Source organism: Periplaneta americana, chromosome 13, assembly GCF_040183065.1.
Source record: "Periplaneta americana isolate PAMFEO1 chromosome 13, P.americana_PAMFEO1_priV1, whole genome shotgun sequence".
Taxonomy (NCBI): domain Eukaryota; kingdom Metazoa; phylum Arthropoda; class Insecta; order Blattodea; family Blattidae; genus Periplaneta; species Periplaneta americana.
The window spans coordinates 43,202,953-43,271,859 of NC_091129.1; the positions used below are offsets into that span (position 1 = coordinate 43,202,953).

Genomic DNA, 68,907 nt, shown 5'->3' on the forward strand with positions numbered 1-68,907 from the left:
CGACTAATTTTGAAGGTGCCATCGAATTATTAGGAAAAATTCTGCCACATATTACACACTAAGGGCAATTTTTAGCATCCATGAAGTCCAAGGCTAAGTAGCCTAACTCTCATTATGCTTACGTTTTTTAATTACAGGTTCGTGTTATGTTTTTGATATTGGCTCCTTCACATTTTCAGGTGACGAGAAGCTATTTTGTAAACATGGTGTTTCCATTTCGCCTTCATCAGACCCACATACTTGTTTAGGGATAGTTGAAGTTATAGTGGCACACTTGGATGTTGATTGTTTTAATGGTCCTGTTTTAAGCCACCGATCCATGATTCATTGTCACTCTGTATGAAAAAAAAGTAGAGTTATGATTGGTATCACTCGGTATTAAAAATATGATGACGTAGCGCGCAATAATCGGTCTTGCCCTCTATTTGCACAATTCTGAAGAAGAGATGACAAAACTCGCACAATGTTTCTTTAAAACATTGGCCTTTTTCGAATATTATTAAATAAACGTTGAGACACAAAATTAACACGTAACTCACCTTGAACTTCAAAATAATGTTCTTTCTTCTCCAAAAGAAATTTCCTATGCTTTCTTGAAAGAATGTCAAAACAACTCTGCGAAATATCCTTCACAGAACTTTCAATTAATTTCATATACAATTTATACCTGTGCATTATTGTTGAAAAATGTGTTAGCTGCAGACACTTAAGTTATTTCCAGCGCACCTATTATTATTACTATTATTATTATTATTATTATTATTATTATCATATTATTATTATTATTATTATTATTATTAATATTATTTCAACAATGTGCATTAATGATTAGATTGCCGTAAACGGTACCCATTGTTGTCTGATTACTGTCAATAGAATGGCTGAAAAAACAGTTATAGTTCTGTTCTTATTCTTTTTCATGTTTTTATAACATTATATTTTAGAGATTAAAAAGTAAATAATTTCATGTAAGGAATTGTGCGGAACCCCTAAGAGTTGCTTACGGAACCCTGGGGTTCCGGGGAACACACTTTGAGAAACGCTGGTCTAAACTAAACTCGTTGGCTGTGGGGATGTTGGTTATTTTGTTTCAATGATTGAGACATGTTTAGTTTCCAGGATTTCTTTGGTCTTTGTCTGGCCTGTCTGCCTGGTGAATACTACATGTTTGTGCGGCTTATTAACCTGTTGTCCAGTATTCTGTCGATACCAGTTCTGATTTTTTTTTTCACTAATCTATCTGGGACTGATTCTTCTGGCATGATATTGTTTATTCTTTAAATCCTCAATATGGGATTGCTGATAATAAGTTTGTAATTACTGTTGCCCCTCAAAATGATATTTGACCTCATAGGAGATCATAACCAGAAGCATAGTAGAAAGAGGTGCAGAAACAGGTTGAGCAGTATAGGCCTACCCACTATTAGGAAAACATCATATTTAGTCCCTTGTTATAACATAGTCCATTGAATTTGTACAGTATGTATTTTTCTTTCTTTAATTTTGCAGCAGTGTTTACACTTTATAGTCCTACAGCATAACACATCATACATATTGATGGCTAAATTTCAAACAGAACAAGATAACGTAAAATAATTCGGTAATTTCATAGAAGAAGGGCACCTGGTTGGATGTACTAAGTATTACCAACTTTTTTACTTTAGAGTTAAATGTTAGTGATTTTTAGTAACTTTTATATGTTAGTTCTAAGTTCTTATACTAGGTGTCGCATTGATGATGTTTCAATTTGATTGGTTATAGTTGTCATTTGTTCTAGAATTTTCGTTAATTTTGAATGGGTAATGACGTTGTCAATTGTTCTTGGTTGTTTGACGTGAGTGGTGTTATACTGTTTTGCTGGCTAAAGCTATTGGAAGTTTGTCATTTTATGATTTTCCTTCGATTCGATTGGTTATAGTTGTCATCATGTGTTCTAGAATTTTCGTTAATTTTGAATGGATAATGACGTCAGTAAGTTGTTCTTGGTTGTTTGACGTGAGTGGTGTTATATTGTGTCTGATGGGTAAAGCTATTGAAAGTTTGTCATTTTATGATATCTGTGAAAGATGTGTGAACATAGAACAGAGTATTAAATTTTATGTCGATTTTGGTTCAGTTCTTTCGCTGGTGAATAAAAATTGTGTCGATTGTTGACGAGAAAACTGTTCCTGTGATTCCAAGGAATTGTTCATTGAATTTTCCGTACAAGTTAAGGTGTAATAAGAGTTCAAAGAGAATTTCATTTTGTGTAAATACATGGTTTAGTTATGTGAAGTTGACTGTACGACAAAGTGGTGGTTTAGTTCTTTGTTGGCTGCATGCTTTAAGTTTAGATTGCCTTGAAGCCTGTGTCATAATGCAAGTGAAGCGGTTGTCTTTGAAGACGTCAATGAGGATTGAATTTTGTTTGATTAGGTGATAAATTATTGTTTTGTTTTGTGTTTTAGTGATTTGTGGGGGTAAAGTGCGGACGAAAACTGCCAGAAAAGTACTACCAACTATGAAGTGCAAGTGCAACCAAACACCATAAAAATCAAAGATGAAAAATTAAACATATTTTCATTTTTTGAAGGGCTTTTTCTTCCTTAAAAATATGAATATATGTTTGATTTTCCATCTTTGATTTTGTAATGTTTGGTGACATTTGAACTTCATAGTTGGCAGAACGTTTTGGTAGTTTTCGTCAGCCATGTTGGATTTTGCCCGTCTTCTAGGAAATTACTACCAATAATTCACTGTCTATATCATAGAACAAGGCATGGTAGTGAGTTTGAAATGTTTTACAATCTCGCACCATTGCTTTGTTATGGTAATGTAATAGAAAGAACTAAATATGGAGATCCACAATATTTTTATCGTGAACTGTCAAACTGTTATTTGCAGAGGAAGTTGCAAGCAATAGTGCAAGAACAAGAAGCCATGTCTTGTGACAATCAAAAGAATGAGGCACATATACAAGGCCAAATTCAAGATATGAAGGTCGCCTATCAAGTGCTCCAGAAATCGATTAACTTAGTCGAAAATGCAAGGGAAGACGTACCGTAGTGAAATTACATGTGAGTAATCTCTGGTGACTCTTTGACCTCCTTGTTATTACCAATTGCATCGATGCTAAGTTATGTAGTAACTGTTAGTATAGTAGTAACAAAAGTATTCTCCAGGATAGATTCCACTTCTTTTAGGTATAAGATGAGTAAATTTCGTCTTCATAGAGTGACTGTAATTTTATATAGACACGTAGTAAGTGGTCATGTTGAAGTATATTACACAGTGTGTGTGTGTGTGTGTGCGTGCGTGCGTTAGCGTGTGCGTGAGTACATAGTCCTTGAATATTGCATAGGATGTTAGTGACATTAAATGTTTATTGCTGATCTTAATGCTGGAGTTATTAATGAAAAACGAGAGTTCAAATTAAATTACCCTTCAAAATGTATAAGAAACAACATTGTGTTGGATGAAATCATTTAATAAGAAAAGTCTTCTGGTTTGATATCATTTAAATATAACTTCTAGACACGTATTTGTTGTCGTTTTGAATCTCATTCGCCTTGTGAAATTGTAGCATAACCTACTGTGACACAAATTGTGTAGGTGATACTGAGGACGTCATGTTTTTTTTAATAATGTATGAGTAAGTAGGACTGTGTAATTTATAGTTGCTGTTGAGAGCTTGAGAGTTTGCAATTGGGAGACGAAGTGCAGTAAGGAAGTTACATATTAGTCACAGCTGCAGGAAGAGTTGAGTTGGCTGAAGGTTTCGTGTTGAGAGCTAGAGATTTTGCGATTGGAAGACGAAGTGCAGTAAGGAAGTTACATATTAGTCACAGCTGCAGGAAGAGTTGAGTTGGCTGAAGGTTTCGTGTTGAGAGCTAGAGATTTTGCGATTGGAAGACGAAGTGCTGTAAGGAAGTTACATATAAGTCACAGCTGCAGGAAGAGATGCGTTGGCTCAAGGTTTCGTGGTCACTGGACGCTACTATTCAGTGTTGAGCTGTTTGAGCATGTCACCAAACGTCAATAACTGTTAGGCTGCAATGAATATATCTATGAAGAGTTAATAGCATGTACCGATATGTTAGACCATGGGCTGCGCTGAATGTTTCCCTGATCACATTCCTCTCTCAGCATCTGGTTCTCCCAACTATTCGTAAGGGTTTAAGAAGCTGAATGTTGGTGTCCCGATTCTGTTGATGAGAATTTCTTGTGTTCCACGTCTGTTATATGGAGGTTTATCTATATTGTTATAGTTTGAAGATATATTGCATTTCCTGTCGGATTTGTTGATGGGATTCACCATGGAATTGCCTAACATGCTTTACATTTGGAGGAAACCTTGGACAAGAACCCCATCAGTAACGAGACCAAGTAGAATCAGAAGCTATGTCCGAGTGCAGCCTTAGTTCTCAAGTTGAAGTTGCTTTGTCTGAACAAAACTCGTTGGCTATGGGGAGATTGGTTACTTTGTTTCATTGATTGAGACATGTTTAGTTTCCAGGATTTCTTTGGTCTTTTTCTGGCGTTTCTGCTTGGTGAATACTACATGTTTGTCTGGTTTATTAACCTGTTTTCCAGTATTCTGTCGAAACCATTTCTGATTTTTTTCCCCTAACCTATCTTGGACTGATTCTTCTGGCATGATATTGTTTATTCTTTAAATCCTCAACACATTATATTCAGTCCCTTGTTATAACATAGTCCATTGAATTTGTACAGTATGTAGGCTATTTTTCTTTCTTTAATTTTGCAGCAGTGTTTACACTTTATAGTCCTACAGCATAACACCATACATAATGATGGCTAAATTTGAAACAGAACAAGATATATGGTAAGATAAGTCACTGTGTATATCATAGAACAAGGTATGGTAGTGAGTTTGAAATGTTTTACAATCTCGCACCATTGTCTTGTTGTTACAGTAGTGTAATGGAAAGAACTAAATCTAGAGATCGACAATATTTTTATCGTGAACTGTCAAACTGTTATTTGCAGAGGGAGTTGGAAACACGTGTGCAATTAAAGAAACCTTTAACTTATGAGAGGAGAAAAAAGCTGTCTGATGTAGAACAGGAGCTTGAAGAGTTGAAGTTGGTCTATCATGATCAAGAGAAATCAGTCAATTTACTAAAAATTGAAAGAGAAGCAGCAACGGAGGAGATTATTAAATGGCAGGTAATCTGTGGCGATTCTTTGGCCTTGTTATCACCAATTTTATCGATGCTAAGTAATACAGTAAGTGTTAGTGCAGTAGTAAGGAAAGTACTCTCAGTGATAGATTCCTTTTTGTTTAGGTATGAGATGTGCAAACTTCTTTTTTCATACAGTTCTGACACTTTAATTTTGTAATTTACTGCAAACACAGAGAGTGACCATGTTAATATTTACATAGTGATCGGCCATGTTAGTATTTGAAATATGTTACGCTATGTGTGTGTGTGTGTGTCTGTGTCTGTATGTGTGTGCGTACGTGTGTGCAACATCAGTGATAGTAGCTAATTCTGAATATAATAGTGTGTTAGTGAAATGATATATTTATTGCTGACTTTAATGCTGGAATCATTAATCAAAACTGAGATGTCATATTAAGTTATTCTTCATAATGTGTATAAGAAACAAGATTGTGTTTTGTTGAAATCATTGAATAAGGCAAGTCTTCTATTTTTGATATCATTTAAATGTAATTTCCAGACAGATATTTGTTGTTGTTGTTGTTGTGAATCACATTCGCCTTGTGATAATATAGCATAATCTACTTGACACATGTGTGTATTGTAGGTGATACTATGGACGCTCTGTTTGTTGAATAATGTGTGAGTGATATTGATAACTTATTGATATTATTTATTAATAGTTCAAAAGTACATAAACTTAATCTTAAAACTGATACATTCACAAATAATGATAATACACAATATTTACACAATTTAATAACAAATTTTCTATCATATAATTATTCAACTTATGTTGGTTTAACTTACACTTACTTCTGGTTTTAGTGCAAGTTTTCACCCTATCGCATTTATTTTTTACACATTCAAAACTTGTTTACATGCTAAGATAGAAATTCTCATTTTTTTTCTATAATAAACAAGTGTATATAAATCGTCCTTGCTGCTATATTCATCAAATTATCTTTTACCACAGTCATATTTATATTTAAATTTCAGTTCCTTGTTTACACAATACTTAACTATTTCATGTAATAAATATCGCATAGAGGTTAGCAGATGCAGACAATATGTGAACAAACAGAATAGCTGAATCAGTACATTCTATGTGAATATGTAGGGCAGTGTCTAACCTTGTGCTTACGCTTGTCAGCAAAATCCTCGACGTAACCTTATTACAGCTGTCAGCTTACTTGTTTAAACACATTATTTGTCAAACTAATTACATGATAACATAAATTCCACTTTAATCAATTCAATCGCATGCACTCATTTACATTCATTGCTATTATGTTTCTAATACATTTATAACTTAGTACCATCCTGTCAAATTAAAGAATAATATTTACCAATTTATAACGTCTTAATCTTTTTATCACTTTTATCATCTATAATAATTTACACCGTTATTACTTAATAAATTCATAAAAGTATTATTTTCAATTTTATTTATTAAAACTTCGACACTAATAAATCTTATAATGTGTGAGTGAATAGGACTGTGCAAGTTATATTTGCTGTTGGGAGCTGGAGATTTTGTGATCGGGAGACAGAGTGGAGTAAGGAAATTACTTATCAGTCACAGCTGCAGGAAGAGATGAGTTGGTTCAAGGTTTCATGGTCATTAAATGCTACTCTTCAGTTAAACTTACATCGACGGTTCAAGCATGTCACCAAACATCAATAACTGTCTGGATGTGATGAATATAATATCTGTGAAGAGTTAATAGCATGTACTGGTATGTTGTCATTATCTGTTATAGCAGGGGCTGCACTTAATGATTCCCTTATCACATGTCTTCTTTCTCTCCAACTCTGGTGCTCCCAAATCTACATAAGGATTTAAATAGTTGAATGTGTCTTTCCAGTTCTGTTGATGAGAATTTCTTGTCTTCCATGTTTTTCTGTTTTCTGTATGCCCCACAGTTTTTAGATGTGTTGGTGGAATTAGTGATGGAAGGGCAGATGTTGATGACCTAAAAATCTACTTAAAATGATCATTAAAATGCCCTTAAACTAATGAAAAAAGGCATGAAATTAAAAGAAATTGACATTTAAATATTATTCACCGTACTCGCACCACAACATCTTAAAAATTAGTCACCTTGTTTCAATGACTGTCCTGAAAAATCTCGGAGAGAAGAGACAACTTCCTGGAATTTGGCCAAGATAAAGGAAAAGAACATGCAACAAAATTGAGGTTTTAAGGGAAAACTATAGGATTTTAATAGGGTTTACAACGTGTTTCAATCAGAGATAGTTCATGTCAGGGCCTTCATTCTCTCTCCTCCTCCTTCCGCACTTCACTTTTGCTACTACCAGATCTTCGAGATGAGGAAGTGTGAATGACAAAACAAATTGTGGGTGCAGCGTGCATTCTTGCAATCTTCGTGTTAAAAATACTGCCTACTACTATAGACATCCCTTCCGAACCATGTTGAGGACACAAAAAATCCTGTCCAGGACATGGTGAAAGTTTCCCCCCTTCCAAACATAAATTCTAAAGACACCCTCGTACCGACAAAAGAACAGTAGCGGTCAAAGTCCTCACTTAAACTAAGCTGCTGTCAAGCATTTTATATTACTTCCATTGTGTGAAGTGAAGCCTTCAGTGGAATGAGGAATGGACTTTACAGTCTGTTCCAAATTATAAAACTCGAACTTCACTGTTATTCACTTATTCAGTAGGTAATTACTACTGACCTGTTTGGTTAGAGAATGATTTAACAGACCTATTGGTAAAGAAGAAAGTAAAATGCATTCCAAATTATCTAAAAGTTCTTCATAGTATTAAAAATGACCAACAAATGCCGAAAAAAAAAATTTAAAAAATGACCTATTAGTTCAAAAACGTAAAAAAGTTTTAAAAATTCTATATAAGAAATTACTTTTTTCGTTGATATTAACATAGAAAGGATTTCTATATTAATAGGCATCGTCTTAATGTGAAAAATAAGATGACGACTTTTCAACAACATCCGCCCCCTAGTAATGAAATTCACCATGGAATAGCCTAGAATGTCTTACATTTGGAGAAAATGTCAGATGAGAAGCTCTTTCAGATAACCAGACCAAGTGATATTCGAAGCTATGTCCGAGTGCAGTTTCAGATCTCGAGTTCAATGTGCCATTGTCTACACTATACTTGGGGAGAGGTTATAACAAACCTTCCTCATCCGAATGCCTTCTCTTTCCCATGCATTTCCAAACAGTTCCTAACTTCTCAGAGTTGTCATGTCTTTCACTTCCTGAGGGCTGGCTTCAAGGTCGTTACTGTAGAGAATATCAAGTGGTGATTAAATGCAATGAGATAATTTCGTCCTAAATCTTTTAAGCATTATTAAAGTATTTTTTATTTTTATATTATCCGATATCTGTTTCAACAAAATCGTTCTTTAAAGGTGTGTGTGTTTTTGTATGTGTTTGTGTGTCCAATGCCATTTGTCTTCCTGCACTCCAAGAATTTAGGATCAAGATGCGTTTTTACTCTATGGCAGCATATTGTCTTTTATGATGTTCCGTAACTTATTCATTTGTGATTATCATAGGTGCTTCCCAAAATGCGATGATGGGAATTTGAGTCGCATCCAGCAATAAAATGGGGATCCTTGATCGTACAGTACTCTACGATCCCTTCAGATTCTCCTGTTGGATGAAGAGTTATTGAGTCAATGGGGAAATAGCATGAATTAGTGATTGGGTGTGAATATCTGTGATTTTGTCGCTGTGGTAGGTTTGTCACATGTCTGATATACCGTACTACTTAATACATAATATACTACTGTGTTTATTCAAGGAAGAACAGCTAAATTATAGCCTAAATGAATTAGAAGTTGAAATGTCACTCATAGTACATAGTACATAAGATTGTGGTGGTGGTGGTGGTGGAGGTGGTGGTGGTGGTGGTGGTGGTGGTGGTGGTGGTGGTGGTGGTGGTGGTGGCAGTAACAGTAGTCTATAGCCCAGGAACTTGGATTGTCTCCATTGACCTTCTTGCTTCCCAGTATAATGTTGATGCTGAGTCCAATTGCAGTGGGGTTAATGCAGTAGATTTGTACAGGCATTCTATTGTCATTACTGAATTTTCTTTAGTGCAGAAGACACGCATTGGAGATGGATATATATGAAGATCTTGTGCAGGGGTGCTGCCAAGCAGATGTGTCCTGTTATAATGAGAAATGCAGCCAGTGCTTAATATCTAGGTTAATTTAGGATTGATGAATCGTTAGTCAGGACAGACCATAACTTGTTGTTACTTTCAAATTTTTGTGTTTCATATATTTCTTTTTAAATAATTTTATTGATTATTAATTTAGCTGGTCTATATGACATAATTCATGATTTGGAATTTTTCGGATTTTACTTGTTTTTGACAGAAGGTCCGCTATTTTGTTCCCTTGTAGTCCATAGTGTGCTGGGACTTATTGCATAACAGTATTCTTATTTAATGCTGTTAAGGTTTTAATTTTGTTTTGGATATCAAGTATACTTTTTCTGTTGGAATGAGTGTTATATCATATTAGGCACTCAGCACACAAATGAACCAACCCACAAAATTTCCATATTGACTTTATTGCTTTAAAGACCTCCTCATATTGTTCTTTTCAAAGTGTAAATCAGCTTAATTATCATTTCTAGTTTTCCATGAGATTTCAGCACAAGTTTTATTTGTGTATCACATTTCACGCACTGTTAAAAAATCGGTAAACTGAAAATATAATTTTGTGGGTTGGGACATTTGTGTGCTGAGTGCCTCATATCCTCATATGACCTCTTGGTTAGCTGCTAAAGAATCACTGAGTATGACTGCTTTATTGAAGGCATCAAATTCTAGATTTTCTTGTAAATACACGTTTTCAGCATCTTTGATAACGATACTAGTTTTGACCATGCCATCTTGTCTATGGAGAGTGATTCATAATCAATATTATATACTGAAACTGAAAGACTGCCAAAGAATGCAATAGGTTCAAAGCATTCCTCTGCTAAGGCCATGGAAATATTAATTGCAGGTGTTGCAGAGTTTAAATGTTGTAATTATTTGTTATGTCTAGACCTGGATTATTATGTAAGTAACTTACTACAAGTCAAGAATGACACAGAGTACAGTTCAATGAATGTGGGGTCGGATGGGAGGGTTTTTGAGCTTGGTTCACAGGACTCCGAATTGTAATAGACAACTTAGTAACAAGGACCTGACAGTGCATCTTGTAAACCACGTGCTAATTTATTAAAGACCTTTAAGGGTATCAAAGGTAAATACTGAATGACAGGAATGGCATTTATGGCTTGTATGTTCATAAATTATAGATTAATAATATTAACTTCTAGCACATATAAATCTGGGCTCTAAGTTATGTATACAATTGGTTAATAATCAATCAATCAATCAATCAATCAATCAATCATCTTCTTAATGTCTCCAGCTGCTTACTGACAACATAAAGTTCACTATAGTCCACTGTGGTCTATTCAGTTGTTGTTTTTCACGAGAAAAGAGTGGTATTTTGGTCAGTGTTCATTATAGATGCCTGTTGCTAGTAGCCAGAGGTGGGGTGTAGTCAATATATACTGCAGGGCTGTATCTTCTGCAACTGGTACTGATGATTTTAATTTACTTCTTTTGTGGTTTATGGATGGACAGTATAGAAGAATGTGTTCCAGATCTTCATCATGATTATTACACCACAAACAAGTAGGATTATCAGAAATGTGAAATCGGTGTAGGTACAATTAAATGACAATGTGACCTGTTCTGGCTCTTCTTAAAAATGTTTGAACATGTCTGGGCAAGTTTTTGTACATTTCCAGGTCATTTGATTTCTTTTGTACAGACTGTAAAATTTTTCCTTTGTCAGAAGAGAGCCAACTGTTGATTCATAGGTTTATAAAATGAGACTTTACTGAATCTAAAGCACTGGACAGAGATATCACTTGAAGTCTTGGTTACAAATATGTTGCCTGTTTTGCAATATTATCGACTTTCTCGTTCCCAGGTATACCACAATGACTAAGTATCCATTGAAATGTTATTTCCTTTGGGAGTTTTTTAGTTTACTTAGTTGTTCTTGAATTGGAATAATTCTATGTGCATATAGGTTTGGTCCATATTGAATTATATTAAATATAGCCCCCTTGGAGTCGGTAAGTATGCAAATAGATTTTTCAGAAATTTGAGTAACACACTGAAGAGCAGCATCAATAGCAAGCAATTCAATGTCAGGACTGGAAGAGGAGGAACATGGTATGAAATAACTTTCTTGATGTTTTAGAAAATAATACCCTGCTCCTGATGTTCCATTATTAGGATTTAGAGATCCATCTGTATAAATTTGAAGATGATCCTTATATGTGCTGCAGAGTAGTTTCATGGCATCTAACTTAAGAATGTATGGAGTATCACAATTGATGAATAAGACAGTGTATTTTCTTGTATAGTAACTTAAATGAAGAGAAGAATTTTCAATTATCATAAAAAAGTATATAATTTTTCATGACTCTTTCACCATGTGTGTATTAAAATTTCGAACACAATTGGAATAAGTTTTTTTCCCACTAATCATTTTTTTGTTAATTTATTCTTTAGTGTCACTGTATCTATAATTGTTTTTTTCGAAAGATGGGACATGATACGCATCTCGCCAAAAAATTGTAACTTAGTTATTTGTTCCACATATTAAAGTTTCAATGCTAATGTAAGATCTATGGAATACAATAAATGAAATGAAAATGAGCGACCATAGTTGAAACTACAGCATTACTTCGCCAATTTGAGCGATCTTATGATCAGCTGGTGCAAGCTACCAGCTGACGTTAGATGACTAAGATTAAAACATTCATTGATAGTTGATGCGAAGTTTTAAAAGAATACAAAAATCGACAGGAAATGAAATACAAAATGTATTACTGGCTGACATTATGTTCACAACAAATGGCGCCAAAAGAGCTATTGAGCACTCACCACATGGGAACTATAAATTTGACAACTCAACCATTGTTACCATAGCAACAGGCTTCCCTTGCTATGTGACATTCAGTCATTTCTCCGACCGCAGCTCTAATGCCATTTCCCATCTTTAGAAAAAACGGGTATGCACCACTTTCTTTCAACTTCTTTTCTAACTCCTTTGCTTTGATCATTGCTTGGTCAAGTTCAATTTTTGTGGCACTTATTTAGCGTCCTCTAGTTCTATTTCCTGTCCCTCCAGTTTCCTTTTTGAAACGTCTTTGTCATTAGTATAGCTTTTTTAAAGAAATTTCCTGCTGCTGTAGCATAATATGTATTTTGTGTCATTTTCGCCTGCAGATTGAGATACTAAAAAAAACAATTCATGAATACTGAACAAGAAGACATATCGGAAGATGAATTGAGAATGTATAGGGAGACCATTGCTGGATTCTTGAAGAAACGGGCAAGTGAAAAAATGTCAGAAAGGAAAAAATTAACTTAAGGAATAAATTGATGAATTTGTACAAAATTTAAGGTTATAATAATCAATATTGTATTTAAACAAAATTTAAAGTTAAAATAAATGATAATAAAAAAAATGTTATGTTTTATTTAATGATGCTCGCAACTGCAGAGGGTCCACACCTGTGGAGTAACAGTCAGCGCGTCTGGCCGCGAAACCAGGTGGCCCGGGTTCGAATCCTGGTCAGGGCAAGTTACCTGATTGAGGTTTTTTCCGGGGTTTTCCCTCAACCCAATACGAGCAAATGCTGGGTAACTTTCGGTGCTGGACCCCGGACTCATTTCACCGGCATTATCACCTTCATATCATTCAGACGCTAAATAACCTAGATGTTGATACAGCATCGTAAAATAACCCAAAAAAAAACTGCAGAGGTTATATCAGCGTCGCCAGTTGTGCCGGAATTTTGTCCCACAGGAGTTCTTTTACATGCCAGTAAATCTACTGACATGAGCCTGTCACATTTAAGCACACTTAAATGCCATTGACCTGGCCCGGGATCGAACCCACAGCTTGGGCATAGAAGGCCAGTGCCATACCAACTCGCCAACCAGGTCGACTAAATAAATAAATATTTAAAATTTGCATTGAATTATCGTTGATCTTTTATTGTCATATCCAGAACATTTAAAAAAATTCCTTTTGGCTATAAAAGTGTAAGTACTACTATTTTAATCTTGTATTTATTTCTTTCAAGAGACTTCCTCCTTAATTAAAAAAAAGAGAATATAATAGAATTTACTGCACAAACCCATGAGTACATCATGTGGGTTACAATATATTATAAATTTTGTAATTTAATTACATAAACATTTTAATTAACCTATAATATTGGCCTATATATAATATATAATATGGCCTTAACTCTGCCAGTAGAAATAAATCTGTTAAATAAATAAATAGATATTATAATGAACGATTGTTACTAACATTGAAAATCGAAACATAATGTACCTACAGTGTTGATCGAGAAGTTTCGTCACAGCTCCATTAGTTCTAGTAACCCAGAAGAAAGTTGGCACTCTTGCTTTCATTCCGGTTTGATGGACTCACACCCTTCCAAGATGACGGCCGCAAATCCTGACTGCCACAAGGGTTGAAGAACATTTGTTAGTCCACTTCAATCTCTACTTGATAGACGAGTGTAAAATGTTTTCTGTCAATGAACGAGTGTTTGTAGTGGAGAATACGTTTTGAAGAGGAATAAATTACACTGCGAAAGTGAAATATAAATTCGTTGAAAGTTTTCCAAATTCAAGACTACCGGTACCACATCGGGATAATGTCCGTGGTTTAATAAATAAATTTCGCAAGACAACTTCAGTGCATGATGTTGGGAGGAGTGGTAGACCAGATATCTTAACTGAAGAGAAAATGGCTGATATTTCAGATAGGACACTTAAAAGGCCAACGAAATCAGTAAAGAAATTGGCCCAACAAACCAATCTTTCTTATGGTTCTGGATACACAGCAGTGAAAAAAGAACTCGAGTTATATCCATATAAAGTGTCGGTTGTACAGATGAAAAAAGAATCCATTATTGCGAATGGTTCCAGAGATTTATCATGCACCATGGAATTGACATGTTAGATAGGATGGTTACCAGACATAAAGTCCAGGATTATAATATTCATACTTCAAAACGTCCATAGTTCTATAATGCCCACTTCACTCTGATGTCCAGAGTCAAAATGTCCATAATAGTATAATGTCCACTTCACTCTGATGTCTAGAGTCATAATGTCCATAGCTCTATAATGTACACTATATCCATTTTCATAGAGTATCCTATGTAAAAATTTTCAAGTGCAGAACTAATCAGAATTGAAAATTTTAAAGATGGAACAAAATCCTCAGTTAGTGCTATCACAGAAAGGTAAGCTATTTCTTTCTTTTCGTGGGTACCTGTACCAACATCATGACTTTAATAGAGATAGGACAAAAATATATTGACGATGCAAGGAAAGGAAAGTTTACAATGACAACTAACAGCAACCTGGATAACATTTGAGTTTTGCGGGATGGCGCAGATAAGAATTTACTTAGTGCTGATGAAGCAGGTATAGAAGTAAAGCACATCTTGAACCATGTTAGGGCAAGAACAAGAACGATGCCAATTGGAACTCCATCAACTGTTTTTGTGTTGTAGCAGTTTTCCATCAGAGTGATCCTAAACTGCAACAACTGATAAATGGTAACTTGTTTTTAAACCTGCAACAGATCGAAATTCTTGGAACCAATCTCCCTCCTCTGTAACACATCCACATCTTGTCCCAGACTCTTTACTATAAGCAAGTCTTGGAGAGTCTGCATGACTTCAGTCATCCTGGCACACGCGCAACTGTCAGAGCGCTTCGTGTGGCCCAGTGTAAGTGAGATAGCCATATCTGACCCCGAGCTTGACATGTCACAGCCCCACTAGAAAATTTCCTCACACCATCAGCACGTTTCCAGCATGTGCACCTGAATCATTGGACCACTCCTACATGCTGGGTTGTCCACTTTGGATGTCCAACATGTATCACAACAGACCAAGGCCGACAGTTTGAACCCCAGCTCTTCCAAAACCTAGTGAAGTTAATTGGCACCACAAGGTTCTGTACAACCAGCTGGCATCCCAGATCTAATGATTGTTGTTATTGTTTAGTTAACTGTCCGAAGACAGGTCTGAACCTCACAAGTGATACCAACAAGGCACCACTTATGAGACAAATAGGCCATGAGATAATGGGGTAGGGTGGTCAGTTCCTTTCCCCCTCCGTTGCATACATCACCGACTAGTTACATATTACACTAGTCAGACTTCAGATGCATACAAACAATTGTTCTTCCTCTGACACATATCGTCAAATGAGATGTACTGCCCGATAATAGATGTACATATCAGCCAGAACCTCAATCAGAGGATGAATCTAATGATATGGTGGAGTAATTCCAGCAACAACTGAAGGCATCCATTATGTGCCAACTGGGCATGTCTTGGTTCTAAGCACTATTCATTGTCCTCCTTGGTATACGTAGCACCCATAATGAGGATTTAGGAGCATCTTCAGCTGAGCTCGTGTACGGAGAGTCTATTCGCATCCCTGGTGAATTGTTGAGAGCAACAGAGACACAGAAACCTAATGACATCTCTGACTTCGCCACCAAAATAGTGCAACAGATGAGACGTCTTTGTCCAGTCCCTATATCATGGCAGCCCAGCACATTTATTTTCAAGGAGCTGGCCACCTGCACACATGTGTTCAGTGGAATGACACAGTCTGCGGTGCTCTCCAGCCTTCACACACAGGACCTCACTAAGTTGTGCAATGAGACGACAGGACACTAATCATAGAAATCAACAGTAAGCCCTTGCATGTCAGCATTGATAGAGTGAAGACAGCTTACATTCTTGCTGGTGACATTCCATAACCCAGACCCTCTCCCACATTATAATCCTGCAGTGTCAGCCCAAGAGACTGTCGTCACCACCCATTCTGGCTGCCATGCGTGGTACCGGTCCATCTCATAGACTAGCTCCTTCACTCCGTGGGGGGCTGGTGTGGCAGCATAATACCAATGACTGCCAGCATCACTCATGGTGAACAATTTGCAGACGTATTTTTCGAGCTGAGTTACCATGGTTACTGTGAGCACGTTGCTGCCAATATGCTGTATTAGTTAAGTGTTAATAAACCTTGGTTGGACAAGTGTATTACTTGTTATTCTTACGGCCTAAGATATCCATTCCCAAATATCTATTCGACACTTAAACTCTATAAGTTACATATGACTAGCGCTTTCGCCTTATATACCATCATCAGGTCTAAGAGATAACATATGTCAAATTGTATGAACGTAAAATATAAGGTGTAAGGAAGTTGTCATATACCTCGAAAGTGCTAGTCATATTTAACTTATAAAAAATCATGATCTAATGTTTTATTTGTATAACCATTAGTCCTAATAAATTGTGACAGTTATTGAAGGATTTACATTTAATTATTCTACATTTAACTTGTCGGACCAAAAATGTCTCTTTAAATTTTGCAGTGCCAGTCAGGCAAAAATGTTCAATTCAAACATGAACGTAAAGATTAAGCTACACAATATGGTAGCAAACATTAAGTTTAAGAAATAATGCTTAGCTCATAATGTTATTTCTAATTATGCAACAGATGCCATATATGGCGGAAGCACTAATCATATTTAACTTATAAAAAAATCATGACCTAATGTTTTATTTGAATAACCATTAGGCCGAATAAATTGTGACAATTATTGAAGGACCTAGATTTAATTATTCTACATTTAACTTGTCGGATCAAACATGTCTCTTAAACTTAATGCTCTGTTGTACTGGATCTCTTATTTTGAATAAGCTGTTACATTTAGTGATTTTAAAGCAGCTATTACTGCTATAATAACCAGTCTGTCACCTAAGAAAGAGACAAAAAGAAGCTTATTATTGGAAAATGTTACACCATCTGATGAAGCTTAACAAACAAAAGGATAGTTTTTCAATGGGTATCTAGTAATGAAGCTCCTAACTGTCTTGCTGAGAAGGGAAGTGAAATCTTTCAAAACTCCATATCAACTTTATTATTTTCAACAGTTAAAAGGGCCACTAGCATAACTGAATCAGCTGAAGCGCTTGCATGCCTATCCAAAGTTGCGCTTGGGCGAGGGTTCGATCCCCATTTAGGCTGATTACCTGATTTTTTCCCGAGGTTTTTCTCCTCCAACTGTAAGATGGATGTCAGGTAATCTATGGCGAATCCTCGGCCTCATCTCGCTATCATCAATCCCATCGATGCTAAATAAGCGAGTACTTAGTTGATATAGCTTAGTTAAAATAACAAACTAAAAAAAAACAGTTAAAACATTAATCATCTCAAAATATGAAGATATAATATCACACATCATCTCCACGAAATTTCAAATACTAAAAGGTGGAAGTGTCTCACTGTGCAACAAAATATAATTCCTCAGTATCTAAGGAGAAGTGCAGTTATATCCTTTCGATTACTTACAGGGCATGAATGTTGGTCAAAGTGCATGAGCAAAATTAGAATTATTTCTTCATCTCTTTGTCCACTGTGAAGTCTTAAGGAAGAAATAGATCAGAATCATATTCAGCAATGTCCAGTCCTTTTCTCTAAAACCACTGTGTGTGTGAAATATTGGAGAACAAAGTGTTGATGGCTTTATTTCCAAGAATTCAGCATTAGTTTATTAATTAACAACAATATTTTAACAAAACGTTCAATGGCTGACTGTAGTGACAACCATCTGACTGCAACATGATGCAAAATTTTATCATGAATCTTGTTAGGAAAATTCACAGGAAACTTTAATTCAGCTTTCTTAGATGCAGATGAGATGTCTATTTTGAGAACTATTGACTCAACATCATATTTCAGTAATTTAAAATCGAACTTAGCACAGATATGAATACGCTAGGATTTTTAGGTAAATAAATATTTTATTTGCACTTACTTATGGCTTTTAAGGAACCCGGAGGTTCATTGCTGCCTTCACATAAGCCTTCACTGTAATAGAAACTTGTAATTGTGTTTTAAGTTTCGAACAGGGTCACCTAAGCATATATTTTAAATTTTATTTCACATAAGAACGCTTAATAATAGATTAAATGGCGATCTTACTCGTGTTAATTATGTAAACATGTGTGGCTTACAGCTGTGTCGGTGCTACTTGACACCATCCTCAGAGCCTACTATAGCTCGGCACTATTTCAATTTCGCTGCCTGTTGTGTGGGTGCGTTCATGTGATGAAGAGTTGTGTCAAATAGTGTGTGTGTTCTGAAATTGATCTGTGTGTGATTAGGGTGTGTTTTAGTGTGTCTGTATATTTCATATTGTTCTAGTGTGTTGAGTTTTTTGTTTTTTGGTTGTATGTGTAGGATTTCCATGTCTGTATTTATGTTATTGTATGTGTGGTTAGCATTAGTTATGTGTTCGGCATATGTAGATGTATTGTGTCCTCTGGTTATTGCTTTAATGTGTTCTTTGTATCGAGTTTGGAATGATCTGCCTGTCTGTCCAATGTAGAAACTGTCGCAACTATTGCATGTGAGTTTGTATATGCCTGTGTGGTTGTATTTATTTGTTTGTGTTGTTTGTGTGTTGAGATGTCTTTGTAGTGTGTTTTCTGTTCTGTATGCTATGTTGTATTTCTGTTTTCTGAATGAGGATGCGATCTTGTGTGTGTTTTTGTTTTCGTATGTTAGTGTGATATATTTCTTGTGTTCTTGTGTTTGTGTTGTGTTTTGTGTGTTTTTGTGTTTGTTGAGTTTTTGTTTTGTCTTCCTTATGATGTTGTCTATTATGTTTGGGTTGTAACTAATTTCTTGTGCTATGTATTTGATTGTGTTCACTTCTTCATTGTAATGTTGTTGGCTCATGGGTATGTTGAGTAATCTATGTACCATTGTCCTGAATGCAACATGTTTGTGTTGTGTGGGGTGATTAGATGTGTTGTGTATGTGTGTGGTGGTGGTGGTGGTGGTGGTGGTGGGTTTCTGTATATTTTGAAGGTGTGTTTGTTGTCAACTTTTGTTATGGTGATGTCTAGGAAATTTATGGAGTTATTGTTTTCAAGTTCCAGTGTGTATTGGAGTTTTTGGTGTATTTTGTTTATGTATTTGTGTAGTTTGTGTATTTGTCGTTTGTTTCCTTTGTATAGTATGAGTATGTCTTCTACGTATCTGTGCCAGTATATTATGTTTTCTGCATATTTGTTGTGTTCATTGTCGAATATGTATGTTTGTTCTATGTTGTGTAAAAATATCTCTGCTAGTATGCTAGATATGGGTGATCCCATTGGCAATCCTTCTGTTTGGGTGTAGTATTTGTTGTTGTGTGTGAAATAGTTTAGCTTTGTTATGATGTCTGTGATTTGTATGATTTCTTCGATGTGTTGTTTTGGTGTGTTGTTGTCTGTGAGCATTTGTTTTAGTATCTGTAATGTGTCTTGTATCGGTATGTTAGTGTATAAGTTAGTGATATCGAAAGATGCTAGTGTTGCACTGTGTGGAATGTGTTGTTGTTTTGTTGACTAGGTCTATAGTGCTTTTTATTGTTGTCTGTTTTCTGAATTTTATGTTGTTTCTGATGATTTTGTCCATGTGTGTGGCTGGTTTGTGTGCTGGTGCCTGTTTGTAGTTGCTTACATAATTAACACGCGTAAGATCGCCATTTAATCAATTATTTATATTCAAGTGTTAAAAGTAGTGTACGAAAGATTCAGCATGGATAAGAACACTTATTTCGAATTTTTAGAGCAAATATGTACATATTTTCAAATATTTACATTAAAACACATAAAAATTAAGTTTTCATCAAATATTTTTCGACAAAAGCCCCATTTCAGATTAAGCCTAATCGTCACCTGAATGTTCGGTGCAGTTGCTTAGAAGTGACAGCTGGTAACTGTTTCTCGGAATTGCCTATCTGTGGACCTGTGAAACTACAGTCTGCTCTCTCACCACAAGTGATAAGAGCTGTCACCACTAAAAAATTGTTCAGTAATACACACAAACATTGATGTGTCATTTAGGAGTGCCTTGTAAGTTACCATAATACTGATTCAGGAAGTAATTAGATGTAATAAACATCAGCTGCGTCTGGTTCCGTTTCCAATCATGAACATATCTCTAGCTAGTGCATGTTGTTTCTCAATGGTAAGGGCTCCTTATCAGTCTTACCATAAATATTTAAAAAATATTCCGTTCTTTCAAAAAAACATTATACACTGGTACTTGAGTCGAGACCAGCTCACTCACTTGTTAATTTCTAGTCCTGTGAGGTGATGGTTTTCACAGTTACATTTGTTTAGTCCATTACAACAATGCCTAAAGTAAAAGCAACGACAAGTTATCATTTGCAGCAATACGATAAATAATTTAAGGACATTTTTAGTTAAGCGTCGTGTACTGCCAGCCATGTGGGAAAGCAATAAGGCTGAACAGCGAACTCAGGTCACACAACACATAGCTGGCAACAAACACATCGCTGCAGTTTCGAATAAAACGAAGAAACAAGCTCTGATTAGTGAACCAGTTTCAGGTTTTTTTAAAGGCCCTTCTAAATGAGTGTAATTAATTACCACTGCAACCGGTTATTTACCCATTTGCTGTGTTAATAAATACATACATACAATTTTTTTGTTTATTGTGCAGATTTATGTAGGACATTTATATCAGCAGACATGCTCATTTATAAAGTGAATTATCCTGTGTTACAGAAGTTTCTCACCAAATATTCAAATATTGACACTCGTGAAAAGTCAAAATTGTCCCCCAAAGTGTTACAAAGAAACTCTGGAACAGATTCGTTCAATTTGTGAAAATGAAAAAATCTGGGTTAGTTTAGACGAAACTTCGGACTCTACTGGAAGGAAAGTTGGAAATGTCATTGTTGAAGTATTAAAAAATAATGAAGTGATTTCGAAGAAATGTTTTCTGTTAACGTGCCAAAAAATTACTGCTACGAACCATGTGACAGCTGCAAATTATTTAACGAAGCAATGCACATTTTTTTTTTTTGGCCAGGTGTGAAAATCGACAATGTTTCACTTTTCTTTTCAGATGCCGCAGCGTATATGAAGAAGGTAGCCAGAGGTCATGTTGTTAGTTATCCTAAAATGATTCATGTTACATGTATTGCACATGGTTTACACAGATTATGTAAAGAAATTAGAACACTGTATCATAATTTGGATAAATTGATTTCTAATGGGGGAAAACATTAAGTCACCGAGAAGAATTGACATATTCAAGAATAAAAATCCCAACATACCACTGCCACCCACATTGATATTAACATGGTGGGGAACTTGGCTTGCTGTAATACAGTATTATGCTGAAAATGTTGGTGGTTTTTCTTCTTTCGTTAATGAACTGAACAAAAAGTGATGCCACTTCAATTGGAATGTTTTAGATAAGTGACACAGTGTTAAAAAAAGACTTGGCAATATATATATCTGCTAACTTGTGTTTCCTTTGCAATACAATTGACAAACTTGAAGTGAAAGGGATCTTTCTGTCAGGAAGAGTTCAAGGATGTTCGTGATGTCGAGAAAAAACTTAACAGTCTTAGTGGATATACAGCACATGTGTTGCAAGAAAAATATAGAAATGTGTTTGAAAAAATAGTGGGTTTCACACTATGTATAAGATTTCGTGTATGTTGGACGGCCAACAAGAACAGGATATAGATGTGTGTGTGTGACACGCCTTATAAATTTACCAAACTGACTTCTTGTGATGTGGAGTGCTCTTTTTGCCAGCACAAGGGAGTGTTCCACGATAATTGTCAGTAATTTGTGATGAACAACTTGAGGATGAATCTCATTGTATACTGTAATTCTTCAGCAGTTGGCGAGACAGCATAATTTATACCTCTTATTGTTTGTATTCACATAAAATAATTGAAAATATAATTAAATATTTTTTTCCTTTTTTGGCACATATTTTCCCGAATTTTAGCACCTAAAAATCCGAGCTCTAGTTATGAATTATGCGACAGAAAAACAAATTTGCTTTGACTATAGCTTTCACTAATCTTTTATTTTGTGCTTTTAATTCAGTAACCATAAATTAACAGATGGATTCAGTAGATATGCTCTTTTCCACCTCAGACCACAGAGGAACATGTTTCAGCAAAGTCTACTAGAAATTAGTATCTAAATCCTTGAAGTATTTGTTGCACAGCATGTCTAAATATTTCACATAGTTTTCATAAAATGGTACTGTAGTTTCTTACACATTTCCTTTCTTAAGTAAGCCATCTTCATTTCGCGGAAAAGTGGGACATTTGAAGTCAACATTCTACAAAGAAAGGATATGTAAGCATTCTGTCAGACTCGTGGAAAACAGAAGGACAACATCCCCAAAGCAGGACTGTTCTGCCAAAAGGAGGATATATGGTGAGTTTAACCATGACATGACAAACAGTATTAGAATAAGATAAGAATTTATTTTGAAAACAGAAAAAGGGAGTATTTTCCTGGACCAAAAATACAACACAAATTGAGAATATCAATACTGTGGCAATTCGTACCTAACATTATAGCGATTAAGTAATTGATTAACTAGTGGACTTACTCGTGTTAATTATGTCAGTCTGTGCGGCTGACAGCTGTTTCGGTGCTTCATCACACCATTCTCAGAGCCTACTAGATCTCGGCGTCTTCTCGAACTTCTCTGCCTATTGTGTGGATGTGTTTGATTGTTGAAAGGTGTTGAAAAGTGGAGTCACGAGTAAGTCCACTAGTTAATCAATTACTTATATTCAAGTGCTAAAAGTAGTGTACGCAAGATTCAAAATGGATTATAGCGATTGTCAATATTGTCACAAAATTTTGCGGGAAAATTCTATATCATTGTGTTAATAATGTACATATATTTTTTTTTCTCAACAGAGGAGAGGCCAAAGGCTTAGGCCTACCACTTCTGTTCTGTGAATGATAGTTGCCAGTGAACAGCCGCATTCTTATATGAATACAGAACATTTTACTGTGAATTTAAACCAGACTATGTATGGTAATGATGACAATGACATTTGAATAAATTATGACGAAATGGGTCCGAGGCCAACGCCGAAATTAATCCAATAATTCTACTTCATTTGGTTGAGGGAAAGCCTAGGAAAACACCCCAATCAGGTAACTTTTCCCAAACGAGATTTGAACCCGCCTCCATTAGTTTCACAGTCAGACATGCAACACGACAAATTATTGGGTGGGCTCGGGTCCACCACTCATGTACCTACCTTCATGATAGCTTAAGACAAAATGACAGATCAACTCATTAATACATCACAACGCCTTCTATACAAGGATCATGAAAATAAACATACCAACCTCAGTCGTCCCATGTCAACTGTAACATACATTGGTCTATCCAAGAGTACATACCTTAAAGTCGTAAGTACTACCTAACTATAATATGGCAACGTACTAAACATTCTGTTCTTGTGCTATACATGATGTCATACTTCCACAACCACTAACTGATAATGCGAGGTGTGACAACTAGGATATTTTAAATTTTAAGATTAGCCTAAAGTGCACTAAGGTGGCAGGAATAGAACAATGCTATATTACCGGTACCAGTACTCTACCAAGAGTAAACCGTACTTCACAGGAGCAGACGCTTATTCTTCAAGAGATTCAAGACGAATGACTTAATTCCAACTCCAGTATGACTGGTAGGAGAACTTGGTTTCTGCGCACTTTGAAATGTTTGTTGCCGAGCTATAGATAAATCAAATTATTGCTTTCTGCTCAATTTTAGTAGTTGGACAATTCCACGAAAATGTCAGCCTACAGTACCTGGCCACATTATTATAATCACTGGAACAACACAAAGCACTCACTATCGAATGTTTTCCATTTAGGATTGTATAGGACGTTCTGCGCATGCTCACAGTTCCCCACAGCTCCTCTCATCTGAAGCTGCTATGACTTCTGCTGGCGCACCCATGGTATTCTCAACGCATTTCGAACTGGCGGATCAAGGTCACATACAAACGTACAAACCAAGCACGAGCCACAACTGAAAACTGTGAACTGAAGCACTGGTAATCCCGACTGCCCCAGCTGACTTTAGTTGAGAATTGTCTGGGATGGGGTAAGCACACGTGGCAAATGCAGTCCATTGTTTGACCTTGATCCGCCAATTCGAAATGCACTGACAATATTAGCTCTGACAATGCACGACCCGCCACAGCTCTGAGCTCGGCTCTGACTGTTTCTCTACTCTGAACTCTTTATCTTCGCTACCTTCTCTATCCTCACTATTCTCTCTCTATCCTGTCTATTCTCTCTGTTCTCCCTCTCTCTCTCTGTATCATCTCTGTTCTCTCTCTATCCTCTCTATACTTTACATTTTCTCTATGCTTTTTGTTCTCCCTCTCGTCTCTCTATCCCCTCTATATTCTTTGTTGTTTTTATTCTCTCTATCCTCTATCCTGTCTATCCTCTCTGTATTCTCTGTCCTCTCTATTTTCTCTATCGTCTTTTTCCTTCTCTAGCTTCTCTATTCTCTCTGTATCTTCTCCATTCCTTTATCCTCTCTGTATTTTCTCTATCCTTTCTATTTTCTCTGTATTCTCTCTACCCTCTCTATCATCTCTAGGATTAGAGCGTTTGTATAGACTAAATTAGATAGTATAGATTGAATTAGATTAATAATGTAGAATAGGTTAGATATACAGAATAGATTAGATTGGGAAAATCGAACACAGAATGGATGAGTGGAATAGATTTGATTAAGTATGAAGTGTAGATCAGAGAGATGATGGAATGCATTAGATTAGTTGGTTGGTATAAATTAGTTTAGGTGAATGGAATAGAACATATTAGAATATAGTATAGATTTTTATTAGATTAATGGAATACCTTAGAACAGTCGGCTGAGGTGCTCGTCTGCCAAACCGGAGTTGCGCTCAGACGTGGATTTGATACCAGCTTGGGTTTTCTTAAAAGGTTTTCCCAACCATAAGGCGAATTTCAGGTAATCTGTGACGAATCTTTGCTCTGACCTCATCTCGCCAAATACAACCTCGCTATCACCAATCCCATCGACGCTAAGAAACCTAGTAGTTGAAACAGTGTCGTTAAATAACCAAGTGAAAAGTGCTTTAGATTAGATGGGTGGGATAGATTAGATTAGATGAATGGAATAGGTTTCACTTGATGGATGAAATAGACTATATTATGTGGATGGAATATATTATATTGAATTGAGTAGATCAGGTTAGATTAATGAAATAGATTGGATTAGAAAATATAATGAATTTAATTATATAAATGGAATAGTTTGTATTACAAGGATTCAATAGATTAGATTCGATAAGATGGACTAGATTATATAAGATGGATGGAATAGACTAGTTTTGATGAATGAAATAGATTAGATTAGATGAATGAAATAGATTAATTAGATGGGTAGAATACATTAGACTAGATAGAATGGATTAGAGTATATGTTTGGAATAGATTAGATTGAATAGTTGGAATGGATTCGATTAGATTGTTGGAATAGATTTGATTTGAAAGGTGGAATAAAGATTAGATTGATGGAACAGATTAGAGAAGCTGTATGGAATGGATTGTAAGAGATGGTTGTGATAAATTAGTTTAGATGGACAGTATATATATATATATATATATATATATATATATATATATATATATATATATATATATATATATATAAGATTAAATGAATGGAATGAATTAGATGTATGGAACAGATTAGGTCAGACAGATGGAGTATATTTCATCAGACAGATGGAACATATTAGATTAGATTATAAATGGAATAATTAGATTATATAGAACAGATTAGATTATATAGATTGAACAAATTAGGTAAGTGTAGATTATATTAGATAGTTGGGGTAGATTATATTAGATAAATGGAATATATTATATTAGTTAGATGGAATGGATTAAATTGGATAATTGGAATAGAATAGATTAGATTGATATAATAGATTGTATTAGATAGATGGAATAGATTAGATTGGATAATTGGAATGGATGGATATAATAGATTAGATTTGCTTGATGGAATAAATTAGTTCTGATGAATGGAATAAGTTAGATTTAGTGGATGGAATAAATTAGATTTGGTGGATGGAATAATTTATATTTGATGGGTGGAATAATGTAACAGATCTGGCGGATGGAATATATTAAATTAGATTAGTTTATATGAAATTAGATGAATTAGATTAGATTAGATGGAGGGATTAGATTATGTTCTGGGATGGAATCAATTCGATTAGGGGATGGATGGATGGCTGGATAAGTGGGTGGGTCGGTAGGTAGGTAGATAGACAGACACATATGACAATATATATAAAATAAATATATAGAATAGGTATAATATGTAGAGTAGAGAAAATAATATAATAAATAAAGAGAAACATTGATAAACAGATTGGTAGATAGTTAGTGTAGGTAAAATATATGAGAGACTAGTATAGAATGAATTAAATTAGACTAGAATAGACAGAATTTAACATAATATTTACAGAATGGATGGATAGAGTAGATAGAATAGATACATACACAGATGGAATAGGGAAACTGAATTGATACGTAGAATAGATAAGTTACAATAGATAGAATGAAATAGATGTGTATAGGATAGGCTATAGCCTATGGATAGGAATGAATGAAATAAATTGAATCTATTGAATAGATTATAACTGATATATTAAATTAGACAGATAGAATATATCATTTGTATAGTATAGATGAGATAGAAGAGATTAAATATACGAGTATGTAATTATATTATATATATATATATATATATATATATATATATATATATATATATATATATATATATATATATACTGTAGCCTATATAGAATGGATTAATTGGATATAATATAATAAACAGAATGAGTAGAATACATACACAGAATAAATAAATAAGATACAGTTTTAGATTAATAGATGGAATAAATATATAAAACAGATAGATTAGAGTTAAATGCAGTGGCGGCTCGTGAACTTAGTAAACTAGCGTGCTACAAAAATAATTATTATTGACTTACCCATCAAAGACGAAAGTTAAAATCGATTCTCCGGCCTTTTTTGCCGGCAAACTTCTCTATCACTTTAGTATTGAAATCTCCCATATTATTAATTAGCTTTTTCTCTATTGAAAGCATAGCAAGAGCTGTTAACCGTTCTTGGTGCATAGAATTTCTGACAAAAGTCTTAATCCTGTTTAAAGTTGAAAAACATCTTTCGGGTTCGGCTGTTGTCATGGGTATTGTCACTATTATTTTAAGGAGTGTTGTAATTTCACTACATGTATTCTGAAGGTTGCTACTATAAATAAGCTGAAGAAGAGGGACGGCGCCATCAATATTCTTAAAGTCTGGTCTTTCATACAGCACAGAGAGTTCGGTGTGTAGTATTTTCTTGTTTAACATAGGGTAGTTCTCTACTGTCAGATTAAGGATATTTTGAGGAAATTTCTTAGAAAATTCTCGAAGTTCGCAGAATCCAGAAGTTTTGCTGCATCAAGATGACTTCTTTTCTCAAAACGATCGCATGTTTCTGTAGTAATGCGAACACAGACTTCCTTTGCATCCGATATGCGGCATGATTCAATTCTTCGACGCTTGCTTTCACTATCCGTTTCTCCCGTCATGATGTCATTCACTTCATTTCGAACACGTTCAACTGCAGTGATAAAATTTTTTACATTATGTTTTACTTTTATGGTGTCGATTTGCCTAGACTGAATTTGGCTGTAGAGAATATCGACATGGTACATAACTTTATGGAAGAACTGCAACCAGAACAGAAATTTACTATCTTCTAAATTACAGCGAAGAACTTCATGAACTGAGGCCTTGCAAACCCAAAAGAGCTAAGTGACAAAATTGTGTTTTTTGGGAAATAAGTAAAAACTGATTCATGCTTCAGGGTTTTAATATAACATGTAGCAAATATTATTAACATACTTTGAATCATGCTTTATTGACTACGTGTGTTTTTTTGGATTATAATTACTCATACACTTCACAAAAAATATTTAAAATTGAGATATTTGGAAAGAAGCTAAGTGCAACCTGATATTTATATTGAACAGAGCTATATACCTTTCTACAAGAGCTTCTAACATGGTTGCCTACTTATACAAATAATGGGTCGTCACATTTCTAGAACAAAATAGTTACACACGAAATACGGTGATTTTTAAATTAAAATGCATATAAAATGAATTATATTGTGCAGCTCGAAAACGCGAACTGGTGGAACATTTTGCTTGTTATTTTTTAATTCAGGAAGTCGAAATTAGTAAGAATTTGTTAGTTTTATCTCTGGTGCAAAATGACTGTTGACCAGTGTAATAAACAAAATACAGTAAAAACAAAGTTCAACCATTTAGAAATTATTAATTGAATCAATAATTTAAGAAAGGGCTCAATTCCATGCTTTCCAAAATTGAATTTTCAACATCTATATATTCGTATACGGTAGATCTATCTATTCAATATGAAATGAGCTCAATCCAGCAATATACTGGATGTTCATTTCAAAGTGTGTCATGACGTCACTGTTGTGAGTCAGCGATTTGAAGCGAGTTTCAGCTTTTATATCAGAGAAGTTGCCTATTAATCAAGGCGTTCAATCTGAACTTGAGAAAGTGTAAGGTATAACTTGAAAGTCGTAGCAACAGATGGCGGTCTGTAAAGTCTGTGTGCTACCATAACCTCTTTCGAACTGTGTTTTGCGCGGGCAAGTCGTACGCAGGGTATTTGTTATCATCGGTTGCATACGGTAATTTCCACAATACAAATCAAATACTCCGTGTCCATGTTGACCGTCGAACTTAATGTCAACAAATACGTAAGTAATCGTCTTAACCCTCTCCACATATCCCGACAGTAAGAAAAAACTCACATCAGTATGTGTTTCCAAACAGTTCACATTCCTGCCACTACAGGTGTTACCGTACGTATCGGTAAGTACTCTTCAGAATGAACGCCGTACTTGCTAGGCAACTTCTCTGGCACATACGTAATACGCCTCTATGGAAGTGTAGGAAGATTGAATTCTCTAGGCTCAACGACTAGCCACATGACGGCACACAGCGAGCCATGACACGCTTTGAACTGAACATGCAGTAGTATTGGAGAATCAAGCTGTCTCGATTATCGTTCATTTTCATTTTAGAAATGACTCAATTCCTGGAGTGAAGACCTTTCTAAACTGAACTCGCCTGACATTTTGTGGCAGAATTCAGGAACTTATTTTATCTGACAGTAATGAATATAATAAATAGAGATTGTGTTCAAGCAATGCATTGCAAAATGGAGACAGTGACACAAGTGTGTGTTTCTTCAGGCGAAAATCGACCCTCGACTCAGTACCAGGAAAATGTATGAGATGTTTAAGGAGAAATACCTCGATACTACTGTTAAATACAAGTACTATCTAAATTATTTTCATGACAATTTTAACAGGCCACAGCTTGACACCTACATAACTTTTGATGAGCTTTCATTAAAATTAGAGGCCCTACTTTAAATGATCGTGCTAGAAAGGTGGCATTAGCGGAGCTCATGATTCATAAACGTAGAGCCCACAAGTTCTTCACATGCATGAAACAGAGAAAAGAAAGGTGCCTGGATAGTAACAGTGTGTTATCACTGTGCTTTGGTTTCATACAAAACTTGGCTCTTCTACGCATCCCAGTGCAAGATGTTTTTTACCTTAGACAACTTTAGGTTAATGTATTCAACATTCACAATATTGCAACTGGCTACTGTGTCACGTATGTTTATCACGAAGGATTAGCGAAGAAAGAGGAAGTGATGTGTGTTCACTTATTTTGGACTATATTAAAAATCACGTGCTGAGAAGTATTACTGAACTTAATTTGTACTCGGACGGATGTGTTGGACAAAATAACAACCATGCCGTAGTTAGAATGTGTGCTGCATTAGTTGAAATTCAAAAGTTAAAAAAAAAACTCATTTCTTCCATCCTAGAGGGCACTAATTTAATGCTTGTGATAGGGAATTTGGCTCCATCAAGAGTGGTTCAACTTCCAACGCATAAAGCTTATGACAACAACTTGCCTATAGGCCTACATTTTAAAAAGATTGCAGATTTGAAGAGACTTATGCGTTATGTTCCACAAGAGCACAAAGGCTTTTATGAAGAAATTTTAGCTTGTCAGTGCTGTTATGACTGAACTCATTGAAGTGTGTCTGCTTCGGAAGTGTGAGACTGAAGTTAATAAATTCAAGGATACAAATTATTTTGTTCAATATTTTGAACTAATTTTGATCTCTTTTTATTTAATAATATTGTATTTCCTGCAAAAAAATTGTATAATAAACTTAACCATATCCATCATGTTAAATTTCAGTGCAGTCAATTTTGAAAGGGCTCAACTCCATGATTTTCACCTTAAAATGACCGGTATTTTATTAACGGCAACAAAAGGTTACACATAAAAAATATCAAATCATTCTAGTACAATAATTTAGACTAAAATAATTAATTAAAAATAATACAATGTAAGATAAAACATGTTTTTTCATTCCACTGAAAATTTTAGTTTTTTGTCATTGAGCCCTTTCTTAAATGACTGATTCAATTATATTTAAAGAATAAAAATAGAATACAAAATTGTTCTATAAAAAGTAATTAATTTCCTTTTAAACCTATGTAATTCAGTTTAGAAATACAAGGGAATCATTGTAATAAAATATTATTCAGTTTTGTGCCATAACAGAAACTATGATTTGACCCAATGTTGTATAACACTTCGTTTCTTGTAAAGTGGAGGAGACATTTCGCTTTGTAGTATAAGAATGAGGATAAGCCATATGAATAAAATGATATTTGTGAAAGAAAATATGTTCAAAATAGCACTATTTGTAATCACATTCTTGGACTGAGACACAATGCTATGATTCTGATTTCTTTGTAGGTTGCGTTTCCATGGATTCAACAAAGCTGAAAATTAACACAAAGAATGAGAAAATTATTTTGTCACCAAAGCATGAAGAAACGTTATTTTTAATTTATTTATGACTATTGTGGGTAAATATGTAACATGGAGATATAGCGGTAAGACATTCCGAGATTAGTAAGGTGGTTATTCGGTACAAAGAAGAGCAGTGGTTGAAGGAGGAGACGCTTTAAAGAAGGCAAGACAGTATGTATTCAAAAACTTATTATGATACTTGATTTATGGTCGCAGACTTCATTATCTTCAATATCAATTATCACAACATAATTAAAAATGTAATGGTTCTAGTTCTTAAGCTCTGTTCGTTCAAGACTCTGATGTTGGTCACACTGAGTTCAGGCTGTCTATAGACAACTTGCTCTATTTTTGTATTACAATAGCAATGTTAGAAACGAATTTAGTGTCAATTTTTGTAAGTGTTGCATCGAAATGTAAATTCTTCCAGGATTCTGTCTCTAATTTCTTTCGTAGAGCCTATAACGTTTCATGTTTACCTAATGCTGAACCGTAATATCATCTGTAGGCCCGCCGAGAAGGGGGGCCAAGGGGGCGAATGCATATGGGCCCGTGAGCAATAAGGGCCCGTCAGATTAAGTGAGTCCGATTACTTTTGATTATCATGAATAAATATTCGCAGATACATATGGGTACTATAAAATTATGTAAGAACATTTATTACATAAATGTGACATATTAACTCAACAATAGTACAATTAATACAAATTACCACTTCATATGTAAATATTTGACTTTTATATAATAGAGTATTGGTTTCCCGCATTAACGTTCACCGACACGACAATTGAGGGCCCCGGCATTTGCCTGAACTATGTTCCAGTCGCTTGTACCGAACACGTTCAATTATTTATTGACTCGTCATTTTTAACTACCAACACCCCGCTGGTCCACCGCAATATGCTAGTGGACTCTCCCAAACTCGTGTCGAAATTTTCGTCTTTTCATTGCCAGTAAATTCTGTTCATTAGTGTTACTGGTTATAGTTTAACTGCACAATGGAGAAGTATACTCATAAGTTGGGAGCTGAGAAGCACAAGGGGAGTCAGAAAAAAATAGGAAGATATCAATATGGGTGCTAGACTGCGTGAAAAATATATGAAGATATTAACAAAGAGATCAGTGATGAGGCGAAATATTTAAAATCAATTCATGTCTCTAATTTAGGGCCAATCCCACTGAAACCTATGAATCTCCTAAATAGTCTGAGGGAATTAAAACTTGATAGGCCTACCGATACTTTATTTCCAAATATTTGCATATAATCATTAGAATATTCTATACAATTCCTGTGACAGTTGCTGATGCTGATAGATCCTTCAGCAAAATGAAGGAAATAAAAAATGTATTCAGATAAACAATGTGTCAAGAACAACTGAGTAACCTTGGCTCCTTAGTCTGGAGAGCGATCTTGCTAGGTCTTTAAATTTTGATGATATAATTGATGTTTTTACATCAATGAAGTCAAGGAGAGTTGTTTGTTGATGTTGGACTGCAAGTTAGAAATTACAGGTGTTTAAGAATAAAGTTTTATGAATATAATATATTGTGCTAATGTTAAATTTTGCTAAAAATTTTCAACCTAATAAAATTGTATGTTTTGTGTGTATGGGGTTATCTTTTATTTATTTTGCAAATAATTATTATGGTTAGAATAACTTGTAACTTGTAATTGTTACTTTTTTCAACGGGGGTCCGAGTACAGTATTGCATAGGGGCCCATAAATTCTATCGGCGGCCCTGATCATCTGTCCTATATTCAACATTTATTTTTTATAATCCAAACTTCCCTTTAACACCCTTGGTTTTAGTTTGCTTTTGTCGCACTTGGTAGAGTTCGACATTTCTAACTTTTATGACGAAGAGCATGATCATAGGAAGAAGAATACAGAAGATAAACTTGCGAATTCTAAATGAGGCAGTAGAGCAAGTGGACAACTACAAATACTTGGGGTGTACTATAAGCAGTAACATGAGCTGCTGCCAGGAATTGAAAAGGAGTATAGCAATGAAAAAGGAAGCTTTTAATAGAAAAAGGAGGATCTTTTGCGAACCTCTGGAAAAAGAACTAAGGAAGAGACTAGTGAAGTGCTTTGTATGGAGTGTGCATCGTATGGTCAGAAACATGGACATTACGACGAAGTGAAGAGAAGAGAATAGAAGCACTTGAAATGTGGATATGGAGAAGGATGGAACGTGTGAAGTGGACAGACAGAATAAGAAACGAAGCTGTGTTGGAAAGAGTAGGTGAAGAAAGAATGATGCTGAAACTGATCAGGAAGAGAAAAAGGAATTGATTGGGTCACTGGCTAAGAAGAAACTGCCTACTGAAGGATGCACTGGAAGGAAGGGTGAACGGGAAAAGAGTTCGGGGTAAAAGAAGATATCAAATGATAGACGACTTTAAGATATATGGATCATATGAGGAAACATATAGGAAAGCAGAAAATAGGAGAGATTGGAGATAGCTGGGTTTGCAGTGAAAGACCTGTCCTTGGGCAGAACACTAAATGAAATGAAAATGATGAATTGAAAAAAAAATGTAGAACGTGACCAATATTGACAAAAACTCAGTTGCGCGTCCGCTCAGAAGATAATTCTTTAAATTAAAATAATTTTGCTTTATTAACCTCTTTGGAAATCCAATTTTAATTATTTCGATGATCCGAAAGACATCGTTCGTAGCAGTTTTTGAAATCGCACATTCCAATAGCCGTGATTATATTTTTAATCATTGCAAATACTCTCGCTTCTTATTTTATCCAGATTTGTACAGCTTCTAATTTCAGTGTTAAAATTATTGGCGCAACTATACTCCAGTTAGTAGCTCATCGACTTTCCGAGCTGGAGATCTACCTTACGTCGTGATTCAGGCTGATTTAAGCGGAATTTCAGCCAATAAGAATAGAATGGTGCTTGAGGTAAGTGACATTTTCAGTAGACTTCTTGGGGACACTCTTTCTGCTGCTATCATTTCAGTACTCTTATTAATCATAATCTTCACTTGGTGTACCGCGGGAAACACCCAAGAATAAAATATTCTTAAGCTTCGGGTCGTTACTCGTAGGCCTACTGGGTGAAAATTGTACCAAGGTGATCAGTTAAATACTCTCTATTAGATACAATTTAAACTTCAATATCCTTTCACACCTCACACGGAACTGATGTCTGATTTAAATTGTGTTATTTTATAATCAAATAAAAATGAGAGAAGAAATAATTTTACAAAAATAAAGACGCATCACTTATTAAGTATTAATTATTCCTTTATTGAAGTACACATTTTGTATTAATTACATATTTCTGTGGTGCAATTTTTAAAATAAAATATAGATATGTGCCATATTAATTCTCATTTTTTATTTACGTAAACATGATGCACAATGGTGCTAACACAAAGAAGCATCTTCGTGCACAATACATGTTATATTCGCATTGGTTTATAGTGATTTATTAAAGAACGCATTCAAGAAACATGTTAAACAAATTAATCCTTGTACCAAAAACGAATGTTCCCTGCACCAAGTAAGAGTATTTTAATTATTTGTATAGATTAGCAATTAAAGGAATTATCTTTGCACCAAAATGTATACTACCTGGACAAAAATGATCGTATTTTAATTGTTTAAATCAAGGGCGGCTCTAAGAACTGCAGAGCTGCAGAACCGCCATTTAAATGGACCTGAAAAAATTAAAAATGTAAAACGTGCTTTTATGTAATCTAGTTCATTGCTTCATTTATTTTTTCCAATCCATTCCCGTTCGATTCGAGATTTTACTGTCTGTAGGAGCCTTGAACTGCTCGATAATTTTAGCTGTAGTGTACTTTTCGGATCTGTGATCGGCAGTTCCTGAAGCTCAACGTAGGGTAGTCGGCAGCAGAAAACTGGTTTTCTTCACCGTCCCATAAGACTGCAGTAGAGCTGCAACCAAGCAGCTCTCTCCGAATATGCAAAAGAACCGCCAACACCCTCGTCTCTTTATGTCCTGCGTTAGAACACATAGGCTTCTGGACTAGTGTATATCATTACAATTCCAGATTGTTATAGTACTGTGGGTGGTGTGATGTGATTAGTCAGTGTGTCAAAGGAAATATTTTATACTAAAAATGAATGAAATGAAAACCTAATCAGCCAACCTTTTTTGAAATTAAAAGAGAAATTGCATGTTAACTTAAGAAATTAGAACGTCCTACACAAAATTTAAATATTGAAATTTCTGGAAAAAGTCGAGGAAATCATGTAGCCTACTAGTCATTTTAATACCGAAATGTGTAATGGAAACGATTGGTTTTTTTGCTGTGCTCATGAAAACGCTTTCTCCCCCACCCGTTTAGAGGTGAAAATACATGGACAAACACCGGAGTGAAGGATATTTTAGTTAATTTGACTTAAAAAAAGACTAGAAAAGCTTGTCGGGCCACATCTCCACTACGTAACTAGTTGTACTAGGCTGGAGAGGTGTAGCACACGGATGGTTGGAGTACAATTTCGGGTGCACAGTCAACTTCGAGAAGGGGCTGTAATTACACGCGTCATCCGATTTGCAATAAACAGCATGCGTTTGCTAAATACACAATTTTTCATGCAGAACTGTCAACTTTTGTAACCGCGGGCCGCTACTGGTTTAAATACAAGTGCAATTAAGAAACACGTTAAACAGAAATTTCCTTGTACAGAAAGTGGATGCTCAAATCATCGTAATATAATTACCATAGTTTTATTTTGTATTTATGAGGTTGCTATGACTGAGACATCTATTGTTAAATGTTTTTATTAATAAGAGTAGACCAAGACTGACCGAGTCAACTTCGCGCGTTAAAGCGACTATAAATAAATAAAGAGCAGGGTGAAGATAAGGTGTAAATACAGGGTAGGTGAAAAAAAAATCTGCTTACCTTATATTTTTTACACAGCAGGTTCAGGAGTTAGAGCCTAATTTGTTAATATTCGCCTAAAAATGCCTAACTCACTGTAAAGTTTCGCATTTTACTCTTACTTTTTATAATTTATACATGCATTCACTGCGAAATTTAAGGCATTTAAAAAGTGGAAAGTTTGCTTCACACCGACCATGAAACCATTGATAAAGGAAACAAAATGTTTTGAATAATTGGATCGGTGTCGGTTAGAGTTCCCGAGTAGCTCAGTGGTAGAGCGTTGGTACGTTAAACCAAAGGTCCCGGGTTCGATACCCGGCTCCGGAACAATTTTTCCCTCGAAATTATTCAAATCAACTTTACAGGGAGTTATATTTGGAAATCTTGATTTGCATAATACACTTCACTGTTCGTCAACAGAAAACCACAATTTAAGTCACACGGAGTTAGTGTGCACTCGAAGTTGGTTGCTTGACGGTTGTCAGCCCACTTTGAGGTCTGTGGATATAGAGGGAAAAATTGGATCGGTGTCGGTTAGAGTTCCCGAGTAGCTCAGTGGTAGAGCGTTGGTACGTTAAACCAAAGGTCCCGGGTTCGATACCCGGCTCCGGAACAATTTTTCCCTCGAAATTATTCAAATCAACTTTACAGGGAGTTATACCTGGAAATCTTGATTTGCATAATACACTTCACTGTTCGTCAACAGAAAACCACAATTTAAGTCACACGGAGTTAGTGTGCACTCGAAGTTGGTTGCTTGACGGTTGTCAGCCCACTTTGAGGTCTGTGGATATAGAGGGAAAAATTGGATCGGTGTCGGTTAGAGTTCCCGAGTAGCTCAGTGGTAGAGCGTTGGTACGTTAAACCAAAGGTCCCGGGTTCGATACCCGGCTCCGGAACAATTTTTCCCTCGAAATTATTCAAATCAACTTTACAGGGAGTTATACCTGGAAATCTTGATTTGCAGAATTAATTTCTTACCCTTTTGAGCGTGTTCATGCTTCTTTCGGAGGAAACGGTAGTAACAGGTATTGTCAAAACCAACTTCATAAGCCGTGATGGTTTATAGATGGTTTGAATAGCACGCGACACAGATTTATTTTTATGAAAAAAAAAGTGGTGAAAATGGTCTAATTTTCAGAAGGAAAGTAATTTGGAATGTGAAGAATTCATATAGGACGTACGTTGACTTGAAAACATATTATAAAAGGTAAAGATTAGAAAAAAATTGTTTGGGTTAGGTTTGGAAGTTTACGAAGAAGTTCATTGTTTGGCTGATCAAGATAGCGTACGGAGGATTGACATCATCGCCATCAATAGGAAAAAATCTGTAGCAGAGATCATCGACCCTACAATACGCTTTGAACAGTCCAAAGCACAACCTAAGGATGTTGATAAAGAGAAAAAAGAAATATACGAGTCAGCAATAGTCTACCTTACTTCAGTAACAAATACAACTTCCAGAATATCACAGTGACAGGTCTGCTGTTGGGGTCCCGAGGAACAGTCCCTAAATTTTTTTGTGACGCAGAAAGGGAAATATAAATTGGGGAAAGATATTCAAGACGAAATTGTCTAAAACATAATTAAATACCTACTCAGTTGCCAACTTACAAAATCACCTATATGGTAAACACTCCACATAATTGTTTAATTATATATTTGTGATTGAAAACCTGTATTTTTATCTCAAATTTTTATCTATATATTTTTTCATGTCTCCATTCATGTACTGTACAATCATTATTGCAAATTATGTGTTATTCTATGTCTATAGGCAAGCCTTGGAAGGTCAGATAGTAAAAATAAAAAAAAATAACACGTTAAATGAAGAGATAGAATACTTCAAAATGAAAGCGAAACGCACATTTCACTTCAATTAGTATGTATAAGGCATAGAAAAAATCCTAAACTAACCTAACCTGTCAGAGACCCCTATATGCAAGGCATACCAAAAGCCTAAACTAACTTAATCTAACCTGTGACAGATTCGTATATGCAAGGCATACGACAAGCCTAAAATAATTATGGGAAAAATAACATTTTTAAATTTCTATGGATGTGGGGGCTATTGATTCTGTTAGTTGATTTAATTCAATTTTCAAAAAAATTTTCAAAGTGAATAAATGAGATATGTCATAGAATGAATGCTTAGAAATGTTTCTCTGTGTCTTGTGAATGTAACAAAAAACAAAGCTTAAGAATTGAGATCTTCTACTGAAAACTTGGATTTGAAAATATTTCTAAAAAGAATAGAAAGAAAATAAAAAATCAAAAGCCAAAAACATTTGGAAGTTCAAAATTTGGATTATGCTAGTCCTTTACATACTAAACATGCTCTCAAAATTTGGTTGAAGAAAACATGATTAGGAAAAAGGTCATCATTTTTAGTGAAGTGTCTCCTTAAGAATCCAAGTAAGAGCAATAGCCAACATTTGATTTTTTCGCTTCTTATTTGAATTAAAGTAACTTCTACTTCCCCTTCTGCTTTGTATATACAAGAATGTCTTATTCTCAGTGATTTAATTCACTCTCGGAACTCAGGGCTGACAAATCCCTCAAGTCGTTATTTTTTTTTTACTAACAATCAAAGATATTTTAGTAATATCATAGTCTACTATATACATTTACGAAGCTTGAGTTGTTGAGGGTACTAGAAACAATAGACTGTGCTGGTACTATTTCGCATTGTCTGTTATGAGGTGATAGTAGCGATCCTAGTGGTTAGCAACTATCCATGGATGCATATTCCCTACGTATTGAGCTTCGTGACTGTATAATATAGTAGACTGTGCTGATATGCTGCACCCTAATTCACTTCTTTGCAGAAATCGATACAACAATAGATTTATCTTGAGTATTGTCAATCTTGGCCCATTTACTTAAAAATCTGAAGCTTCCGGCTTACTTTTTTATTTTAGTTTTCTTGTGGTTTTTTTAAAGATATCATGCTGCATACAATTTCCTTCGTACAAGGTTTCATCTCATTTGATCCAAAAATTATACAAATTCGCTCCACAAAACTGTCTGGAATATAATTTGATATTGATTTACTTTTTTCAGATTACTCTTCAAGATTAAGAAAAATTATTTTATATAGTCAAATATGAAAACAGGTAAAAATTATTATTTATTGCAGAAAAAAAGAACATTTCCCCAGAAATCATGTTTCAAGACAATCCTGATTACAAGTTTTGTTAACCATATTTTTAATTAGACTCGGAAAACATCATGCCTGTATAACAATATTTGGAAGAGTAGCATTTTTAATACAGCAATATAGTAATAAAAATAGATTGCAACATTTAGAGAAGAGCAATTGTTTGAAAAGGGCCACACAGAGTGTGCAATCTTCTAAAAATTACGACCAGCAATAGTTGACTGAAAGGCTCTATATGCAGGAATATTTGTGGACAGGTTCTCTGAACCATATACAGTTTTTTAAAATTGACAAAATGCCATTTCGGAGTTAAAAATTGATGCGTCCAGCTTGCCTTACTTTTCATTTGCGATTTGTCTCAACTGTACTATTATCAAACTTTCCCCATTTAAGTTGCTATATTTTCTGTTGTGTTGTCTTTTTATTTTCCAATATTTTAATGTAAATGCCATATCTTTCAGCGAAGTTCAACGCAAGGGTTAATTTAATAGTTTTGTGGCTAAGTTCTTTAAATATGAGGTGGCAACAGTAAAGTGGGTGTCACGGAATATAATATCCTACGATCACATTCGAAACCCACTGTATAAGTTTAATAGGCATAATATTAAAATAGTTTTAATTTGAAATATGGCAATATGTGGAAAGAGTAGGGGAGACTGTTGTACCTTTAGCATAGTGTACCTTTGAACATTTCTTGTTTTTTAATTTGTGTTGTTACCTAGAGGACTCAAACTGAAGTATATTGTAGAGAAAGCCGCTAAGTAGCTGAGGTCGTAGTTTCAGTTTGATTTACTGCAAAGTGTGAGTTCCGTGGTCAAAATAAATATTTTTAGTACCAAAAGTAAACATTTCGTTCATTGATATATGTTTTCTAACACAAAACTAGATTGTATTTGTTAGTATCTTTCAAGTATGGTGTGTTTCGTGTCATTTGATGAGTAATAATATATTTTAATTTTCATGATTTATTCGAATTTATAGTTTTGGGAGCCATACTTGTTTAAAAGTGCACCCTCTTGTACCTTTGAACACAAAACATCTTGTACCATGGAACATGTTCCAAAGTACACGATACTATCGGTTTTTGTTTTTGTTTTATTTTAAGACCATGTCACAAAGTAAGTATGGAGTTAAGAGGCCCCCAATTGATCCGGATGCCTTTAAGAAAGCTGTTGAAGCAGTTATTGCTCCTCCAGGAAATAAAATCTCAATCAGAGAAGCCTGCTCTGGTTTATGATGTCAAATATATTTTAAATATGATTGTCAGTTTATACAGCTATATTCCCACCTATATTCCATGTGTCCAACTTACAAGAGAGTATGTTTCAAGGTACATGAACCTATTGTACCTTTGAACACATTACTTATCCCTTCATTTTATTTTCTCCATCCTTAATACAGCTGTAAAACAGGAAAATACATACAGGAAGTTGTAAAGAATCTTCAGTAATTATTTCAAGCATTTTTTCATTAAAAATATCATTTTAAAAAAAAAAATAAATAAATAAATAAAATGTGAAAAGTGTTTAAAGGTACAACAGTATCCCCTAATATATATATTATAACATACAGAAGTGATTTGCTAGCAAACAAACAAGTGTTGTATAAGATTAGATTTAACGTTTAACTTTAATATAGTAACATTAATATACATAAACAAAGGGAATAAGTGTGAACATAGTGAAAGAAGAAACTAACATGACATTGTAAATGTAAGCACTCCAGCTGCTCCACTTTAGGAGGCGTCATGTTTAAAGTAAACTGTGCCATATAGATGACATTGACCTTCTCATTATAAGGTTTACTCGTTTCTTAATGATATGGTTGTTTCGCAGACAGACGAATGGATTCTTCCTTACGCTCAACTTTATTATTATTATTATTATTATTATTATTATTATTGTTATTATTATTATTACTATTTTTATTATTTAATATGCATACATAAATATCATTTGTTGTATATCAAAATAAGAAGTTACCCTTTGTTTGTAAGCAGAATTATGTGCGATAGATAAAGAAAATGTTCAAAAATGTATGTGGGAATTGAGCAAAGACGCAATACTTGCCAATTCAGATGAAGCTACCTGTAGTGATAAAAGTATTATCAGACAGGAAAAGGTTATGAAGCTTGCTTGGTGTTTTCCTAAAAGTTTAAAAAACATACGGAACTATTTCAACATCACTGTGTTTTAAATAAAAGAGCATGCATATATTTTCTACTATGGTTTCTACCTTCAGTTGGCATGTTATTAAGGCGTCAGTACATAGCTCGGCCTATGGTTTGGAGTGGATTATAGCGGTGAACTCAGAATTAACTGAAGTATGCCAGCGCGTTCAGTATCGCTCTTCAGGTAATAACATTAATATTAACAGTAATAATCAGGCTTAGGATCCGAGATAACTTAAGAATGAAGAGAAGTTAACAGTGCAACGGAGTATAGATGAAGTGGGGTGGCGCATTGAGCTTTATTTACCTGTGCGTTAGAGTATAATCCGGTTCGTGATCAGAGGTACAGTATTCTTCCGTCTCTCCCTACGAAACGAACTCAGGTCATCACAGTGTATTTCAATTCATAGTCAACATTTTTATTCGAACTAGTTGCAAATATGTACTACATTATTGTTCATTGTAATGCTAACGACTTCAATGTCTCCGAGGGACATGAAAACTTCTGACGTATGTGTCCTACTTCATTTTCCACCGTCACTAGATTTTACTATTAACAGTAGAATATAACGCAGCACATTGATGTCGTTGTTTACATTCACAGTGTGTCTGCCTACTATGTTCAAGGAACTCTATATTCAAGTTGTGCTTAGATTGGTTGCTAAAGTGTCCTGGATCCTAAGCCTGGTAATAATTATTGCAATAGTAATATTTCAAACGACATTTTCTGCAGTGCCTAACACTTCAGGTTATTAAGGAAGAATTGTAGAGAGCTGTACATGTGCATATAACCAAAGAACATGATACATTTTGGTCTTATTGAATAAGCGCCGCAAGCGAATGCAGTTACGGTAATCTGTTCAAGTTCTACGAAAGAATTGTTGATGTGTTCATATCTAAATTTTCCCTCATACGGACTAAAGTCGGATGTTTTTAAATTTGCTTGTAACACGAATGCATTAACAAAAAAACACATGCATACACTATATGCAATCCGACTACAGATTACGTATTTCCTGATACATTACCAGCAGCTCTGCTAAAGAATGCAGAAATTGCTAGTCAACATAGGAACTTTCTGATGCTCATCAGGTGGAAACACTTTTTGAAATTGGCACTTTTGTAAGTACAGTCAACTTCGAATATAGTGAACCTCTGCGGACTTGCATATTTCGTTCACTATATCCGAGGTTAACTAAATCCGAAGTGTCTCTCCCCTAACCTTAAATGACAGGAATGAATGAAATCGTGAACAAGAAAATATAAAATATTATACAGTAATTAAAATATTTCATTTTTGTGGAGTGGATTACACTGTATACTCTTACTCACAGTTGATTTACTTAAACTATGCTGTCGACCCACGTCCGCTTGCCAATGTCACTTATAATATTCGCGTTATCTTCCAAAGAAACACTTTACGCTTCTACATTTTTATACACTATATTCACTGTTGGAACACTAGAAACAGATCGATCAGGTAGAAATGACAAACGCTGTTATGGTGTGACTGCGTACTCAGCCTTGGAATTTCCCGGGTCACTGTGGAAACTGGGAGGGAGTTTGAAAGCCATCGGAATCTTACCTTCATTTATGCTCTGGACATAATGGACTTAATAAAAGAAGGCAATTTCATTTTCTATTGTTTCGATGCTATCCGTCATAATGTAAATGTTCCTGAGCAGAAAAGGAAACCCTTTGACGGTGGAGGATTAGAAATAACAGTAGAGTAGTGTGCCTGAGAAGAGAATGGCAACCCTTCGACGGTGTAGTAAGGCAAGGTCGTCATGCGTTGCCTAGATTTACAGATTTAGACGTCCAAGAAGAGTCCACACCTGTGAAGTAACGGTTAGGGCGTCTGTCCGCGAAACCAGGTGGCCCGGATTCGATTCCCGGTCGGGGCAAGTTACTTGGTTGAGGTTTTTCCGGAGTTATCCCTCAACCCATTATGAGCAAATGCTGGGTAACTTTCGGTGCTGGATCTCGGACTCATTTCACCATCTAATTCAGACGCTAAATAACCTAAGTTGTTGATAAAGCGTCATAAAATAACCTACTTTTAAAAAGTCCAAGAAGAAGATGACAGTACTGGACAGGATATAAAGACGGAACAGGCAGGAATACCTAATACCCGAGTGAAGAAGAAGAAGAAGAAGAAGAAGAAGAAGAAGCTTTGTAATTTCCTTCGTATTTTAACCCCGAAAGTGTATTAGTGATTTACGGACATGGTGTACCTCTCTATAAAACATTATAGCAGCTTTCAGCACTCAAAATGAATATATTATATTGTTTCTATTAGATAAAAAGCAAAAGAACAAAATTAATGAATAAAATATTATTTCAACATTAAATGACTTCTTATACATTACCGGTACTTAATCATTTTGAAATATGCTGAAGGCCTACATTGTTACTTGACTCCTTGACTCCTTCAAGAAAGGCAAATTGAAACCTTAGACTCAGCACCCGTCTCAATACTGGTATAAAATTGTTCAGGAACGTCCATGAATACACCGACAGTAATCAAATAATCGCACTTCGGAAGTTTAAATTATGACCAAAGGAATGATCGATTTTGTAATTTTCTTCATTCAGAAGTAAAAATAAAGGTTAATGTATAATGTAGGCTACGACAACATGTTGCTTACAGCTTATAAGCAGCAATGACAGAAATTACAGAAAATATGTCACAGTTATAATCACAATTATGAACTTAGGAATCCGAAAGAGATTTAGATGAATAATTATTCGATTGTTACATTACTTTAGAATAATTATGCAAAAACAGAGGGATTAGCAAATGCAAGATATAATAAAATTGAATCATTAAATATGGAAAGAAGGCAATTCCAAAATGTATGTATTTTTTTAATTTTAATTGGTTATTTAACGACGCTGTATCAACTACTAGGTTATTTAGCGTCGATGAGATTGGTGATAGCGAGATGATATTTGGCGAGACGAGGACGAGGATTCGCCATAGATTACCTTGTATTCACATTACGGTTGGGGAAAACCTCGAAAAAAACCAAACCAGGTAATCAGCCCAAGCGGGAATCGAACCCGAACGCAACTTCAGACCGGCAGATAAGCGCCTTAACCGACTGAGCCACGCGGGTGGCTTGTATGTAAGTAAGTATGTATGTATGTATGTATGTATGTATGTATGTATGTATGTATGTATGCATGTATGTATGTATGTATGTATGTAATGTATGTATGTATTTACACTGCAAGTGGGCAAGCACCCGGTGGCAGTACTACAAACAATATAAACAATACACAAAATTACAACACACAATACAATTATACAATACACAATACAATTAGAATACACAATACAATTATACACAATAATTACAATTAATAATACATAAAATAACCTAATTAATAAATGAACCTAATTTTACATTACAACCTACATAAGTAGGCCTATAGGCCCTACATAAGTTTCACATTGATACTGATAATAATCTTACACTTTACTCTCATCTCACTCAATGTACTGGCACTTAACATATGTCACTGACACTATATAACACATTTCACTGGCACTATAAATTATTACTGATGGAAGCTATTCGCTGCACTGTAAAACCATAACTTCACTGACTCACCACGCTTCACTGATACAACAGTTCAAATAAGACAAACAATTTAAATAAGACAAATAATTACAAATAAGACAAACAATTCAAATAAGACAAACAATTTCAAATAAGACAAACAAATTTTCAGGAGAAGATTATTTTTGACTTAAGGTTTATAAAGAGACAACCTCGTAGTGTCAAATTGATAATTCTTTCTTCTCTCGATAGTTTTAATGATCAATTAAAAAATCTTTAACATTGCCTCAAGTATTGAATTAAGAAATCTGTGACCTAATTCTGAGCGCAAAATGTTACCTACAATTACGATTATCGTGTGTGGAGTTGGATTATTTTGACAAGGCAAATGTGTTTTAGGTGGACGTCGTGGGGTTCTTCTAATTAGGAATTGCTGTCTTGTATCATGTATGCTACTGTAATAGGCAAAATAATGGAATTTAAAAAAGGGAATATGATGGTTTTTTTCATTAGAAATGGGTGTCTGGCATCTTGGATTATATAATATTTACCCGTGGCATTATAGCCCATTAAGGGCCCACAGCGACCAGCCAGCTACTGGCCTCACGTTCACATGCCGCAGCAGAGGTGGACGATCACATCCAGCCAGAATAGAGAACTTAACTTACAAACGGTTTTTAGAAAATCCAGAGATTCATTGCCGCCTTCGGTCCCTATCCTGAGCAAGATTATAATACAGTATCTACCATCATATCCTACTTTCCTCAAATTCATTTTAATATTATCCTCCCATCTACGTCTCGGCCTCTCCGAAGATCTTTTTTCCTCAGGTCTTCCAACTGACACACTATATGTATTTCTGGCGCTTCACCCATACGTGCTAGATGCCCTGCCCATCTCAAACATGTGGATTTAATGTTCCTACTTATGTTAGGTGAAGATTACATACAATCTTTGCAGTTCTGCGTTGTGTAACTTTCTCCATTCTCCTGTAACTTCATCGCTCTTAGCGCCAAATATTTTTCTACGCACCTTATTCTCGAACATCCTTAACCATACAGAACAACTGATGATATAACGGTTTTATAAATTCTAACTTTCAAGTTTTTTTAAAACAACTGTATGGCAGAAGCTCCTCAACCTAATAATAATAGGCATTTCCCATATTATTTTATTTTTAATTTAATTTCCTCTTGAGTGTCATTTACATTAGTTACTGATGTTCCAAGGTATTTCAATTTTTCCACCTTTTCAAAGGATAAATTTCGAATTTTTATACTTCCGTTTCGTACTATGTTCTGGTCACGAAACATAATCATATACCCTACTTTATCTTTTTGAGATTTACTTCCAAACCTTATCTCCCTATTTGCTTGAAGTAAAATTGCCGTGTCTTTTCTAATAGCTTGTAGATCTTTTCCTAACATATTACGCCATTCGCATAAACAAGCAGCTGATGTTATTCATTTAATTCCGAACCCTCTTCGTGTTCCCGGACTTTCCTAACAAAAAATTTTAATATAAAAATGTGAATTTTGTTCATTTCCATATTGGATGATTCAATTGAGTTTGAAAGAATATTTCTGCGGTAATATTACAAATAGTACAAATAACGTAACAGAGAGTATTGAGTAGTTTATAGAATTTAAAATTAATTTCCACGTTTTCTTCTTTTCAGACCTGGACTCAAGTGGGACTAGGCAGTGGGGCGATTTCGCGATGGAAGATCGGCCAGTACTACTGGTAGTCGGGCAACAGGCTTGCCTGTCAGTCTTCCAGCAGGGCTACCGGTCAGGCGTCGGTCATCTGGCTGGACACCCGAGCGTCTAGCTGGTTGCCCAGTAGGACACACGAGCGTCTAGCTGGTTGCCCAGTAGGGGGACGGGGCAACTCATCACCCAGCCGGACAACAGGGACGACCGTGCGGCGACCAGTCTGCCAGCCGGGGGAATGCAGGCCTTCAGTATGCTGGCTGTAACCACCTCTGAAGCTCCAGGTGGCAGCTGTAAGCAGCTTTGTAGCTAGTGGCTTCGGCTCTTAATTTTACCTTACTGTAGTACCTCAAGATGCTCTTCCGCTCTCTGTAAACACCTTCCTTAATAACAGAGAGTATTACGGAGTTTCTATAGAGTATAGAGTATTCCACCTTAAGAAAAAAGGATTGGTTTTACAGGTCTTGGCTAGTACACTGTTGCCGCAAGATGCCTCCGTCAGTAGAACGAGTGAGGTATAGTACCTCTATCTCACTGTCTTACTAATACGTACAGTGTCAAGCAAGTTTATCGCACAACATAGGTTCGTTGAGTTCGTTGAAATGATAAGAATCCTATTAATGCCACAATGATGCCTGCAAAAACATGCATTAAGGCAAACTCGGCTAATTTCGCAATATCTCATATATTAATTAGTTGTGGAGTTGTCCGTGTTCTTTTGAAATTACAAAAAATATGGATAAATGCCAGAACCTGTCGAAGTTGTTTCATGCAGGAAGATTCCATTGCAACGCATTCTGGCGAAAGTTATGCAACTATCTGCTCTGGTAGGTGTCTGTTTGCTGAGATAGAGTGAGTAAATATGCAGTATTGTGTTTCTGACAGTATATCGTCGAGATGTTCAGAACTGTAAGTATCACACTAAGATTAATGAATTCTCCACAGTCTTATGATTAATTTGAACCCTTGCTTGTTGTTTTATCTATTATAGTTTGTTCGTAATATGCTTTTGCCGGTACTCCTTTTCGTAACTAGTTTCCGCTAATTGCCGGTAGAGCAGTTCGAGTGGAATGCAGATTCGAACTTCCTTTAAGAAGCGCTATGGACTAAGTACGCGCCATCCAGAAAATCTGTCCTACCGTAGAGCAGCAGCCTCAACTCGCTCGAATTTGAACGATTTTGATGATGTGCTAGGAAGTGTGTATGAGAAAGCAGTACTGAATACCAAGCCTAATCTCATTTATAATGTAGATGAAACAGGGTTTTCATTGGTTACGAAACCTAACAAAATTGTGTCCCCAAAAGGAGCAAAGTATGTCTGTCTACCTTCAAACAATGGCAGAGAAAGAAGAAACAACAGCTATCTTTCCAGCGGAAGCGGATTCGGATTAGGCCTAAATAGTTCCCATAATATTTTTTTTTCTATCTTTGGCATAATGTTTAATGCAGATATGTGTTAGACAAATTTATTAATTTACTATTAATATGCAGGCCTTTTCCTATCATTCATGTTAAAATTCAAGCCCAATTGTTCTATATTTATTGCCTACTTTGTTAATGTGTGTTCAGTTCATGTGTGTAAACATGTAGGTACTGATGTTTAGATTACATTAAAACATCTTTGAGCTAAAAAGAGTATTCTTGAAAATTGTACAAGGTTTACTGCGATATTACGCGAGTAGTACTGCGAAGTTACACGAGTTCCTGAAACATATTTATGATCTCATGATTTAGATGAAGCTATTTCCCTGTTGAGATACACTTAAAAAATAATATGTTTATACCAACTAATACAATTATGTCTAGTGATTAACTGCTGCATGAAGGAAATTTTTTCAAGCATTTTTGGGTATAACTATAGACATAAAACTTTAATACTGCGAAATTAGCCGAGTTTGCCTGATATTTTATATATATTATAACTAGACTTCGGATATTTGGGCCATTAACCGACTCTCAGACACCTCAACTAGGCTCCATAATGATCGAAAGTACGCATTAAAATACAGTTTTAGGGACCTAAAAAGTTACTGTAATTACAACTAATAATAATAATAATAATAATAATAATAATAATAATAATAATAATAATAATAATAATAATTCATTCATAGTGTTCTGCCCAAGGGCAAGTGTTTCACTGCAAACCCAGCATTCTCCAGTCTTTCCTATTTTCTGCCTTTCTCTTTGTCTCCGCATATGATCCATATAACTTAATGTCGTCTATCATCTGATATCTTTTTCTGCCCCGAACTCTTCTCTCTTTCACCATTCCTTCCAGTGAATCCTTCTGAAGGAACTTTCTTCTCAACCAGTGACCGAGACAATTTCTTTTCCTCTTTCTGATTAGTTTCAGCATCATTCTTTCTTCATCCACTTTTTCCAACACAGCTTCCTTTCTTACTCTGTCTGTCCATTTCATATGCTCCATCCTTCCCCATATCCATATTTCAAATGCTTCTATTCGCTTCTCTTCACTTCGTCATAATGTCCATGTTTCTGCCCCATAGAATGGTACACTCCACACAAAGCACTTCACTAGTCTCTTCCTTAGTTCTTTCTCCAGAGGTTCTTTTTCTATTAAAAGCTTCCTTTGCCATTGCTATCCTCCATTTGACTTCTTGGCAGCAGCTCATGTTACTGCTTATAATACATCCCAAGTATTTGAATAATAATAATAATAATAATAATAATAATAATAATAATAATAATAATAATAATAATAATAATAATAAAACTGTTATTTTACTGGGTTAAGATGTGCTTATAATACAGACTTAAGATTATGTGCAGCACACGTTATCAAATGTTAAGAAGCGCTTATAATACAAATTTAACATTATTTGCAGCACACGTTTTCCGTTATTAAATGTTATGGGGCGCTTATAATACAAAATTGAGATTATGTGCAGCACCCGTTTTTCGTCATTAAAAATTTTAAGAAGTGCTTATAATACAAATTTAGGATTACGTACAGCACACTTTTTCCATTGTTAACTTCACACTATATTCAAACAAGAACCTAAGATACATACCTAATGCCTTTGTTGTTTTGCTGATAGTTAAATTGTATGTACTTTTTCAAATAAGCGTGTTTTATCAGTGTGAAATATCAGCCTTAACTATACCACCCCTACTTGTCTGTTATGTTTTTCAGCGGAGATCTTTGGCAAGAGAGCGGAAGACTATTCCATCAATTTAGCTGTTACCCAGTTATTCGTAAATTAAATATATGGTAATTTTAGAGGCGTAACACATTTTAGCATACGAAATCGATCTAGTTCTCAATGAAATTATGTTCTATGAATTAAATGATACTAATTAATTAACAGTTCTCAAGAAAAATACATATAAATAGTTGCTGCAATAGCCTCCATATGTTCAATGCTATTTTCTTAAAGTGAAATCCTCTATATAGAATTTAAAATTAATTTCCATGCTTTCTTCTTTTCAGACCTGTACTCGGGTGGGTTTCGCGATTTCTCATTGAGAGGTCAGCGAAATGTCAGCCAGTACTACTGGTAGTCGGGCAACAGGCTATCCCTGTCAGTCTTCCAGCAGGGCTACCGGTCAGGCGTCGGTCATCTGGCTGGACACCCGAGCGTCTAGCTGGTTGCCCAGTAGGACACACGAGCGTCTAGCTGGTTGTCCAGTACGGGAACGGGGCAACTCGTCACCCAGCCGGACAACAGGGACGACCGTGCGGCGACCAGTCTGCTAGCCGGGGGAATGCAGGCCTTCAGTATGCTGGCTGCAACCACTCGATACAGGAAGGCAGGCTGGTAAGCAGCTTTGCAGGCAATGGGCTTCGTCTCTGAATTTCACCTTACTATAGTTCCTCAGTCCCGCGCCGTGGCGTCGCGGTCTAAGGCATCCTGCCTAGGACTCGCGTTACGGAATGCGCGCTAGTTCGAGTCCTCATGGGGGAAGAAATTTTCTCATGAAATTTCGGCCAGTGTATAGGACCGGTGTCCACCCAGCATCGTGATGCACTTGGGGAGCTACGATAGGTAGCGAAATCCGGTTGCGAATACCAGCTATAACGGCTGGGGGGATCATCGTGCTAACCACACGATACCTCCATTCTGGTTGGATGATCGTCCATCTCTGCTTCGGCATATGGGCGTGAGGCCAGAAGCCGGCTGGTCGGTCTAGGCCCTTCTCGGGCTGTACCGCCACGGATTATTATTATTATTATTATTATTATTATTATTATTATTATTATTATTATTATTATTATTATTATTATTATTATTATTATTATTATTATAGTTCCTCAAGATGCTCTTCCGCTCTCTGGAGACACCTTCCTTAATAACCTGTTGAGCGATACTAAACATGTGTCTCAGAAGTTTGTTTGCACAGACAAATCCAGAATAGACTAATCACAGAGTTTCTTCCTCTTAGCTACTTCTACCATCTCACTTAGGGTAACAGGTATCCGTTCATCGCCGGAGGTACATTCGATACGTACTGTGACCTTTTATTTTTATCACGGTTTTTCATAAGGCATGAAGCAGTAAATATTGTTTATTTTGTATAGAGTATTCGAAGTTTAAAAAATACCTTCAGGTATACAGAGTTAACCGTAAATAATATCATAAATTTCAGGATTTTGAGATGTTTAAGACAAAAAAATTAATACAATTTTGTTCGTTTTTGCTTCATTTTCGAGAAAAAATTATTTTATATGAAACATTTCATAGCGTATTTTGAGAAAGGCATTGATTTAATTCCTAATATGTTCAGTTCAATTTAAGGGAGCAGTGTATTATGATAATAAATTATTGAAAAATTTTAGTTTCGTCCTTTACATGTGCAGAAATTTGATCCGAAAAAAATATAACTTTTCGTTCATTTATTATCAAAACACACTGATCTCTTAAATAGACTGCGCATATTTGTAACTGAATCCCCAGCTTTTCCAAAACAAGCTATGAAATGATTTATATAATAGTTATTTATGGTACTTGTGAGGTAAGTGCATCTTTATTGCGCGAGTGGAAAGATTTAAACACGAGGCGTCAGCCGAGTGCTTAAATTACACGAGCGCAATAAAGATCACGCTCACAAGTACCATACGTAATTTTATCCATGACCATAACGAAAAATTATGTTTTATAAAAGAAAATAATATGTTGAAAATAAGTCCTCATATAATCACTTATAATGGCATGGATTTTATAATCGATGCGTGTACTAGATAGGTTATGATTTAGGAGGCCATGATTAGTGAAGAATGGTATCTAAGGCGTTGGATAAATAACAAATTATAATTAATTATATAATTTTAATATATATTTTTTCATTTTAAACGTGTATTTTCGTTTTTTTTTTTTTAAGTTTCAGGGATTATTTAGAAGTGTTCATGGGACTAATGTGATTAAAATAATTTCACATTTTACTTCTGTAAACTTAAGAGGAATATTAAAACGTAGTTTAATCATGTCTGTTTAGCTCAGTTGACTAACGCGTGTTGTTATAAAATTGTTATAATTATTGTTATAAAATCCTATAAACGCAACTTCGTAGGTTCAAATCTCCTCGCTTCCAGAAAGGTAAATTATTACAAATTAAAAAAAACGTATTGGATATGAATCCAATGCACAAATTAGGACGTAGTAGCCTAGATAGAGAAAAGAGAAGGAGATTGAGTGTATGTATATTTAAGAAATGGTAATACAGAAGTAGAGGTAGTGATATCTAATAACTAATATAGTAACTTCTTGAGTAATAGTTGAATGGAAAAGTATACGTGTGTGCCCAGGTACTAGGAAAATACTAATGAACTGTGAGATAAAGTTCAAACTGTGAGGTAAAGTCTTTATCTCACTAGTGTAATAAAGTAATGTTGAATAAAAGCCTACTTTACAAATGGAAAAGTATTTAGTAAAGGCATGTTTTTCGTTATGGTCATGGATAAAACAATTTTATTCTCTCGAAAAGGAAACAAAGACGAGCATAATTGTATTAAACTCTTTTGTTTGAAATATATCAAAGAATAACAGCCTGAAATTAATGACATTACTTACGGTCCACCCTGTATAGGTGGTGTCTTCTTAGCGGACATAATCCCGTTTGAAATATAAATAAAATAAGTCGTTCAGGTATTTTTAACTCGTATAAAATAACAGAAGTAAATATATTCCATTTATTCAGTTATTGTACATGGACTTCATTTTATTTTTACTTCAATTTTATTATACCTGAGTTTTTAAATGTACTTCACTCCCACCCCTTCTACTAATAAACTTCCACCCGTTCTCCACACAGAACCAAGGCCACATATGTAGTCAAAGTCGTACGGTCATAGTAAACAGTACTGATTGAGTGAGTGTAGTACGTTCCACAAATATGGTCGCATTTCCAAGTGAAGAAAGTGCATTCATTTATTGAGTCACAGGTATTTTCGCACAGGTACTGTTACGTCGTTTGGTTATGTCGCATCCCGGTTTCCTCCACCCATTTCTGCTGGCCCTCTATAAAGGCTAGTGACTACGTAATATTATACAAAAATATTTAAAATAATTTAAATAAAAGGGTCTCGTTAAGTAACTGTCACATGATTTTCCCCCTTTCTACGATCCTGCGACATAACCACTTGGACGGACTGTAGATAGCATGTCTGAGTAAATTTATCAATGCGGATCGGCCAGAAGTGAAGACTGAATTTACAGTACGAAAGGTACTATGTTACAGAGTAGGTAGAGAACTATTCCAACATGAGCAGGATTTTAGCTCCCCAAGTCGCCTAATTTGAGTGCTTTGCATAATTTCTTTTGGGATTACTGTGAAACATTTGTGTTTGCTAAACATCCTACAACAACAGAAGAATTAAAGAATTACCTTCAAGTTAAAATGCATTCAATTTCCGAAGATATGCTTACAAATTTCTTCAATAATATGCACAAAATAATTGAAGCCTGTGTTGAAATGAACGGTCACCATTTTCTACAATTTGTTTAAATATCCAAATTTTGATTATTTTTCAATTTAAATGCACTCTCCATATTGTATGCTAATGTGTTGTACACCTGTATATACTATACATTGCATAATGAATACGTCCTGCCGTGTAGTTCAGTTAGCGGTAAAAAACACTTATTGTTAATACTGTACTATATTTTGAATAAATAAAAACCAAGCGAAAATTATACAAATCAGAATCGTAATATTTCCTAGTTCACGTAAATGGATGTACTACTTCTCTTTCCTCCTATACCTAGTAAAGTGATTTGTATTTATTTTGCGCTAGTATCATCAAACTCCGGTCGTGGAAGAGGTAACAAACAGTGTTTCCGATTCTCAACCCTTAATTCAAAGGTATAGCCTGGCTAATATTAGAAACATTAATAAAAATAAAATGATGTCCCGGTATAAAGTACTGAATGTCTGCTTAGAGGCAATATAAAACGTTTATATTGAAATCAGTGGATAGTTATAGTATTTTAGATTTACTTCTGTTATTTTTAGAAAATACGTACATAATATTTTAGTTACATTACAAAGAGGGAAACGTCCTCTAAGAAGATGCCTATAAACCCAATAGTAGCCCTATTTTATAAACTCTGAATGCTGTATAGGGGAATATCTTTATTTTATTGCTAAATAGACCTACCTGCTACATTGCGAATAGAGTTATTATACTAGTTTTACTAATGTTAAAATTATGATTTATATCTTATTTAACACTTGTTCGTGTGCTAGCAAATCATATCTGTACTTCGTAAAATAATGTAAATAATTTTAGTATTTTCTCTCGATATGTGTTCGCATATGTTAACGTAAATGTTGCTAACGTTGTTTCTTGTATAGTATTGAATGGGGTAGAACATTTACACCTTATGTCAGGACGCATGTAGATTTTACGAGGGCTCCATCTAAATTTACGCCGTCTCAGCGTAATCGACGATCTGTGGAGCAGGAGGAGCTGAAACATCCAGCCTTGCGAACCATTCAGTCTTGCGTCCGTGGCTTCAACCAGGAGGGTAACATTTCCAGTCTTCAATTTTCATATGGGTATGTATACTATTTCACGATCTTCAACTTAGAGCGGTATTTTATGGTTCTTGCAAAGTTGTTATAGATGTAAAAAATTTAATGGTTCAGTTCCATTATCAGAGAATGCCTATAGATCAGCGGTGACGAAAATGTAATCGTGCGCCGAACCACTGTGTAACCTGCAACGTGCATAGCACCTATGGAGGGAGGCGGACACCCGAAGGGGAAGTGAAGCAACTGTCTGACTTATTAACGGATTTTCATTTTCCTTACGTCAAGCATTTAAATATAATTTTATACAGTACAAGGCTACAAACCATGTTTAGTACGTGTAACGAAGAAAGAAATGAACAATAAATGAACAATATCACAACCTAAAATTAACTGTCTTCAGAATGTCTCTGCGACAAAGTTTCAAAATCAGGAATTATGTCACTTATTGCCAGTCGTAGTTGATCACGAAGGTATTTGTCTGTCAGTCGTGATCTAAATTTCGTTTTTACTATTTTAATTGTTAAAAATAAATTTTTGCAAACGTAGACTAAGTTGTAGCGAACATGACTTCAACAGAGCAAGCGAAAGAACGAAGCTTCGGATATTTATTTTTTGGCAAAGATTTGAAAGTTCAACATTTATCAAGTCCTTACATCTAGCTTTCATTTGACATACATAGTAAATCAGTGAGTTCAAATTGAAGAGCTAACCGCATAATTCGTGCATCTGCTGAAAAAGAGTCGACGTACAGAGATGATGATGATGATGATGATGATGATGATGATGATGATGATGATGATGATGATGATGATGATAATGATGATGATAATAACAACAACAATAACACTTAACCTTTTAATGTTTCATGAGTAACATGTAGTATAATGCTGTTTTATGTTATACAACCGTTTTCCTCGTAATACTTGTGAACTAATCATACATTTAATATTCTCATCATATTGACAGCAAAAAAATGCGTCCTCCCATCCTACTTGGAACTTTCGTACATGGTTTCGAGAGAGACATATGCCACTCGCAGGTCAGAGACAAATACAAATGGAACGGAGTTTGACTCCAGTGAGTGAGAGGGTAGGGGTTGGCGGGGTTAGAAGCAACCGAAATGCTCAGCTATCACTCCGAGCCACAATGTCTCGCGAGTCACGTTCTCGCCACGGTTGCCGGTTGCTATAGATTATACATCGGCAAAACTTACCTTCCGAATACATCAACAGTACGTAACAAGCTCAGCACTCAAATGGAAGGGGTGAAAGGGGGTTGGGTACGTTTCCTCTTACCACAGTATTTAATGTTCGTCACAGCGGATGGAATAAATTGAAGGTGTGAATAAAGAAAGTGCATTTTTAAAGACAGCAGCAACCTAGATTCTGAAATGCATGTTCTATACTAGCTTGGCATAATTATCAGTTCGATAATTTCCTAAAAACCTAGTTGACACCAAGCACCTATAGTCACGACTGCGCGGAACGAGGAAACCGGAGCAAACTGAACGCTGCGCTTGCCGCCATGATGTTGGAGAGCAGACGCTCAATAGCAGTACGTAAATCACACAATTTAACGATGTGATTATCTAAAATTGACAGATTATAGCCATTTTCGACGTTTAACGTAAAATTAGGACGAAATAAATATACGGTATTCAAAGTTTCATTGATATGGATCAGAGCATTAAAGGAAAGAAAATACGTACGCAGCAATTGATAGAAAACATGCTCATACATCCATAAATAGGCCTACACAATACACATTATAGAATGTATAATTTTACGATAATCAGCTATTGTTAGGTTTTAGAGAATCTAAAATTATATTAACACCAGTGGCTTGTGCAGCAAATGCTGCAAACTAAGTTCATTACACGTTCAAATAAACATTTTTCACATTTATTTTCAATTAAGAATACCAGACATTCGGAAAGTTACTTGCTTCCTTAACAATGAAAGATACTCTCTCTCGAGCCAATACTGAAGAGAACCACGCATATAAATATCTACACCACACCGCCATTAAATATATGAAAAAGATCCAACCCCACTTGATTAACAATTATAAAAATATTTTATTTTTAATAATATTATTATCTTACTAAGTTTTATAGCTTTCAGTAACATATACTATATATACTATTTAGCCGCTACTCAGTAAAATATAGAAATCAAAATCTAATTTAAGTTATTCTCCACATCTACGTATAACCCCAAAACGTTTCACTTTCATACCATCAATATAGCATTAATATGTGTAATTAATGAAAAATAGTCACATCATGGCGTTAACTACAATAATATTTCATTTCTAATGGTAATAATGTCATCAAACCATCTCAAGTTTTGTAGTTTTTAATATCCAATACACAGCTGTACCCAGAAAATTACACTCCACAGAATCGAACTTATAAATTATTTTTAGTAAGTTAATTTTTTAATAACCAATTTAATTTGAGCTCTAAATATGTCAGCATTCTTGCAGATCATGCCCTTCGTGTAATATTGTTTACTGTAGGCTAGTATGTGTTTTGTTTTATTTTGAAATGCAACACGGCCGACTTGATGCTCGCTTCGCTTCTCCTTTACAAACAAGCGAAGGGAATATCAAGTCGGCCGTGAATGCTATTAGCTAGTTCTCAAAACTGACGACAGATGGATTTTGGAAAATAGGAATATTATGTTTAAAAATTGACATTACACTGAAAACTACTATTTTTCCGAAAAACTTTGAGTTCCAAGCTTGAAAATGAGGGGTCATTTATTAAAATCCGTCCAGCCGTTTTCCCGTAATTTTCATTACCAGTTCAAATCATATATATATATATATATATATATATATATATACATTACTCTTAGGTCACAAGACATAAATACATGCACCTTGATTACACAAGTTCTTATTATAATCAAATTCTTAAGTGAAATAAATATGTGATAATCAGTATAGACCTGTTGTTAAGTTTTAGAGAATCGAAAATTATATTACTGGTACTTTTAGACCATAGGACATAAGTAACCACGCAAAATATAATGCGCAAAGGTAGCAAAATTACATTGCATTTATAAGTCATTCTTCAATAATAAAGGGAATGCTATCAATTATAAAAAGTAGCCTACCGGTACCTAATACATTGCAAATAATAGGTAGCATGTTCTCCAACAAGATCAAACCCAAGGCTGGCTAATTTATTAGTCTAGTTAGGCCTATACATATTGATCATGAACCCTGAATCATATGTTCGCAAAGTAGGTTTAGCTATTATAGCAATTTATTTATTTATTTACTTATTTATCCACATATAGATTTTGAATCGATTTTTATTATCTTGCAGATGAATTAATTTACTGTACATAATAAAAACAAAAAGTTATCTTTCCACTAATCGAGCTTAATATCTGATCTGTAAGTCTAAATAATTCACTCAGTGGGATTTCTCTACAGTCTGATATACTTGTACTAACAATTAAGTATTCTTTATTGTCGTAAACTACTGATTGATTTTTAATGATATTGATAGCGTAACAACAGAGATAATATATCGTACCTCTTGCAAATGGCTTGGAAAATTAAACAGGGATGGTACAGCATCATCTTTCAAAATTCTATTGCCATTATTTTTCCAAAAATCTGTGTCTTTAAAATGAGCCGAACACAATTTTACGTAAGGTGAAAACACAAATTTATCTCTTTTAATAGCAACAAGCCACTATGCAAGTAACTCGGGCTTCGTCAAAGGGAACCTGTAAAGATACAGTAGATTATTGCCTAATTATAAACTTTTTCAACTACGGTATCTAAGATATACATGTGTTACATTTTCAATGTAGCCTCCAGAATTCAATTTTATTATTTTAAAGCTTGTATACTTGTGAAAAGAAATTCCTGACCCTGTAAGCCATGTATTATTGCAGTTGCACGCTGCACAGGAAACTACCATTTTATACTATTAACAAAGCACATCACATCATATCAACTATAATAATATTTACAAGACATAAAATTTCATACTGTTATCACAGCAATTTACATCACTTTCACGGTGTTCACAAAAAACTCCCGAGACAAAATACAGCACAAGCAGGCCACTACCGTGTTTACCGCTGTTTCTACCAATTTAATGACGGCGTAAACATGCGCAGACTGGTTTCAATTTTGGACAGCATACCAGCGCTCCGTGTGAGTCTAGTATACCGTATAACGTCTTTGGTTGACACTAGTATAAATGTGTCCTAAGCTTCGAGTTCAAGAGCACTCAGTCATGGATGAATATATAATAGGATGCGAAACTGCGGTCAGCACCGTCTGACGGAAGGGGGTTCAAATAAGATGATCAGCGCCCGACAACGTGGGTGGTGAACATTAGAACTATGTGTTGGGTAGATTACCTAGAGTTCTCTATTTATCCGTTCATTCGAAACGAACAGATGATGCTCGAGAAGGCAAGATGGCAGCCAGAAACTTGTAAATGAGTGGACATAATGTGATACTAAGTGTGTGCATAAGCAGTGTATGTTAAACAGTGATATTTATGGACGTTGTAAAAATAGTGTTGTTGAATGTATTGTAAAGTAATAGTAATATAATAAATTGAACTATCTAAGTCGTTTTTGCAGACTTTTCCATTGCGCTATACATTAAATACCCAAAGAATACAGTCCCAATTATCTAACCTTTTGCATTATTTTGTCTCTATATTGGTTATATTTTAATTGGGTAGTGTAAAATAGATCATGTCTTTTAAAAATGTTATGTTTTATTTAACGACGCTCGCAACTGCAGAGGTTATATCAGCGTCGCCGGATGTGCCGGAATTTTGTCCCGCAGGAGTTCTTTTACATGCCAGTAAATCTACTGACATGAGCCTGTCACATTTAAGCACACTTAAATGCCATCTACCTGGCCCGGGATCGAACCCGCAACCTTGGGCATAGAAGGCCAGCGCTATACCAACTCGACAACCAGGTCGACTTCATCTCTTTTATCTTCTTGTTGGCTCCGGTAAGAATTTTCAGTGGAAGATGGTGTGAGAAATAGAAATGTAAATGTTTTATTTTAAATTGGGTTAGTTGAGAATATCGATGAGGGTGGGAGGGAAGGAATATTTTCTGCATAGTTTAAAATTTTCGTCACCAGGTGCGCTGCTAAATGCATGGAATAATTCGTTTCTGTTTTCGCTAGTTTTTTTTTTTTTTTTTTTTTTTTTTTTTAAATTCGTCAACTTTTGGATACAGTATCGAAATCTTGGGTGATCTCCCGACTGTTCCTAATTACTTTTACTTATTGCTGAGAGGTAGTTCATTTATGATGCTGCACTCCCGTCATAACCAGGATGAACAGCATGAAAACAAATTTGACAGATAACTATGAGAAGAGGAACAAAGGTGTACGATGTCTTGTGTAGTACTGAGGGTTATAAGTTCCTAGTTTTGATACATACACATTTTGGTGGGAATGTGCCTGTTTATAAAATGTTTCAGCGAATCTCCTAATGATAACTGGGATACTTTCCACTTTTAGATCTTGATGTATCTCTTCGTTTCTTGTGTACCACCCGCTGTTATGAATTACACGTAATACTTTATTTTGTACAACTCGAATAGGATCTAATGTTGTCTTAGGTGCGTATCCCCATACTGTAGAACCATACAAAAGCACTGATCTAATCAGCAATTTATAAATTGTTACATTTTTAGATGTTGACAATGCACGTGTTTTTAAAAGGGGATACAGTTGTACCATTCTTGCTATTGTTTTTGCTCGTATATTTGCAATGTTGGTATGCCATAACAGACGACTGTCCAAATGGATTCCAAGATACTTAACAGAATCCTGAAATTCAAGGGCAGTACCATACAGTGTGAGTTTAGTTTGTGGTACACTTCGAGTTCTACTGAAGGCTATGACTTGACTCTTCATTGTATTTACAGTTAAGCGCCAATGTTGGAACCATTCTTCTAAAAGGTGGACATGCCGTTGAAGTCGACCAATGGCTAGATCGGCATTACGATGTGTAGTGTATGCTAGTGTATCATCTGAATATAAGGCTAACCTGGTGACGTCAGTTTCTGGAAGATCTGAAGTGTATGCACAATATAAGTAAGGGCCCAGTACTGAGCCTTGCGGAACTCCTCCTTGAATTTTCTTTTGTCTTGATAAACAGCCGTCTTCCTTAACACAGAAACGTCTGTTCCGAAGAAAATCAGCAATAATATGAATCAGTGCATCAGGAACCTCTGATTGGATTAATTTATAAATTATACCAGTATGCCACACAGAGTCAAATGCACTTTTGACATCGAGAAATATTACTACGGTAGTAGCTCTGTTGTTGAAACCGATAGTTGTTTGTTCAACAAGACGCAGCAGTTGGTGTGTTGTAGAGAGACCTTGTTGATATGCAGCCTGATAGGGTGGAATAAGGTTTGGTGCACTTTGTAGAAGTCTGGTCATAAGAATTCGTTCGAATTCTTTGCCAAGGGCATTAATCAAACTTATTGGTCTGCGATTTGCTGGAACCTTTGGATTTTTCTTTTGTTTGGGAATGGCAGTAATATATGCAAGTTTCCAAGCATCTGGAAAATATCGATGAGCTATACACTGATTGAAAAGCTTGGTAATATACATAAGTGCCTTTCTAGGTAAGTTTTTAAGTTCCATGTTGTTAATTTTATCAGGACCTTTTGCCTTTTTTGGTTTAAGGCGTTTAATAATGGTTTTGACTTCTGACGGGCTCGTTAAACAAATGTACTGGGATACGGGACATAGTAGGAATGTGCTGACAGTTTCCTCGACATGGCGATAATGTTCAACTAAGCTGTCACATTCATTAGCAGGTTTAAATTGGTTCTCAAAACAATCGGCTATCAGTTCAGCTTTTCGCTAGTTGGTGCGCTGCTAGATGTAATAAGTTCTCCACCGTCCAACAGATTGCAACAAGATCAGGTTCTACATTAGCGCCTCTAGCATGTGTTACGGGAAACTCAATAAGTTTTGCATCCTATTATATATTCGTCCATGGCTCAGTTTTGACCTGAACGTAGTGTCACACATCAACTGTCGGATCTCTGGCCCAATGAAAATTCCTGCCTTCAATTTTGCATCACTTTTCACTCTGCCAACTTATAATTCAGATACTTAAAGCCTTCACCATCATGATTTAGAGCCTGCACAAGGTTTTTCACGAGGCCAAGTTTAATGTGAAACGGTGGAAGAAATATCATCTTTGCGTCAACGTGCGCCTTGTGTTAAAAATTTAAAATGTCATTAATTTAAAATTGTGACGTGATAGAGAAAGACGGACTTCAGACTGTAATCAGCACACTTAAATTAGGGTTGGTGCACTTGTTTTAGTTCAGTAACAAAACCACAATAAAAAAATAAAATGGATTTGAATGTATTAAAAATGTAAAAATCAAAATTTGAAAATGTTATTATTTTAAAATTGTGACGTGATAGAAAAAAGAACTTCACATCTGTAACCAGTACACACATATTAGGATTGATACACTTGTTTTTGTTCAGTAGCAAAATCACTGTAGACCAGTGTTATTTCTTTTATATTATATATCAGTATCATTGGATATCCTATACAAAATTATATGTTCATTTCTAGGCTTCGTATTCCAGCTCCTAAAGGCTGAAATTAAGGACACATTGGGTATATAGCACTCCAAACACAGGTAATGCAATGGCTAAGGATATAAATAAGCAGGTCGTCGCTGCGTACACGTGGAATACAGTCAACTCCCGACATTCTTAAGCTATACTAGTAAACACATGGTTGAGCCGTGATGTTCACTTTCGTCGTGACCTTTTCAGAGAATAATAACGTGCATTCGTAAGTTACGGAACTTGAACATATGCAGATATCACTAGATATGATGTTATATTACAAGAAATTCTTTCAGTAACTGACGTTCAAAGATATTTGACCTACGATTTTGTGATCGTGTAAGCGAATTTTCCAACCACGGGATAAGTCAGAACCAAAGATAAAAAAATTGACAAACTTGAAAGAGTCCGCTAGTTCTCAATAGGTGGTACCATTATTGGGGCCATTAAAAAGGTGCCCGGGAAAATTATTATATAGATTAAGCATAAATTATTCTCATAATTGACAATATCACCAGTTCTTAACTGTTTTACAATGAGTGAAGTGGTATGAAAAATTGAAATCTATAATACGCGTATATTTATGTACGACTATTATCATCGCTATCTATTCATCGAAGTAATGACGAAAGAAGCTACACTTACGATCACCATCGATTAGTGGGGTCAGATATCTTTGAATCTCGCGTAGCCTATATCAAGTTATTGGGTCATGGTGTAGTACAAGATATTCCTATTGTCAGATATTTTTTCGTATTTCATTGGGATATTGCATATATCGCTTATCGCTAAAAACCCACTAATTTTCTATACACTTTTCTAGAAATTTTCTAAAATGTAAATTATTAAATTTATTATACATTTTAATTACACAATTTTATTAATTGGGATGTTGGCACTGAACAACATGGTAGGCTACACAAATCCATGCTAAACGTCGAGTTAAAATCTTCATAATATTCAGATTGTGATAGTACTGGTTCTTTTAGATTATGTTCAACACACTTCCTGTTCCTTTTGATATTTCAGTGCCTTTCAGTACACTGTTTTTGTCACTTTTACGTTAACTTTACTGTTACTTTAATGTTGTCTATATTGACAGTGAAAATATTAGTTCAAATATTCTCAACTATGCCTTGCAATATTACACGCTTGAGCGTCTTATCAAAGGCATTTTACCTCTGCAATGAACTTACAATCAGCCACAAAGATGCAGTTATTTAAATAATACGACTAGTAAGAGCAGTGATAGATAAGACTATTCACTATGACTGCGTCCCGGTGTTGACTTTCTAGAGAAAGAGGGCAGAGGATGCGTAACTATTTTGTATACGTACGTACCTGTACTTGCGCAGTGACGTCACATATACTTCGAATCAGGCAACCTCATCCAGTTTATAGGTAGCTGGAATACGGAGCCTATTCATCTTATTTTCTTTCTTATAAATGCAGGGTATGCACTGCTTCCCTTGCTTCTATGGAATACACGCCACTGCCAGCCACTATGTTTTAACTGGCCAGCTCGCTTATCAGGAGACGTACAGTACCTATACATACACACGTGAAGATTTTTAAATCGCCTAATTTAGATGTCTCTTGTGTGTTCTTCTTATAACTGTAGCAACCGAAGTGACAAAACAAAGAATATACCGTATTTCAAGTAAGTAATTTGTCACAATTTGGTGATTTATACTAATAATAAATCTGTAGCCAAAATTTTTCTGGTAATTTTCGATTTTCCAAAAATAATCGGTGTTAACATGTATAATTAACCATCCTGAAACCGAAAATCGCTTTTTTTATTTTTGTTTGTATGTCTGTCTGTCTGTCTGGATGTTTATTACCTTTTCACGCGATAATGGCTGAACTGATTTATATGAAAATTGAAATATAGATTAAGTTCGTTGTAACTTAGATTTTAGGCTATATGGCATTCAAAATACTTTATTTAAAAGGGGGGTTATAAGGGGGCTTGAATTAAATAAATCGAAATATCTCCCTTATTATTAATTTTTGTGAAAAATGTTGCATAACAAAAGTTTCTTTAAAAATTATTTCTGATGCGTTTCATTCCAAGCAAAATTTTGATGGGATCAAATTGTACCAAAAACGGATGTTCTCTGAACCAAATGATCATATTTTAATTATTTGCATGTAATAACAATTAAGAAATATGTTAAATGAATTATCATTGCACTAAATGAGTGGTCTCTGGACCAAAATGATCGCATTTTAATTATCTAAATACAATTTAAATTAAGTGACATATTAAACGATTTATCCTTCTATTAAACACGAATGTTCCCTGGACCAGATGTCCAGTTTTAACTATGTATTTCTAACAAGTGCAGCGGAGCACACGGGTACAGCTAGTACTATACATATAGTAAGAGGAGTTAGAAAAAATTTATAAAATGTTTATTGTTTTTTACAGATACCCGTTGGAAAATGATTTGTTGACGATGCAGTGCGTATAAAAAATGAAGAGGAATAAATGGTCTCCCATAACACATACCGGTAGTATTTTTTGTTCTGCACATTTCGAGAATAAAAATACATATCTTTTTGTAAATTAGAGATTTTTGGTGGCAAATGCAATACAAAACATCAGTGACGGCTCGTGAGTTCTAGGTTAGGTGGAGTCAGATTAAAAATAAACTCATGTCTTATACCGTGTGTCTCTATAGACGCCTCTCTATATGCCGTTATAGTTACATAAACATATCAGTTCATATTATCAATCGCTGGACTAGAAAAAGTACTTAAGAATAAAACATACAATAATTAAAATATTCCTACACAGTGGTTAGTACATGCATAATTAATAAAACAATTATTACTGATAAATACGAGAAAAATTCGTACCGGCATCGGGAATCGAACCCAGGACCTCTCAGCTCTGCGCGCTGAGCCAACTGAACCATGCCGGGTCACGATCCACGCCGCCGAACCCCTCTCGTAGCGCGCAGAGCTGAGAGGTCCTGGGTTCGATTCCCGATGCCGGTACGAATTTTTCTCGTATTTATCAGTAATAATACAACTGACTAGTTAAGACTAGTCGTGTAATATTCAATGAGGTGGGCGAGACCTCATTCATATGAATATTTGATATAATAAAACAATAATCAAGTTAAACAAATCAACAAACTTACAGTGGCCGATTATTTGTATAGCTATGCTGCTTTTCTGTTCTTCTGATGCGTACATTTATCAATCACTTTCGAATTATAGTTCGTTATTTTGTGAATATGGTCCTTGTGAATAAAAAGAACAGCCAGTGAATTTAATCTCCCTTGTGTTACAGTGTTTCTCAAAAGAGGTTTTATGCGCAAGGATGCTAAAACAACGCTTTGCTTCGGCGGTAGCCACAGGAGTCACAAGAACTATTTCCAACAACTTTGTTACTTGCTGGAGTTTGTCTGTAAGGTCATTTTCATGGAGTAACAACATTAACGCACTAGAGGTAGGTACGTTCCTGAACATGGGTTTAGAGTACAATGCACTTAGTTCATTTCTAAGTATTTCCTTTTTCAACATATTGTATTGCGTAATAATGGTTTCAAGCAATGACTCAGAGAAATTACTACGATAAATAGGGAATTTTTTGGAATAAACTATCGAAAATGCAGAAAAAATTCACGAAGTTTGGAATCTGTCACTTATTTGACACGTTATGATGTCACACAATTCTTTTGAATTGACACAACGCCTAAAATTGTATATACTATAGCATTGTTAATGTGTTTTGTAGAATTTTCATGTGACTCTCAGACAAAAATGCTTTTTAACTGTACACCCCTTAATAATCCACAGAATTTCGCCCCCAAAAAGCAGACAATAAAAACAATATAACGATTTTCGTTTCTCGCATGCCGTTAACTATTCCTTCTTTTCAAACCACTCAGAATGAAATGTTCTGCATTTCTTTCCGTTCTGTTGAACGATATTAATATTTTTAGTAACAATGATTATTAGAGGAGAAAAATTCGCTGTGTTGGCGGGGATCTAACCTGGGTCCTTAGTTCTACGTACCAAGCGCTCTCTCAGTGGTTAGAGCGCTTGGTACCTAAAACTAAGGACCCGGGTTCGATTCCCGGCGCCGGAGCAAATTTTTCTCCTTTAAAACCATTATTACGTAACAGATAAATTCTGTAGGATCAAAAATTAATCTTTACGTAAATATTTTTAGGCTGAAAAGATCCGAGAGCTTAAACTGCCAATTTATCTTGTAATTTTACCCGCGAGAACGGGGTTTGAATCAAACTGTCTACTATATTCATTCTTTCAAATACTTTTGCACACTTTATAATACTTTTACTTAATGGTGTAATGTTATATACACTTTTGTAAACGTACTTATCCATATTAAGCGCTGTACATACACTCACACGCACTTTACGTTGAACTTGATGTATTATAGAACACCAATTTTAAGACAATACTACAGACAGAAGTGAGCAGAAGGGCCGGCCCTAGTAACGCTAGATGACAGTGAGGGTAGTGGGGAAAGGGACGAGACGGGCTGGTGTGTTACAGTCCAACCTTTAAGGTATGGTCACACGTCGCTACTTTTGCTGCGCAACTTTTGTACTACAGCTGCAAAAGTTGCGTGTCGTGTTCACACGTAAGCCAAAAGTAGCGCGCTGCACGCTACTTTTCGTGCTGCGCAACCCGAGCGCTGCAAAAGTTGCAACTGGAGGTTGCGAGTCTGTTCACACACAAGGCGCTACTTTTGCAGCCGCAGTCATGCTGCAGGTTTCCATCTCCGTGTTTACTTCTCAATATACATTTTGTGGTTATGTTCGCATTATTATGAAACTCATGCGAAAGCTTACTTATCTATTATTTGCTTTTATATCCTAATTAGTATTCAGAAATTGGCATTATTTTTACTATAAAGCTTATAAAAACGCCTATATACTTAAATGATAACCAACAGCATATTCACGTAATCAATGTTGGTAACCGTCCTGTTTGAAACTACGCTACGGAAAAAAAAAAAAAAAAAGAATTATATCGTCAGCAAATATGCTCAGACTGTGTTGTGCATTTAATAACTCTTACAAATAATTTATTTTCATCACATCTAACATTAAAATATATCCAAACAATAAAAGTATCATTGGCACATTTGGGTGGCAACATTGGTCGCAACCGCAGCAAAAGTTTCAACAGAACCGATATCAAAAATGCTGCGGCTGCAACCCAGAGAACCCTGTTCACACGTCGCTACTTTTAAGCTGCGCGCAGCATGAAAAAGTATTGGGCAGCAGGTTCGGCAGCCGCTACTTTTCGGGTTGCACTGTTCACACGTCGCAGTATGGGAGTTGCGCAGTTTTTTGTACTGCAAAGCTGCAAAAGTAGCGACGTGTGACCGTAGCTTTAGTACTAAAATGAACTACGTACCTACAGGGCGGACTCTCACGGGCCCAGTCACTCCATTCTGTCGCAGAATTGCATCAATACATATAGGCCTATATATTTTTTTTTTATTGGAAACGCTTTCAGAAAGATGACTTTAATATGAAATATGCTGCACTATATTGTAATTTACGTTCTCAAAAATGGGGACCGAAGCCGGGCCTTAATGGCCCTTAAAGAGGAGCCGCCCCTGCGAAACATTTTCGATTTTCCATCTCATTTACAAAGGAAAGAGACTTCTATAATTTAGGCATGCATGGACTGATAACTATTAAAATAGGGAAGTGTTAGTAAAAATGAAATATAGGCGTTATTGTAGTATAAAATAAGATTTACAAGATGCAACATGTTATATAGTACCCTGGACTATCTCTTTCCGTCTCATCCTATAGGCACCACGCCCACTTACACACTTGTTACAAATAACATCTTAAAGCTCCAATGTTAATGTAAAGGTGCGTACACACTTAGCGAACGAACAACGAACGAACGACAAACGATTGCATTCGTTGATTGAAATCGGTACGTGTGTACGTCGCAGCAAAGGCAAACCGATCGTTTGGTTTGCCTTCGGAAGTGATCCGTCGCTTGTCGGTACATCAAAGGAAGTTGGTATTCGTTGTGGACGGGATTTGCCACTAGCTTGTAGTTCGTAGCAGAACGCAGCGCTTAGTTCAATTTCACTAACAGGATGTCGAAACTGGAGTGGACGGAAGACGCTGTTATAAATCTTATTAATGCATATAGGGAACAGGAAACTTCATGGAATCCCAAGTATCCTACTTACCACAATAAAATAAGAAGACATGATGTTTGGGAACCTATTGGAAAGATGTTTAGCTGCAAGATAGGCGAGTCAAACACGTGCAAAATTTGAAAATTATTTTTGTTTATTTATTTTCAGTGGATATATGTTTTTTGTTTATTGTAGGGAGCAGAAGTCAAAAAGAAAATTGAAAATTGAATCCCTACTGACATCATTCTGGAGTGAAAGACAGAATTCCATAAAAAGTTCTGGAATGGGGAGTGATGAAGTGTACGAGTCACCTTGGTTCGCGTATAAACATATGTCGTTCCTTTTGGACAAATTCACGCCCAGGAAAAACAAAGTTCCAACCTTGTGCACACAAAATAAATTATTGGCATTGAAAAGTGTCTTTTCGTAAGCATGATGCGCATACGACAAACACAGACAAATCTCTCTT

At 35.4% G+C, this 68,907-nt stretch overlaps 1 long non-coding RNA gene across 1 annotated transcript; it reads left to right on the forward strand.

Annotated features, from left to right (window-relative positions):
- Positions 1 to 1,044: 1,044 nt before the first annotated feature.
- On the forward strand, positions 1,045 to 12,727 carry LOC138711828 (uncharacterized). Its single transcript, XR_011335482.1, has 3 exons — positions 1,045 to 3,056; positions 4,990 to 5,169; positions 12,472 to 12,727. It is a non-coding gene; the product is annotated as an uncharacterized lncRNA (long non-coding RNA).
- The last annotated feature ends 56,180 nt before the right edge of the window (positions 12,728 to 68,907 follow it).